Source organism: Excalfactoria chinensis, unplaced genomic scaffold (assembly GCF_039878825.1).
Source record: "Excalfactoria chinensis isolate bCotChi1 unplaced genomic scaffold, bCotChi1.hap2 Scaffold_82, whole genome shotgun sequence".
NCBI lineage: Eukaryota > Metazoa > Chordata > Aves > Galliformes > Phasianidae > Excalfactoria > Excalfactoria chinensis.
This window is the reverse complement of record NW_027315715.1, coordinates 48,012-117,914: the sequence shown is the minus strand read 5'-3', so window position 1 is coordinate 117,914 and position 69,903 is coordinate 48,012. Positions and strand designations below refer to the sequence as shown.

The following is a 69,903-nucleotide window of genomic DNA, read 5'->3' as shown; positions in this document are numbered from 1 at the left end:
CAGGGTGCAGCCTGGCTCAGTCCTTACTGCGCCTGGGGACTGATGGCTGTGTCTGGGATCGCAGTCAGCCTCCTCCACTACAGGCTGAGCCACTCAGCTCTCCAAGAATTCCCATAGCCTTTTCTCATCCCTCCGTTCCCACGCAGAACTGACTGAGGAGGGGCGGGGGTCCTGGAGGGGAGGGATGGGTCCAACGGTGGTGGCAGATCTGGGTCACTGCCCTTTCTGCTGCCCAGATTGCCCTGAAGGTGGGCCTGGGGGCCCGGGGAGGTGGGCTTTGTAACTGAATGAACGGCTGAAAAGAGGTATAGCAAAGTGAATGCAAGACGTTTAATAATTGAATGTACAGAACAGTAAATAAATGACAATAGCTTGTGTTGCCAGGAGCGCATGGACAGTAAGCAAAGTGTTGTGCAGGCAGGGAGAAATGAGTGCTGTGGGTCCTGGGGGCAGCAATGAGAGATGCTCCTCCTGCTAGTGCTGTTCCACTGGAACGTCCCTTTGTTTTTCTACTTCTGGGAATATTTGAACTGGTTGAAAGATGTCTACAGACAGAAGTGTAGCAAAGTGAATGCAAAACATTTAACAAGTCATTGAGATCTGACAGTGAAAGCAACTTTCTTTCCAAATATCTTATTTTCAGGAAGGAGGGTGGGACGGGAAATTGGTATTTCAGGGAGAATATTTCTTCTTTTTGGGAGCTGTGTTTTATGTGTTTTATGTCTTCTTTTGGTTTCCAAAGTGGCATTTTTTGTAGAAGATGGATTCTATTGGGATGAAAAGAGATATTTAAGGAGAAAATATCCTACTGGTAGCATCAAATGAATTTTGGTGAGGAAATGTTTTCTTTGGGAGATAAAAATCAGTATTTGTGGGAGAAAACATCCTATTTTGGGAATAAAAAGCAGCATTTTGTGTAGAAAATGTTTTATTTTGGGGATAGAAAGCAGTGTTTTGGTGAGATACTATCTTCTATTTGGTAAAAAAGTTGATGTTTTGGGGAGAAAATGTCTTATTTTGGGGATATAAGGTGGCATTCTGGGAAGAAAATGTGTTATTTTTTGAATACTACACTTGATGACACTGTCTCCCATGCTAACCTCCTGCAAAAGCTGGCAGCCCGTGGCTTGGATGGGTACACTATCATCTCGGTAAGGAGCTGGCTGAAGGTCCGGGCCCAGAGAGTGGTGGTAAATGGAGTTAAATCCAGTTGGAGACCAGTCACGAGTGGTGTACCCCAGGGGTCGGTGCTGGGGCCTGTCCTCTTCAACATCTTTATTGATGACCTGGATGAGGGCATCGAGTGCACCCTCAGTAAGTTCGCAGATGACACTAAACTGGCTGGGAGTGTGGATCTACCTGGGGGTAGCGAGGCCCTACAGAGGGATCTGGACAGGCTGGAGAGCCGGGCTGAAGCCAATGGGATGAGGTTCAACAAGAGCAAATGCCGGGTCCTGCACTTTGGCCACAACAGCCCCAGGCAGCTCTATAGACTTGGGGCGGAGTGGCTGGAGGACTGTGTGGAGGAAACGGACCTGGGGGAACTGATTGATGCTCGGCTGAACATGAGCCCACAGTGTGCCCGGGTGGCCAAGAAGGCCAACGGCATCCTGGCTTGCATCACAAACAGTGTTACTAGCAGGAATAGGGAGGTAATTGTCCCCCTGTACTCGGCACTGGTGAGGCCGCATCTCGAGTACTGTGTTCAGTTTTGGGCCCCTCACTGCAAGAGAGACATTGAGGCCCTGGAACGTGTTCAGAGGAGGGCAACAAAGCTGGTGAGGGGTCTGGAGCACAGACCGTGTGAGGAGCGGCTGAGGGAGCTGGGAATGTTCAGCCTGGAGAAGAGGAGGCTCAGGAGAGACCTTATAGCTCTCTATAACTTCCTGAAGGGAGGTTGTGGTGAGCTGGGGGTCGGCCTCTTCTCTCATGTAATCAGTGATAGAACTAGAGGGAATGGCTTCAAGCTGCGCCAGGGGAGGTTCAGGCTGGACATTCGGAAGTATTACTTCTTGGAAAGGGTAGTCAGGCACTGGAATGCACTGCCCACAGAGGTGATGGTGTCACCGACTATGGGGGTGTTCAGGAAACATTTGGATGTTGTGTTGAGGGATATGATTTAGCTGGGAAGTATTGGTAATGGTTGGACTGGATGATCTTCTAGGCATGGATGTAGTCCTGGGGCTGTTGAGAACTGGCTGTGTAGGGGACTTGGGGCGGCAGGGCGACTGGCTTCCATTTTTCTCCATTTGCAGGCATGGATGAAGATATCATCATCGACATCTTGACCAAACTAAATGTTTCCCAACGTCAGCAAGTTCTGATCACCTAAAAGGTCTACGGAGATGTGTGAAGGTGGTTGTGTCACTTGGGTGAAAAGTGACAAAGGACCCAATCTCCATAAGAGAAAGGTCGGTGGAGAATTTCCTTGACCTAGGTTGTTTTGTTTTTGTTCAGTTCAGAGCAGCTGATGATGCAAGGAGGGTTAGAGCCTAAAGAGAAGAGGTGAACGGCTCAGTTCTGTCTGTCCTGGAAGGCCGTACCTTCTGCCACCTCCTTCCTCCTCTCTTGGCTTTCTAGGATTTGATTGGTGACTTTATGTGGTTGCTGAGTGGGAATTTTGAGAGGGTGATGGTTGGGATGATGACTCCCACCACCACGTCTGATGTGCATGAACTGAGGAGGGCTGTGAAGGTTTGGAAATGTTTCTTTTGTATTGCTGAAGTTCAGGCCAAGGACTTACTGCTTTACTATGAATGTCTTCTTAATTTATTATTAACTCTTAAAGAGACCTGTTTGCATGTCAGGAGCGGTTGTTGGTATCTTAAATCTTGCCTTGGCGATTCCCTGGGGAGCAGGAACAGATGAAGGCTGCCTGATGGAAATTCTGGCTTCTCGCACCAGTGAAGAGATTCGTCTCATTCATGAGAACTCCGGGCTTTATGAGTAGTGCAAAAGGCCGGGCCTTGTCCTGCTGCCTGACAGTCAGTTTGTGTGTGTGCAGGCAGGTGTGAGGAGGAAGGAATCTGGGGAGCTTGTAGGTGTGGCATGTTGGCCAACCTCGCTGTGGCTGAATGTCCCGAGAAAAGCTAGACTAGAATTTCACCAGCAAATGAACTGATGTAAATAAATTGGGGAGGAGGGAATGTATGTGGATGATGCCCCTGCTCAGCAGGATGCTCGGGTGTGTAGGAACGTGCTTCCTTGCAAGAGCTATCTGTTCTTGTGCATGTGATATGTGGTGAAGAGAAGCCAACCCGTGAAATGGGAATAAATGGGTTCTGGTCTTATTTGCAAGTCTCTAATGAGAAGCCTGTAGGTAGACTGGTTACTTGGAAAGGGCAATGACATTTCAGCTGTGAGTTGCCGTGCCTGGTTGGTGCTTGTAGGAAAATATCCATGATCTGGACAAGTATGTTCCAGCAGTTCTCTAGCACCAATGAATTAAAGATCTTGTGTATACCCAGTCTTCTCCATGAGCCTTACTTTGTCTGTAAGTGCCTGTATGAAGCAGGGAGAAGAAATGGGGAATGAATGGGGAAAAGGAATGGGGTTGGTACTGTGTGATCTTTGAGCTCTCTTCCAACCCAAACCATTCTCTGCTCCCAGCTTCACACTTACTGCCTGCCCTTCTCTGTTCCCTGCTCATGCCCTCCAGGCTTTTCCTCCCCTTGCTGAGCAAGGCCATGCCCAGTAGCTACCCTTGATCCTCCTCCACCCTTTGCCTTCCTCCACACGGATGCTTGTTTCTGGCACTTCAGCCCGCTGCCCTGCCCATGTACCTGATCTCTTGGGGAGACAGCAAGGTGGCCTGGAGCGGCCCACAGCTCCTCCCGGGCTTCTCAGCTTTGATTCAAACCCAGAACCCAAAGGAGTTCCTCTTACATTCTGGCCCAGATTCTTCTCCCATGCAGCTCCTGTGGCAAGCAGGGGCCCAGCTCTTCCCACATTCCTCCATTCCTGCAAGTTTGCTTTTTTCCATTCTTTGCCTTGCTTTGCTTTGCATTCCTTTGTTGTGCTATGGTTAGCTTTCTTACTTGCCTTCTCTATATTTGTTGCCATCTGTTGCTTTTTATTCTCTTTTTGCCTCCGTGTTTCATTATTTTCCCCTCAGCCTTTGTTCCAGGAATGTCTTTACGGCCAAGCCAGGTGTTGTCACGGGTACAGGAAATGCTGCCGGCCATCCTGTAAGCTGGCAGCTGATCACCAGCAGGTGTTTAAGTCACCCAGCCCCAGGCATCTCACTGACATCTACCTGATGGCGCTGGAAGGGCTGCACTGCCCACACTGGCCTCCCTTTGCTATTTGCTGCATTGATTCCTTACTTCAGCACGTGGCAGACCTCAGTAATGCAAATGACTGATAAAGCAAGCGTCAGTGGTTTGCAATGCGCTGATGTTAGAAAGGCTTCAGGGAGCGGCAGCGCATTCCTGTGTGCAGCGGTGAGGAAAAAGGAGTAACAAGAAGGTATATATAAAGGTACTAAATTAATTTATTAATGACTTACTCCTAACACTAACATCTAACAGTATAATGGGCAAAAGCCCAACTGGATGAAGGGAAATGGAATCAGAAGGAAACCGGCAGTTGGCTGCTCTTTCTTCTCCTCCCCTCCCGTTCCAGGAAAGCAACCACGGCCTTCCAGACTTTGCTGTCTTATTCCACGATGAGAGGGGTTGTGTAGAGGGAATGCCGGATCCCAAAAGTGGAGGCAGGCGCCTGGGGCTTGATCAGCGTCACCTGGGAGGGCAGAAAGGAAAGGCAGATCAGCAAGGGCCCTTCTTTGCTGCCCTTGCTCCCTGCTGTCCTGCACCCCTCCCAATCCCAGACAGTCCCTGGTGCCTCACTGGGAAGGGCTGAGCGCCAGTGCAGAGCCGGTGCAGCTCCCTGCTAGAGCAGAGCTGGCTCAGGGAGGTGTGCTGGCCTTACATGTGCTCTTATGGGCCCCTCCTGTCTCAAAGAGGGCTGGCTGTGCACCTGGGACCTCACAGCTAACTCTCCTATTCTGGGGGTGTGCTGCTTGGAGCCCCTCTGAGCTGCATCCCCCCCGAAGAGCTTGTGAAAGACCAGCACGGCCCATTGAAGGGAATAGGAGCAAAGGGAGGAAAAGCTGCGTGCTGCACTGTTCCTCACTTCCTCTACTTGGAGGTGGCACGAGGGCAAGGAGCAGGCCTGCTGTCCTGCACTTGGTTCCTGCAGCCAGAAGCTGTTTGGCTGGATGAAGCCTCAGGGAAAGGGGGAGAGGCATGAAGGCTGTGCTTGTGAAGCAGAGGGGAAGAGCTGAGCTGAGGCCTTACCCGGCCTACACTGTAGTCTGCTGGCCCGGGCTTCACTGCTTTGCCCTCTCCCTGTTTTGGTCGGGCTGGCATCGTGTATGCGGGCGCCCTGGTCTTGTACACATCCACAGCCACTCTGGGGAGCGCCGCAGGACCTGGAGTCTGCAAGAGAGGCATGGCCACACGGGGCTGGGGTCACATTCAAGGCTCTCTCTTTCCCTGGAAGGCTGCATTAAGCAAAGTTGCAGCAGGGTTGGAAGCCCCTGTGGCACAGGGAGAGCAGCCCAGGTTCGGATGCTAACATGGAAAAGAGGAGCAGCAGAGCTCACCTTGGCAAGGTCCTCATCAAAGCGACCGCGCTGGCTCCTTCCCCTCATGGAGTAGCAGGGGCTGGCCGATGTGTAGGCTGTATTGGGCCCCATCAGCCTGGGCAGCGTGTAAGTGCCAGGACCTGCAGGAGGAGCAGCAGAGAGTGTGTGCGTGAGGGGATGGAGGAGATGGAAGCAGCAGCGAGGGGCAGCCTGCCCAGCCCGCTGGTGGGAAGTGGAGGGACATCTTGCCCCTCTGCCAGTTCCTGCCTCTCCTCTGACACAGGGCCAGTGCCAGCAGCTTCGAGCATGAGCAGCTGGAGACGCTGCTGGCCGAGAGGTGGTGGTCATGAAAGAAAGCTTGTGGCCCAGCGTCGCATCTTGCCGCACAGGCCATGCAGTAGGCCCTCTGCTGGTGCTGAGCAGCAGCCCGTCCCTGGAGGATGCTCAGGCTGAAGGGTCTGCCTTTGCCAGGGTCACGTACCTGGAGGGCGGTCTGTCCGGAGGGGCTCCCGCCGGAAGGCCATGGACTGCACCGGTGGGCACTTGAAGACGTGCCTGTTGGCAGCTTCGGTGCGGTAGTCACCTGGGACAGAGGAGAGGAGGAAGAAAGCTGTGAAGGGCTGGTCTCCGTCTGCAGCCAGAAAGGGTCCTCTGAAGAGCTGCAGAATTGCTGGGGGACACAGGCAGCACGTGGGGACACTTCTCTGTGCCCCGCCACTATGTCCTGCCTTGCTGTCCCTCCTGTCAGCCCCCTGCTCCTTGTTCTTTTCAGACATAGTGCCTTGTGCCCTGGGCCCATGGTGCTGGGCAGCTGTCCTTCTCCGAGGGCATTTATCGCTGCTCAGAGCAGCTGATGCTCTCTCAAAAAAGACCTACAGCTCCATCAGGGCGTGAGCTGACCCCGGGCAAACGTGCTGCGTGCTCGTGTTGTCTGGGAGAAGTGCTGCAGCAGTGCTACTCACTCGGTCCGGGGGTGACGGTGGTCTTTGTCGTGGGTCGTCCCCGGAGGTGGGTGCCTGGAACCACGTACTTGCCATTCCTAGTGATGGCCGGCTCCACAAAGTAGCAGGGACCTGGCCCACAGCTCTCTGCCGCAGGCCGTTTGGTCCCTCTAAAGGTGTACGCGGGGGCACGGTTTTTTGGTGGGGCTGTGGCCCACGTAACCTAGGAGGAAAAGCAGAAGAGAGCACACCCCTGTGCAGCTGCATGTTTTGAGCTCCTTTGGACCCAGACCAGAAGCAGGCCCCTTTGTCCTCGGGTCACAAGGAGCAGCGCCAGCAGCATTGGCCTTCCTCGGCCAGGCCTGGCTTGCAGCTGCGCCAGAGAGCCAGGAGGCTCTGACAGAACGGGGCAAGGCTGGGGAGCTGCTCTGCCCCTCTGACCAGCCCTGGGGATGGTCGCTGTACCTGTTGTCCCCGGGATGGAGTACTGGGGCCCGGGGCTGGGGAACTGGGCCGAGATGAGGCCACGTGGGCGATGGGGTCTCCAGGTCCCCACCCAGGCTCCGTCCATGCTGGCAGGCATGTGCCTCCAAACCTAAAGGCAAGAGCAGAGCAGTTCCTGACGGGGGTTCCTGAGCAGGAAGGGCCGGCAGCAATTTCTCCTGCTCACTGCCAGTCCTGTGCTACACGCCCCTCACACACACTGCAGCCAAACCCGCATCCTGCAGCTGGGCTCTGCAGCCTGAAGTGTGCAGGAGCTCTCCCTCACCTCTCTGAGCCTTGGAGGACGAGCGCGATGAGGCTGAGCTGCTCTGCTGCTGGGGCTGCTCTCAGGCACAGGGCACGGCGAGCGACTGCGGGCAGCACAGCTCACAAATGAGGTGCCTGGAGCCAGTGGCCGGCTGTCCTTGGGGAGGGCCCGGCGTCGTCATGGCAGCGCACTGTGACAGCACACAGGCTCCGGGTGATGCCATCCGTGCTGTGACATCTGGCTGGCCTGGAGCCATGCCCTCCACGCCTTCTCGGCCTTGCACCCCAACCAGTAAGAAGTCGTAGCTCACACTGCTGACACCTGCAGATGGACCGAGCTCTTAGTTAGATCACACAGCAGAGCTCAGCTTGGTCCTGCTGGCTGTTCAGATTGGTAGTTTTTCTCTCGTTTTGTTTTTAATTGTTGGATTAACACGTGTGAATGGGAACTGCTGTGCAGTCAGGATTGGTCAGTTATGGAAATGTCACATGCCCAGAAGTGTTATGAAAACGTTTGTCCAGGCAGTGAGAGGTCCTGGTGGGACAGAAGGTGCAGCAGAGATGAGAATTTCCTTTAGTGAGGCTGGAAAGGAGGAAAAGAGGAAAGAATGCAGCAAAAAGGGGGATAGATTTATCTCCAAAAAATTCAGTAATCTATGCATAACTGTCACGTGTGATGTCTGCATATTCCCCTAGAACATGCAACAATTTTCTGCTGCTTGTTGTTTGGAGCTCTCCTATGGCTTGATCAAGTTAGTCTTGATGCCAGCCACGGGTGCACCTTTAGCCATTCTCAGCAGAATGGTAACAGAGGTTGCTCAAAGGGAGAGAGGAAAGGAGGAGCTAAACTGAAGCCAACACTTAGTTGCAAAGAGCTCTGCCTGCATTCCATGTCAGCACCCAGACATGAGCCGTACAGCCCTTGCTCTCAGCACACACACCTCTTCTCTTACCAGCTGCTTGCATCCCTGTGCAGCGCTGCTCAAAGCCCTCCTCCAGCCCTCCCTTCACAAAGCAATACGCAGTCTCTCCCCAGCCATGAGCTCTGGGCTGTTTGATGCCTGTGCCATCAGCGGGACCTGCAGAACAAACCTTGGCTTCAGAGCTTGGAGGAGACAAGCGCTCTGTCTAGGAACATTCACCATCTGAAGCACTTGAAAGCAACTGCTTCTTGAAAGCCCTGGATCTGTGTAACACACCAGGAGATGCTCAACTCAAGCCGCAGCCCTCTCCACAATGGAAGGGCTCTTCACAACCGGCTGGAGGGGGAGCAAAGACGCACAGAGGTCTGACAGCTCTGAACCAAAGCAGGGCAGCTGGTGCTGCTGCAGGCAGTGCTTCCCGTGCCTGCCCAGCATGCAGCCAGCAGACAATGTTGGCGGCCGCCTGCTGCTCAGATAGAAGCACAAGTGCTGCTGGAGGAGCAGCGCAAAGCACAGCCTGAATCGCTGCTACCTTGCACTGAGGAAAGGCTGAGATGCACCACGGCCTCACCTGCTGCCTTCTTGGAAGGGGAGGTTCAGCTCCACTCATCAGCAAGTCCTCCAGAAACTTCCTTCTTTCTTCCTGAGCAGGAGACTGGATGCTGAAACCTTCTCCAACGTCATTATTAAACAGTACCTGGACCTGAAGCTCCAGGAGAAAACGTAGTTCAGATCCAAGACCACAAAACAGTCATATTCTAGTCCAATACAATTCCAATTCTGATTTAAATTTCGGGACTAGCATTTCACCCACCCTGCTATGGAAGGGGGAAGGGAGGGGGAAAGGGAAAGGGGAAGCGAGGGAGAGCCTTCTAGCCCCACATGCCCCTATAACCCACTCTGTAGCCTCATACACCCTATAGCCCCATACATCCCCTATAGCCCTGTATCCCACTAGAATCCTCCTACTGCCCACCCACAGCCCCCTAGAGACACATCCCCCATAATCCTCCTATAACCCACCCAGAGCACCCTACAGGCCCCCTTTTAGAACCTTATAGCTCCCCCACAGCCCTATATAATGTTGCAGCCCCCCAGCTCCCTATAGCCCCATGATCCCTTGTAGCCCCCCACAGCCCAGCAACAGCCCTGTATCCCCTCCACAGTCCCCTATATCCTCCCCAGAGCTCCCGCTGTCCCATATCCTCCTATACCACGTCAAAAGTTCCAGACAACTTTCTAGAACCCCATATCCCTCCTATGGCCACGAGGAAGCTCCCCATAGCCCCATATACACCTACATCTACCCCTGCAGTCCCCCTAGTTCCCTACAGCCCCATATCCTCCTATAAACCCCACACTGCTCTATATCCCTCTATAGCCCCCCAAAAGCTCCCTATAGCCCCAGATCTCTCCCGATAGCCCCTCCATACCTCCACACCCCCCTACATTCCTACAACAGCTACCTACATCCCCACACCCCCCGACAGCCCCCATATTACTCTCAGAGCAACCCAATTCCTCATATCCCTTGGTATCCCCCCACAGCCCACTACAACCACATATCCCCCACTATTCACCCCTATATCCCTCCTACTGCCCCCCACAGCCCCGTATTACCCTATTTCCCCCCCCCCCCCCCCCCCCCCCATACTTGCATATTACTCTATACCCTCCCTATAGCCCCATATTACCCTATGGTCCCCCCACAGCCCCCTCAGCTCCCCCATCCCCCCCACTCCTCCCCTGACCAATGAGAAGTACGATCGGGCCGGAGCTGCCCATGACCAATGAGAGGCCGGGGGCGGGGCGGAGCGGCGGCAGGGGCGGGGCTTGGGATGCATTTGGATTTGACCGGGGATGGGATGGGGGATTGGGATGGGAATCGGGATTGGGATTAGGAATGAGGGATTGGAATTGACAGGTGGGAGGTGGGTTGGAGATGAGGGACTGGGAATGAGATTGGGATTGAAATTGGCTGTGAGATTTGGGATTGGCACGTGGGCTGTGGGGATATGGATATGCGATGGATACGGGATGGGATATCGGAAATGGGATAGGTATGGGCTGGGCTCTGGATATGGGATGGACTTGGGATGCATTTGGGATCATGGAATCCTAGAATTGCTCCAGCTGGGGAAGAGCTCCAAGGTCCTGCAGTCCAACTGCAGCCCAACCATCGAATCAATGCGGTCTCTCCAGCTCCTTTCTCCCCTCCAGCAGATCAGCACTCCCTCCCAGCTCGGTGCTGTCTGTGAACTTACTGAGGGTGCACTCGATGCCCTGGCCGAGATCCCTGATCAAGGTGTTCAATAGGAGCGGCCCCGGTGCCGAGCCCTGGGGGACACCACTCGTGATCTGCCGCCAGCTGGAAAAGGCTGCTCTGGGTGTCCAGGCTTGGCTGAGTCTGAAGTTCTTTGTCTGAAGACAAACCTGCCAGGACCCAAACGAGGCAGAGGAGCCACGATGCCATGTGAGGGATCTTGATGCCTGTCTGTCCATCTGCACAGCAGGCCCAGCTGCCCCTGCTTCCCCCCTCCATGAGAGCTGCCCCTGCTGCCGCTCCCGGAGTCTGAGGGGCTGTGACATGGCACAAATGACAGCAGGCAGAGGGATACAGCAAAGGGAACACAAATCATTTAATAACCCATCATAGAAAACAATGAATAATGGAAACAACAGTATTCCTAAAATTGTTATCCTACAACAACTGAGAGCCCAGACAGCGTCCCATCCCACAGCAATGATGACTTTGGAGGATGGCTCTGTTCTGGAGGGGAGGGATGGAGCCACTGCTGGTGCCCCTGGAACCCTGCCGGCGAGGAGCGCAGGGTTACGGGTAGCCGTACTTGTGGGCTATGGCCATGTCTATCTCCCGCTGCACCAGGAACTGCACGGGGCCGATCTTCATCTGCTGGGCCGCCCGCTGCCGCTCCTCCTGGGCCAGCCTCTTCATGCGCTCCCTCTCGGGCCGCTGCTCGGCTGTGATGGGCAGCGACTCCTCCAGCGCTGTGGGTGCCGCACTGCCTCCCACCCGGGGCCCCACGCAGGGCACAAAGTCCACGGGGCGCTGTGGCCGAGGCTGCTGCTGGTGCAGCTGTGGCAGCGGGTCCCTCTGCAGAGCTGAGCTCCTCCGTGGTGATCGGCGCAGGCAGCTCGGCATCATCTTCTTGGCAGCGTCCTCCTCTCGCACCGTGCTGCCTGGAGGTGCTGGCGCTGCCTTGTCTGGGTCTCTGTCTTGGGGCTGGAGGGCAGCAGGGCCGGCACTGGCTGTGGGTTGGGGCTGCACAGAGGGTGGCTGGCGCACCGGCCCCACCGCAGTCACTCTCTGCCCCAGCGGATGCATGGCCTGGATGGACTCACACAGGTGCACGCGCAGCTCGCTGGCAGTGCCCTCTTGCCCGCTGCTGCTGGCTCCTGTGCTGGCCCCAGACAGCTCCACTTGATGTGGGTGTTTGCAGCCTTTTCTGTCTGTTCTTTCCTTGCATGGAGGCAATGTCAAATTCGTGACAATAGTGAAGGCTTGCACTGTGTAACAGGCTTGCATCATAGAGCAGGCTTGCATTCTGGAACAGGCTTGCATTCTAGAACAGGCTTGCATTCTAGAACTGGGTTGCATCATAAACCAGGCTTGCATTCTAGAACAATCTTGCAAAATAGAACAGGCTTGCAATCTGAAACAGTCTTGCATCATAGTGCAGTCTTGCATTTTAGAACAGGGTTACATTCTAGAAGAGGTTTGCATCATAGAACAGAATTGCATTCTGGAACATTCTTGCATCATAGTGTAGTCTTGCATTCTAGAATAGGGTTGCATTCTTGAACTGGGTTGCATCATAGTGCAGGCTTGCATGCTGGAACAGGCTTGAATTCTAGAACAGTCTTCCACCATAGTGCAGGCTTGCATTCTAGAACAGGGTTGCATCATAGAACAGGCTTGCATTCTGGAACAGTTGTGCATCATAATGCAGGCTTGCAAACTAGAAGAGGGTTGCATCATAGAACAGGGCTGCATTCTAGAACAGGGTTGCATCATAGAAAAGGGTTGCTTTCTAGAACAGTCTTGCGTCATAGAACAGGCTTGCATTCTAGAATAGGGTTGCATTCTTTAACAGGGTAGCATCATAGTGCAGGCTTGCATTCTGGAACAGTCTTGAATTCTGGAACAGTCTTGCATCATAGTTCAGGCTTTCATTCTAGAACAGGGTTTCTTCATAGAACAGGCTTGCATTCTGGAACATTCTTGCATCATAATGCAGGCTTGCATTCTAGAACCGGCTTGCATCATAGAGCAGGCTTGCATTCTGAAACAGTCTTGCATCATAATGCAGGCTTTCATTCTAGAAAAAGGTTGCATTCTAGAACAGGCTTACATTCTGAAACAGGCTTGCATTCTGGAACAGTCTTGCATCATAATGCAGGCTTTCATTCTAGAACAGGCTTGCATTTTAGAACAGGCTTGCATCATAGTGCAGTCTTGCGTTCTAGAACAGGCTTGCATTCTGGAAGAGGTTTGCATCATAGAGCATTCTTGCATTCTAGAACAGGCTTGCATTCTAGATCTGGGTTGCATCATAAAGCAGGCTTGCATTCTAGAACTGTCTTGCATCATAGTTGTCACAGATTATCTAGATTTACCTGTATCCATGACAGGGCAGCCTCCCCGTAGGGCCTCCCCTCCCTCCCCTCCCGGGGCCCCGGAAAGGAAGGGAAAATAAAACAGTAGCAGCAATCTAAGGAGGAAAACTTATTTTACTAAATATGATATCGGAATACAATGATTGAGGCTAATAAATTGAACAAAACAGAGGGAGAGAGTCCCCGAAAAACCAAGAGGCCTACTGTGAAGTCTAGGCGACACGGCAGGAATGCTTCTCACTCCCTGAGAGTCCGAGAGAGAGAGACAGTTCCAGCCTGAGAGCGAGATTATATATGTCCTCCTCCCGTGACTTATCTCTGGCCGCGGCATCCTCTGGGATATGTAGTTCTTCTCTGAGAGCTGAGCACCTGGGATGCTACCATTCTACGGAACTGGAGTATGGATGATCCATACTGCACATGATGTTATGATGTGGAATATTGACAGCAGCACCACAAAACTATGACAGTAGTGCAGGCTTGCATTCTAGAACAGGGTTGCATCACAGAACAGGCCTGCATCATAAAACAGAATTGCATTCTGTAACAGTCTTGCATCATAGTGCAGGCTTGCATTCTAGAATAGGTTTGCACTCTTGAACAGGGTTGCATCATAGAACAGGGTTGCATTCTACTACAGGGTTGCATCATGGAACAGGCTTGCATTCTGGAACAGGCTTGCATTCTAGAACAGGGTTGCATCATAGAGCAGGCTTGCATTCTGGAACGGGCTTGAATTCTGGAACAGGGTTGCATCATTGTGCAGGCTTGCATTCTGGAACTGTCTTGCATTATAGTGCAGTCTTGTATTCCAGAAGAGGATTGCATTCTTGAACAGGGTTGAATCATAGAGCAGGTTTGCAGTCTAGAACATTCTTGCGTCATAGTGCAGGCTTGCTCTCTGGAACAGTGTAGAATCATAGAATAGGGTTTCATTGTAGAACTGGGTTGCATCATAGAACAGGCTAGCATTCAGGAACAGTCTTGCATCATAGTGCAGTCTTGAACAAGGTTGCATAATAGGACAGGCTTGAATTCTGGTACAGGGTTGCATCATACAGCAGGCTTGCAATCTAGAACAGGTTTGCATCAAAGAATAGGCTTGCATTCTGAATCTGGCTTGCATTCTGTAGCAGGCTTGAACCACAGAAGAGGCTTGCATTGCAGGACAGTCGAGCTTTCTAGAACAGGCTTGCATTACAGAACAGTCTTGCATTCTAGAAAAGGCTTGCATCATAGAACTGGCATGCACTCTAGAACAGGCTTGCATCATTATACAGGCTAGCATTCGAGAGCAGGGCTGCATCATAGAACAGGCTTGCATTCTGGAACAGGCAAGCACTCTGGAATTGGGTTACGTCATAGAACAGGCTTGCATTCTGGAAAAGGCTTGCATTCTAGAACAGGCTTGCATTTTAGAACATGGTTGCAACATAGAACAGACTTGCATTCTGGAACAGGCTTACATCAGAGGACATGCTTGCATCCTGGAACTGGTTAACATCATAGAACAGGCGTGCACTGTAGAACAGTCTTGCATTCTAGAACAGGCTTGCATCATTGAGCAGTCTTGCATTCTAGAACGGGCTTGCATCATTGAACAGGCTTGCATCATTGAACAGGCTTGCATTCTAGAACAGGGTTGCATTCTGGAACACGCCTGTATTCTAGAACAGGGTTGCATCATAGAGCAGGCTTGCATTCTGGAGCAGGCTTACATTCTAGAACTGGCTTGAACTGTGGTTCAGGTTTGCATTCTGGAACAGGCATGTATTCTAGAACAGGGTTGCGTCATACAACAGGATTGCATTGTAGAACATTCTTGCATTCTGGAACAGACTTGCATTCTGGAACAGGCTTGCATCATAGTACCGGACTGCAAACTAGAGCAGGCTAGCATCATAGAACAGGCTTGCATTCTAGAACAGGGTTGCATCATAGAACAGGCTTGCATTCTGTGACAGGCATGTATTCTAGAACAGTCTTGCATCATAATGCAGGTTTGCGTTCTAGAACAGGCTTGAATTCTAGAACAGGGTCTCATCGTTGAACAGGCTTACATTCTGGAACAGGCTTGCATTCTAGAACTGTCTTGCGTCATAGTGCAGGCTTGCATTCTAGAACAGGGTTGCGTTCTGGAACAGGGTTGCATTCTGGAACAGGCATGTATTCTGGAACAGGATTGCATTATACATTAAGCTTGAATTCTGGAAAAAGCTTGCATCATAGAACAGGCTTGCATTCTGGAACTGAATTGAATCATAGAACAGGCTTGCATTCTGGAACAGGCTTGTATCATGGAACTGGCGTGCAATTTGCAACTGGTTTGCATTCTGGAACAGACTCGCATTCTGGAACAGGCTTGTATTCTGGAACAGGCTTGTACTATAGTGCAGGCTTGCATCATATAAACAGCTTGCATTCTGGAACATGTTTCCATTCTGGAACTGGGTTGCATCATAGGACAGGCTTGCATTCTAGAACTGGCTTGCATCATAGAACAGGCTTGCCTTTTAGAACCGGTTTTCATCATACAACTGGCTTGTATTCTGTAACTTGGTTGCATCATAGAGCAGGCTTGCATTCTATTACAGGGTTGCATTGCAGAACAGGCTTGCATTCTAGAACACTTTTGCATCATAGAACATTCTTGCATTCTGGAACTTGCTTGCATTCTGGAACAGTCTTGTATCATATTGCAGGTTTGCATTCTAGAACAGGCTTGCTGTCTAGAACAGGCTTGCATCATAGAACAGGCTTTCATTCTAGAACAGGGTTGCACTCTGGAACAGGCATGTTTTCTAGAACAGGGTTGCATCATAGAGCAGTCTGACATTCTAGAACAGGCTTGCATTCTGGATTATGCTTGCATTCTGGAACTGGCTTGCATTCTGGAACAGGATTGCATCATAGAACAGGCATGCAATTTGCGACTGGCTTGCATTCTGGAACAGGCTTGGATCATAGTTGTTTACGGGTTACCTAGATTTACCTGTATCTGTGACAGGGCAGCCGCCTTGTACTGCCTACCCCCCCACCGGGGCCCCTGAAAGGGGGCTGTGACAATGCTTTATCTCAGGGACATGCACAGCCAAAAACTGCTGGAGGGGTGAAAGGATGGGGACATGGGGCAGCACGGTGGTGCGGGTTAGATGGTCTAATTTCAACCCCCCTGCTATGTGCAGGGTCACCAACCACCAGACCAGGTTTCCCAGAGCCACATCTAGCCGGCCTTGAATGCCTCCAGGGGTGCGGCATCCACCACCCCTCGGCAACTTTTATAACAACATTCTTTTTTTTCTTTTTCTAATGGCTGTCTTTAACAAGGATTTTAGAAAGTCAGCCTTCAAAGTATCTTCACTCATGCTAAATTTTTCTTGTAACTATGTACATGCTATGCTGTTTAAAAAATTGATTTTGTTATTTTTTAATTTTGCCATAGCCCCTTCTTTACTCTTCTGGGCTGAATTCCATCGACTTATTAGTAAAGGCTGGGGATAATACGGGTAGATATAAGCGGTAGTGTCATCAGGGCACCATTCATTGTTCACTGGACACTTATCCATTGACTGATTTATGTTGTGGATGTTGCCATACTGTTTGATAGACAATAAAGAGCCACTGCTTCAGTTTTTTACTGCATCTTCATGGAATATTGGCATCCAAATTGACTTAATGCATTGACTTCTTTGCAGCAGCTTTTAAACAATTCCACTCTCTTCTCCTTCTGATGGGCATACTCTCCCAGAACTACTATGAATACAGCCAAGTGTGACAGATCCACTGTGATGTCTGAGTACCCGAGAGTTAGACCCAGAGAACTGCCCAGTCCTTCCAAGACCCTCAAGTCGTACAAGGAGATGAGGTTGATCAAGCACAGCCTGCCTTTCATGAACCCATGCTGGCTGGGCCTGATACCCTGGATGCCATTTACATGCCATGTGATCTCATCCAAGATGATTTGTTCCATAACTTTCCCCAGCACTGAGGTCTGGCTGACCTGCTTGTAGTTAAGTGCTGCAAGATCAGAAACCCAAGGTCACTGCTCCCCAGCATCCCCCACAGCTTTGTCATGCATCTGCATGTGAAGAGACGTTCACCACTGAGCACGTTTCCTGTGCACAATCAGGTTGACTAAGGCTGCAGGGTGCCCTCTCTTCTCAGAGTGCTTTTGAAGAAAGCAGTCCAGGCAGACCCCTGCCCACTTGCGGGATGTGGCTAGGAAGTCACAGGTCAGAGGGCCCAGCGGTCTCACCAAGGTGCCAAATTATTTGTGGGTGCATCCTTTCTGCAGGAGTGAGAGGCAGGGAAAAGGTCTCAGGTGGCTCCAAGTGCTCATCCACTTCTGCTCACGTTGGTCCCCAAGTGGTGACCAAGTAAAAGGGCAGGAAGAGGGACCTCCCCAGAGGCCCAGGAGAGTCAAGACCCAGAACCCAGCTGGGCAGGGCTACCTTCCAGAGATGCCGCTGCATCATGTGAGGGGACATGAGGCATATATGGGATGTCTACTCACCACCAGCTCAGTTTGCTCCTTGCATGCCCCCAGCAGCTGGGCACAGACTCTCAGGGCCCTCTCTGGCTCCAGTGTGTTGAACAAAGTTAGGCAGCAGTGCAGAAGCCAGCACAGGATGGGGATCAATCACAGGACAGGCGACTTTCTGTCCTTGACATCCCCCTCTCAGTCTCTCCTTTTCTGGCCCCTCCTCTAAAGGCTGCTTGTCATGGTCATTACCATCTGCACAGCCCACCGCTCTTGGCTGGCACCTCTGCCCTGAACTAAAAGCCACTTCTGTGCAGAAACCTCCACCCTGCAAATTTTCCCCAGGCTGCTCTCAGAGTCCTTGGGGCTGGCTGTTGTCTTTTCCTCCAGCAAGCCCCACTTCTTTGCCTGCCTTCAGTCAACAGGGGCCTGGCACTCTCAATCCCCAGCCAGAAGAATGGCCTCAATTGCAGCAGTCTCAAATCAACATCTCAAATCTTTCCTTGCTCAGAAAACACTTCGGTAAAAAAGAACAGGCACGCTAGCTTTTAGAATTACCTTCTCTATAGGACCTGATGCTTTAAAGCACAAGCTGTCCTAGCAATGACCTGCCTCAGTTCTCTAGATGGATCTATGTCCGTGACAGGGAAGGTTGTGCGCCCATGGGCCCCCTGACCACAAAAAGAGGAAGGGGAAGGGAAAAGGGGTAGGGAGATGGGAACTGGGCTCAAGGAAACACACAGAGAAGCAGCAACTATCTAAGGAGGAAAAACTTAATTTACTAACGATGATATTGGAATGCAAGATAACACAATATAATACAATCAAATTGAAACTGAGGCGAATAAATCAGGTAAAATAAGAGAGAGAGAGAGGATTCCAAAGACTGAGAAGACTACTTTGAAATGGAAGGTGCCACAGTTTGGAAGGACACCAACTCCCGCAGCCAGGCAGTGAGAGAGAGAGCGAGCATCCCTTCCGTGACGTATTTCCCTCTCCACAAACCATCCTGGAGGCAGTGACCACCTCTGTGTACAAAATGGAAGAAGCCCTGGAAGAAGCTTGGAAACTTCTGACATGATAACCCATATCCAAGAACTTGCCCTGTGCAGGGTCTCACGGGGAATGAGGAAGAGGGGACCTGACAACCAACGTGCAAACCAGCTGCTGCTGCTGGCCTCTCAGAGGCACTGGCAGATGTGAGTCAGAAAGCACAGACCCCAGCCAGGAGCCCAGGGATGGCCTGTCAGCTGCTGCAGGCTGAAGCCACTGCACAGTTTGATGAACAGCTGTGTGCTTCCTGCTGGACTGTGGGTTTCTGAGAACATCCGACCCCAGCAGCTCCAGAAATGTCTCACAAGAAGGATGACAGACAGAGTCACTGCATGTCCTTTATTCTCTCACAGTTCACAGGGAGCCTGGTTCATTCTTCTCACTAGTGACAAGTGACAGGACGAGGGTAAATGGCCTCAAGTTGCTCCAGGGCAAGTTTAAATTGGATATTAGGAAGAACTTCTTTACAGAAAGGGTGGTTAGGTACTGGAATGGGCTCCCCAGGGAGGTGGTTGAATCGCCATCCCTGGATGTGTTTAAGAGCTGTTTGGATGTGGATATGATTTAGCAGAGGGTTTTTAGAGATCGGCTACTGGTTAGGCTGCGTTTGGACGTGATGATCTTCAAGGTCTTTTCCAACCTGTGTAATTCTATGATTCTTTGATTATGTACAGTATGTCTGGGCTAAACTACAAAGGTATAAGCTCATTAGGAACAGATTTGAGTAATGATGTTTTAGTGAAAAACATTACAATATTAAAAAAAAAAAAAAAAAGAAGAATAAGAATAAATTACACATATAAAATGGCACAAAACAAACAATAAAAGAGAGCTTGATTCAGTAAAAAGCTGCATTATAAGCCATGAATTCAAAAAGCTGGGTAGTTCACTGCTTTTGAAACACATTTGGTCATCACTTTCCTCACTGCATCCTTGACCTCCCTGTTCCTCATGCTGTAGATGAGGGGGTTCACAGCTGGTGGCACCACCGAGTACAGAACTGACACCATCAGGTCCATGAATCGAGAGGAGATGGAGGGGGGCTTCAGGTAGGCAAAAAAGCCAGTGCTGAGAAACAGGGAGACAACGGCCAGGTGAGGGAGGCACGTGGAGAAGGCTTTGTGCCGTCCATGCTCAGATGGCATCCTCAGCACGGCAAGGAAGATCTGCACATAGGACGCAACTATGAAAACAAAGCACCCAAAACATAAACTGATAATCAAAATGAGAAACACAATTTCCCTGATGTAGGAGCCTGAGCAGGCAAGCCTGAGGATCTGGGGGATTTCACAGAAAATCTGGTTGACAACATTGCCTTGGCAGAGAGGCAGTGAAAACGTACTGGCAGTGTGCAGCAGGGAATTGAGAACCCCAGCACCCCAGGCAGCTGCTGCCATGGTGGCACAAGCTCTGCTGTCCATTAAGGTCCCGTAGTGCAGGGGCTTGCAGATGGCAACGTAGCGGTCATATGACATGATGGTGAGAAAGGAATACTCTGCTGAGAGGAAGAAGAGAAAGAAATAGAGCTGTGCAGCACATCCTGCGTAGGAGATGGCCCTGGTGTCCCAGAGGGCGTTGGCCATGGCTTTGGGGAGAGTGGTGGAGATGCAGCCCAGGTCGAAGAGAGCCAGGTTGAGGAGGAAGAAGTACATGGGGGTGTGCAGGCGCTGGTCGCAGGCTATGGCTGTGATGATGAGGCCGTTGCCCAGGAGGGCAGCCAGGTAGATGCCCAGCAAGAGCCAGAAGTGCAGGAGCTGCAGCTGCCGCGTGTCTGCCAACGGCAGCAGGAGGAACTCGCTGATGGAGCTGCTGTTGGGCATCTGCTGTTGCTGGGCTTGGAGTCCTGCTCAGAATGCAGAAGATAATGACAAATCCAGACCATTCTCAGACACACTCCTCCTGCTATACTATATAAGTTTTCCTTTTCCTTTGGAAAATGATCATTTAACTCCAGAACTTGAAGTTATTTTCATGAGTTTCACCATCTCCTAAAGTGTAGAATATTGGAGAGCTTTTACTTTCTTCTCATTTCCTCATCATATCCCAGTCTCCTGGATATTTACGTCTTTACTGAAGCTGCTCTTTGAAACCCCAGCCCCAGCATCTGTGCACTTCAGATCATCTCATAGAAATCAGCCTGCTTACAGGAGAAGTGAACTAATTATATCTGCAGAAAACACTGCCTTGGTTCTTCCCTTGCAAAGCACCATTACAAACATTCTGTTGTGCAGTGGAGCTGTGATCCCCCTGCCCCAGGCAGCAGCTGTGGCAGCACAAGCCCTGCCGGGGGCTCCTTCTTCCCACACATCTCCCTGCAGAGTCCTGGGCAGCTCCCCGGGTCCCAGTCACCCGCCTGCAGCTCTGTCTGCGCAGCCTGCAGCCGTGCTGGGACACGCAGCTCTCAGGGCTGTGCTCTGAAGCTGCAGCACCGAAGCCCTCAGCTGGAGCTGAAGGCTTTTCACACAGTAAAGTAACATGCAGAGCCTGCAGCCAGATCTGCTATGGGATGTCCCTGATTTGGTTAACCCTCTATGAAAAGCAGCTGACATAGACTGCAATGAGACTTACCGTGTCATGGTCTGTGAGCAATGCTCCTGCTGTGGGCTCACAGCCCACTCACACCGTACACATCCTGTAAGCTCTCTCCCCTATCTCTCCTCTCCTTCTGTCACCTGCAGGCTGTGCTGTGCACAAGAGCTGCTCCTGGGCACAGCTGTCTCTCTGCCCACACAGTTTCTTGGAGTATGAATGGGTCCACTGAGGGCCATTAACAAGCAAGTTTCCCAAGGGACTTGTTAGAGCAGATAACTGGAAGCCATGAATACAGGCAGGCAAAGGCACTGGCATGGTGGCTCTGATGTTGAGAAATCCCTCCTTTGTCTTATGAAGCAGACAGGCCATGACCTGATTCCCAGACCCTTGGCAGGGAGACCCTGTCCCTCATGTTGCCTGAGGGCCCTTCCTGGGCAGTGGAGGGAGGTTTGTATGATGTCAAAGGAAAGACACAGGGACAGAAGATCCCAGGATCTGCATGGGGTGCAAGGACACTGTGAAGTTCATGTGTGCCCTGTGTCTCACGGCAGGATGTGGGAGGTAAGAAGGGTCAAGTCTGAACATGTAGTCAATCCCAATGTAACTCTGAACTTCAGATCTCTCAGTTCCAATGCCCTCCTTTGCACACCCTCCCATAGTTTGATGTCCTTTATGTTCTGCAGTGCCCAGAATTACACCCAGTGCTCCAGATGTGGATGTAGCAATGCAGAGCAGAGAGGGACAATCCTTTCCCTTACCCAGCTGGCAATACCTTGCTTGATGCACTCCGGGGGACCATTGGCCTTCCTGGCTGCCTGGGCACACTGCTGACTCACATTCAATTTGATGTTGAACAGGACCCCCAGTCCTTCTCAGTCAGACCGCTCTCCAGTGTCCCATATCCAGTCAGTGTGTATGTCCAGGGTTGACTCTACCCAGGTGCACAATCAGGCACTTGTTATACTTGATGCCCAGTTCTCTGACCCAGTTCTCCATCTCTCTGCAAGTCCTCTCCACCCTCAGTGAAGGCAACAGCACCTCCTCATGTGGTATCATCAGCAAACTTGCTCAAAATGTCTTCTAGTCCTGCATGCAAGTCATCCACAAAAATTTGAAAGAGAATGGCCCTAAAATGGAGCCCTGGGGATGACTGATAGTGACCATCTACCAACCTGATGGAACCCATTGACTATAATCCTTTGGGCCTGACCTAATGGCCAACTGCTCACCCACCACGTTCTGTTTCTGTCTATCTGTATGCAGGACATTCTGCTCAGAAGGGTGCTGTGAGAAACAGTATCAGAAGCTCTACTTAAATCCTCAACGATAACATCAACTGGCTTCCCTTGGTCAACTAAATGGATAACCTTGTAATAAAAGGGCCTTAAGATAAACAGGACCTTTCCCTTGGGAACTTGTGTCGGCTGGGACCAATGACAGAGTGATCCTTCAGCTGCCTTTAACAGTGTGGGAAATCCCTGAGATAGACACCTCCTTCCTGAGCATCAGCTCGTGCGGGGTGGACAGGCTGCAACAGCAGCACCGTCTGAGAGCAGAGCCTGGGGTTGTTGTAACCCAAGTGCAGGACGTGGCACTTGGTCTTGTTGAACCTCATCCCATTGGCTTCAGCCCAGCTCTCCAGCCTGTCCAGAGCCCTCTGTAGGGCCTCTCTACCCCCAGGCAGATCCACACTCCCAGCCAATCTGCAGACTTACTGAGGGTGCACTCAATGCCTTCATCCAGGTCATCAATAAAGATATTGAAGAGGACAGGTCCCAGCACTGACCCCTGGGGAGCACCACTCGTGACCGGTCGCCAGCTGGATTTAACTCCATTTACCACCACTCTCTGAGCCCGGCCCTCCAGCCAGCTCCTTACCCAGCCGAGACTGTACCCATCCAAGCCACGGGCTGCCAGCTTCTGCAGGAGAATAATGTGGGAGACAGTGTCAAAGGCTTTGCTGAAGTCTAGGTAGACCACATCAACAGCCTTTCCCTCATCCAGCAGATGGGTCACTTGATCATAGAAGCAGATCAGGTTGGTCCAACAGGACCTGCCCTTCATGAACCCCTGCTGGATAGGCCTGATCCCCCAGTCGTCCCGCACATGCCACATGAAGTTCCTCAAAACAATCTGCTCCATAACCTTCCCTGGTACCGAGGTCAGACTAACGGGTCTGTCGTTCCCCAGATACTCCTTACAGCCTTTCTTGCAAATGGGGATCACAGTGACAAGCCTCCAGTCTTCTAGGACCTCACCAGTCAACAAAGAGCACTGATAGATGATGGAAAGTAGCTTGGCTGTCACCTCTGCCAGTTCCCTCAGCACTCTTGGGTGAATCTCATCTGGACAGTTGTGACAGTCCAGTTGGACTAGTAAGTCTCTGACTATTTCTTCCAGAATCATGGGGTGTTTAGTCTGCTCCCCTGGTTGGTCTTCCCCTGTGTTGGGCAGTGATCCAGCTGAGGCAGTGCAGGCGTCTCATCCGTAGAGGGAAACCCTGGGGCTGAAATGGGATTCAGCTCCCCACAGACCCACAAGAGCCGGGATTCCTCTGCTTCATTTCAGATGTGCACAAGTGTTGCCTGCATGTGAGCTCCTGCTCTGAGTCCTTCAGCATGGAGTCAGTTGCTCACACACAGACTCTGGCTGCTGCCTGGAAGGACCACATCCATACAGCATGGCAGGCATCGGCTGGTTAGTGTGTGAAGCCAGGAAACCTTGCTGGCTGTGGCCCTGAGACAGGCAAAGGAAGTCCCAGTGCAGGTGACATCACACGGGCTGCTGGAACCTGTGTGTTGTCACGCTGCATTTCCATGACAACAGCAGGCCTGACCGAGGGGGACCTTTGCTGTCATTTTAGGTACCGGATAGAGCATGTTGCAGAGGGGCAGACAGTCTTGCCAAAGAGGCCTGTGGTACACCACCATGGACAGCACAAGTCTTTTTGTGCCTCCTTGAACCCTGGCCAGGCTTTGTGGAGAAAGCCAAGAGGAGAAAGAGGGCACTGAGTATTTCCCCAGACAGCTACATAGATTGTTTTATTCAGCAGTATAAAGGCTGGACCTGCTTACAGTGGCTGTGGATGCCTCATCCGTGGGATGGATGCATTGCTGTGCAAGTTCCCCATGGCTGGGAGAGGTTCTCCATATCATCATTGCAAAAGGAGCTCCCCAGTGAGTGTGGATCTGAGTGATGGGAAAGTGTTGGGTCAGCTGGTGATGTATCTTAATCACTGAGCTCACGTAGCAGTGATTAGGCCCACTGCCTCACTTATTTCCTTTACTGCTTTTCACTACAGACACTGCTTTATTTTTTGTATGCTATTGTAATGGGCAGTAAAAGAAGCCTATCCCTTATGTTGGTGTCTGTGTCCTTCCTGTTGACCCCCTGGACTGGCACAGCAGTATTAGCACGTGATGGGCACATAACTTGGACATCAGAAGCATGACTTGTAAGGCCAGCATCAAGAGCGTATGCTTTGGAGAGAGACTGAGAGACTTTGGCTAGTTGAGCCTGGAGAACAGAAGGCTCTGGGGAGACCATGTGGCTGCGTTCAGTAGACAGGGCCTCAATGGTCACCTATTTCCAACCCCCTGCTGCGGCCAACAGTGAGGTCAGGCTCTAGGTCAGGTTGCCCAGGGTGCCACCCAGCCTGAACTTCAACACTGGTAAGGACAGGGTATGCACAGTGTTTCTGGGCAGCCTGTGCCAGCACCTCACCAGCATCTCAGTGAAAAGATTCGTAGCACTGCTTTTGCAGTCTCTGGCTTAAAGAAATCCTTTTTATTTTTCTTCCCTACTAACTAACTTTTAACTATTGTTAAAATCTTATGCTTATGCATGCATTCTCTAACCAAACCTGTCACAGAGTTATCTAGATCAATCTATGTCTGTGACAGGGTGGGCAGTAGGTCCGTGGGCCCCCCATCCACCGACAAATGGGATGTGTAGTTCTTCTTCTGTGTGCTCCACATGATTTTGTGATGTGGAATGCCAACAGCAAAAATTACAAAACCATGACACCTGTTTCAATTCCTGTGGGTCATTGAGAAGCAGACCCAGTAATTGCCCAGCAGCCAATTTGTCTTTTCTCCCCTGGAATGGCACAGGGTGCAGCCATCCAAAGAGAGGCACTCCAGCCCCACCTGCCCTTTAAGCAGACTTCATTGCCATAGAAAACTGGAGTAGCCATATTTAGGTTCTGCTTTGGTTTTTGGCATTCAAGTGCTTTCAGTATCTCTTAGCAGTGCACAGACCCAAGGGTCCTGTGCTTTGATTGTACGATGGTTATTTAAACAATATATGCACTTATGATATATATAATATAATAATAATAAAATATAATATTTTTTTAAGTCACTACTGTAATTAAAAAAAAATAAAATTGAAATTCAAATGTTTTGCTATTTACCTGTTAACAATATTGTATATTTTATGAGATTAATCAAACACAGAATGACTGTATTGGAAGGGACTCCAAGGATCTCCAATTATAGGGAGGTCCACCAACCTCTAGTGATAAGAGCTGCTTCAAAAGTAATGCCTCCTCATTTATTACGTGGGCTGTAAGATCAGAGGCGGATATTGGAGATGTGGCTGTAGAGGCTGAACCTTCCCACCAACATCCCATTAAATGTTGTTCCGTGTTTCAGAATGGCACCTAACATGGAAGTGCATCCGAAGCAAAGGGGAGCCATTGAATTCCTCCAAGAGGAAAAAATTGCAGGCGCTGACATTCACCAACGTTTGCTGAATGTTTCTGGAGACCAAAGAGTGGATGTGAGCAGAGGGAGGTGAGGTTCCAGCAGTGGTAACTGTGGGTCACCTTTGCTGGTGCAGAAGGTTATGAGCATGGTATGTAGGCTCCTCTTCCCTCCCCTCAGGCTCCCATTAGTGTTCTCCAGACTTCTCCTGACCTCCTTGTGTCAGTCATCTCATGAGAGGCAGCTTTCTACCTACCAGCCCAGGCTGCAGAATGGCTCTTGTAAGTTCTGGGTAACTTTTATCAGACCTTTGTTCTCAGTTCCTCTTCTACAGTCCCTCCTAGAGGCAGTGACCACCTCTGTGTACAAAGAGGAAGAAGCCCTGGAGGAAGCTTGGAAACGCCTGACATGATAACGCAGGGTCTCACAGGGAATGAGGAAGAGGGGACCTGACAACCAATGTGCAAACCAGCTGCTGCTGCTGGCCTCTCAGAGACACTGACAGATGTGAGCCTGAAAGCACAGACCCCAGCCAGGAACCCAGGGATGGCCTGTCAGCTGTTACAGGCTGAAGCCACTGCACAGTTTGATGAACAGCTGTGTGCTTCCTGCTGGACTGTGGGTTTCCGAGAACATCCGACCCCAGCAGCTCCAGAAATGTCTCAAAAGAAGCAGGACAGACGGAGTCACTGCAAGACCTTTATTCTGTTAAGGTTCACAGAGAGCCTGGCTCATTATACAGTGTGTCTGGAGTACAGAACAAAGGTACAAGCTGAATAGGAATTGATTTCAGTAATGACTATGTAGTGAAAAGATTTCAGTATTTTTTATAAAAGAATAAAAATAAATTACACATATAAAAAAGCTCAAAACAAACAAACAATAAAAGAGAGCTTGCTTCAGTAAAAAGTAGCATTATAAACCATGAATTCAAAAAGATGGGCAGATCACTGCTAATGAAACACATTTGGTTATCAATTTCCTCACTGCATCCTTGACTTCCTGGTTCCTCATGCTGTAGATGAGAGGGTTCAATGTTGGAGGAACCACTGAGTACAGAAGTGCCAAAATCAGGTCCATGAATGGGGAGGAAATAGAGAAGGGCTTCAGGAGGGCAAAAAAGGCAGTGCTGATAAAGAGGGATACCACAGCCAGGTGAGGGAGACATGTGGAGAAGGCTTTGTGCCATCCCTGCTCAGAGGGCATCCTCAGCACGGCCATGAAGATCTGCACATAGGACACAACTATGAAAACAAAGCACCCAAAGACTAAACTGACACTAAAAATGAGCAACACAATTTCCCTGAGGTAGGCGCCTGAGCAGGAGAGCTTGAGGATCTGGGGGATTTCACAGAAAAACTGGTTCACAACATTCCCATGGCAGAGAGGCAGTGAAAACGTACTGGCAGTGTGCAACAAGGAACAGAGAACCCCAGAGCCCCAGGCAGCTGCTGCCATGGTGGCACAAGCTCTGCTGTCCATCAAGGTCCCGTAGTGCAGGGGCTTGCAGATGGCAACATAGCGGTCATAGGACATGATGGTGAGAAGGGAATACTCTGCTGAGATAAAGAAGGCAAAGAAAAAGAGCTGTGCAGCACATCCTGCATAGGAGATGGCCCTGGTGTCCCAGAGGGTGTTGGCCATGGCTTTGGGGAGAGTGGTGGAGATGCAGCCCAGGTCGAGGAGGGCCAGGTTGAGCAGGAAGAAGTACATGGGGGTGTGCAGGCGCTGGTCGCAGGCTACGGCTGTGCTGATGAGGCCGTTGCCCAGGAGGGCAGCCAGGTAGATGCCCAGCAAGAGCCAGAAGTGCAGGAGCTGCAGCTGCCGCGTGTCTGCCAACGGCAGCAGGAGGAACTCATTGATGGAGCTGCTGTTGGGCATCTGCTGTTGCTGGGCTTGGAGTCCTGCTCAGAGCGCAGAAGATAATGACAAGTCCAGACCATTCTCAGACACACTCCTCCTGCGATACTATGTAAATTTTCCTTTCCCTTAGAAAAATATTTAACTCCATAACTTGTATATGCTATCATGAGCTTCACCATCCCTTAAGGAGTAGAAGATTGGGGAGCTCTTATTTGCTTCTCCTTTCCTAATCATATCCCAGCCTCCTGGGTATTTTCCTTTTTACTACATCTGCTCTTCGAGGCCCCAGCCCCAGCCTCTGTGCATTTCAGTTTGTCTTAGAGAAATCAGCCTGTTTGCTGAACAAGTGAACTATTAATGTCTGCAGAAAAGAACTATAACTTAAGTTGATTGTATCCTTTTAGGTAGGTGAGGCTGAAAGCACAACCTGTGTGACTGTTCACAAAACTGCCAACTGATTGGAGAAATACTGGGGAGTCTCTGAGCTGTGTTCAAAGTTGACAGCCCCTTTAGATTTCTGCCTCCAATTCTTTCTGTTTTCACTCAGAACAGGAAAAGGAAAATCCCTGCCTTGGCTCTCCTCTTGCAATGGGCCCTCACAAACATTCAGTTGTGCAGTAGAGCTGTGATCCCCTGCCCCAGGCAGCAGCTGTGGCAGCACAAGCCCTGCCGGGGGGCTCCTTCCCCCCACACGTCTCCCCGCAGCACCCTGGGCAGCTCCCCGGGCAGGCTGAGTGCTGAGCCTGGCAGGCGGCAGAGTCCCATAGCCGGCACACAGCCCCTGGGGCACAGCAGGGACCCTGCTCTGCAGGAAAGACCCAGTCATCTGCCTGCAGCCCCGGCTGCACAGCCAGCAGCCGTGCTGGAACACGCAGTCCTCAGGGCTGTGCTTTCATAGTGCAGCATGGAAACCCTCAGCTGAAGCAGAAGTATTTTTCCACAGTAAAGAAGCATGCAGTGCCTGCAGACAGGTCTGCTATGGAACATCTCAGTTTTAGTTAACTCTCTATGAATAGCAGCTGCATGGTTTGCAGTGAGACTTACCGTGTCATGGTCTGTGAGCAATGTTCCTGAAGCAAACTCACAGCCTGCTCATACCATACACATCCTTCAAGCTCTCTTCCCTTTCTCTCCTCTCCTTCTGTCAGCTGCAGGCTGTGCTGTGCACAAGAGCTGTTCCTGGGCACAGCTGTCTCTTTGCAGCAGTGCCCACTTGTATCAGCTCCCTGTTTCCCAGGAGCCCGGCCCAGCTCATCACACTTGAGGATTTGAGTTTCTCTTCCTCCCTGCTTCCCCTGGAGATTTCCCTGGGGCTCCAGGGCTGAAAGCTCCTGATAGACAGCAGGCTCATCTCTGCAAAACTCACTTGGATGTTTGATGAATTTTTCACAAGTGGACAGACAGATACCAGTAGCATGGCTTTGGATTGCGGAATCAAACTCTCTAAGACAGAGTTAGGTTATAAAGCAGGTATTCTATTTTTGGGTATCGGGTGCAAGGGGGATCACACCTACCTTGCACACCAGAAAGCAGAAGTGTTACAGATTGAAAGCCAAGCTCAGACTTAATCAACCAATTTCCTGGAACTCATCTACATATTCATTATTTTCCAAGAACTCATTTACATTCTGCTCCTCCCTCCGGCACATGTGCTGTTTGTAGCTGGGGTCTTCCTCTAGTAATGGTGGGGATGAAGTCAGATGTCTTCCTTTTCAAAGGCTCAAAGACTTCCTCACTCTGTCCTTTTTACCCCATCATGTTTGATTGAAGTAGTCTGGTTCTGGCCGGCTTCGTTCCTTTTAGTATGCAGGATGTTCTTCCCTTATCATAACCGTACATCCTACTTGGTTATGGGCCCACATACCTGACCTTTAACTTTGAGATTTACTCTTTTACGATATCAGTTTGTTGACAGATCATGTTTGCCTAGCAGAAGTGCAAATGCCTCATCTGGAAAGCTCTTTGTGTGGATCGCTGCAGAGCACCGGGAGGCAGCACGGGTCCAGCCCTGGCAGGTTGCAGCATTTCAGGCAGCGCCTGCGTGCATCAGGAGACAGACACATGGGTGTGAAATATGGGCCACGGGTACTTGGGGTGGTCGTGTCACGGTATATAAGGCTTTGTTGCGCAGCATTAAACTGGCATTCGGCGTTAGACACTGTCTGTTCTGTATGCCCCTGGGCTTGGATGTCCAGAACATAGGGGGTTAGCCTAGCAGGTCTGCAGTTCAATCAACACAGTCCCTTAGTGTTGCAGCAACACTCTCCTCCTGGGAGATAAAAAAGACATGCAGACAAGGACAGGGACCCTCTGAAGTCCTTTCCTTTCAGTACCTGAAGGGAACCTATAACCAGGAGGGGAGTAAACTCTTTGATAGGGCCGATAATTTAAGTTGAAAGTTTAAATTTAAGTTGAAAGATGGAAGATTTAGGTTGGATGTTAGGGGGAAGTTCTTTACTAGGAGAGTGGAGTGGTCCTGGAACAGGCTGCCCAGGGAGGCTGTGGATGCCCCATCCCTGGAGGTGTTCAAGGCCAAGTTGGATGGGGCCCTGGGCAACATGTTCTAGTAAACGTAAAAGTTTGGTGGCCCTGCCAGGCAGGGGTGTTGGAGCTTCATGATCATTGAGTCCCCTTCCAATGCGGGTCATTCTGTGATTCTGTATGACTTCCCCTTTGAAGAGCTGTCATTCAGCAGAGGCAATCCGTGCAGGTGTCTCATCTCCAGATGTAAAACACTGGGATTGAAAGGAGATTCACTTCCCTACAGAGCCATGGGAAATGGGACTCCTCTTGCTTTGGAGCAGATGATAACAAGGGGTTGCCTGTCTGTGTGAGTCCCTGGTGTGAGTCCTTGGTCTTTCTTCAGCTGGAAGGTACTTGCTCACACACGGACACTCGATGGGCAGAATGTGCCTGTGGTGCTCATAGATGTGTGCAGCAGTGCCAGTAAGCTGTGGTAGACAATATCTGAGAGAGACACCTCCTTCCTGAGCATCAGCTGGGGGCCAGACGGGGCATGGGAGTATTCTTGGCCATCCTAAATGACATATCTTTAAGTAATGGGCACCTGAGAGTACAGCATTATTCAGCTGACTAAATGGATGAGCTCACCAGAAGAAGAGACAGATCTTTCTCTGTTCCCCATCTATTGCAAATTCCAGAGCTTAAGGCACTTGGAAGCTGTGACACACCTTCATTCTCTCACTGGTGGCACCTTTCTTTGTTCTGGGCTCACATTTAAATGGCATTTCCGTGGGGTCTCCAACACAGCCCCAGCCAGCCAGCAAATGCAGCTGAGGACCTTCAGGGAAGCCATGCCTTGGTAATGTCAGTGCTCGCAGGGCAACTGTGAGCCCCACAATGGGTCTCGTACCTGTGTGCCTCCTTCTGAACACCAGTACTATGGTGTAGATGTGAGGCCCAGCCAGACTAAGTCAAATCATGCATCTGGAATGGGATGCTTTCTGAAGAGTCCTACACTAATGAGAAGAACACAAACATTCACTCAGTGAGCTCAAAATCTCTGTGCATGTGCAGGCCTCGGGTCTGGTTTGGCTCACAAAGATGTTGTGGGATGGTTCCCACCTCTGGACTGTATCAAATGTGGTACGGACTCTTTAGAATCATAGAATCATAGAATCATAGAATTACTCAGGTTGGAAAAGACCTTGAAGATCATCAAGTCCAACCGCAGCCTAACCAGTAGCCTATCTCTTAAAAAACAACCACAAAACAATACTACAACAACAAACCTCTGCTAAATCATATCCCTGAGTACCACATCCAAACGGCTCTTAAACACATCCAAAGATGGCGATTCAACCACCTTTTTGGGGAGCCCATTCCAGTACCTTTATGATGGATGGCCAAGGAAGATGAGGAAAGGTTGCTGCCCTCTGTGAGAGTGCACTGAGTTCTGCCTGGGGATGGCGGAGGAGCCAGCTGAGAACTGATAGAAAGGGCTCATAGAGACCAGTATATTCTGTTCCTTTCTTCCTGATCAGGAAGATCAATAGGAGGGGGACAGGCAGGTATCTGAGTTACAGCTGGGATGAAATTGTTTTCTTCAGACTGCCTGCTATGGTGCAGTGTTTTCGATCTAGGAGAAAAACAGCGTTGATAACACTCAGATGTTTACAGCTGGTGCTAAGCAGTGTTGTACAGAGCCGGTGCCATGGTCAGAAGGAGTGCACAAGGAACTGGGAGGGAACAGACTGAGGACATGTGTCTTAAAGTGGCCAAAGGGATGTTCCGTACCATCTGACAGCAAGCAGAAGGAGCACTGAAAGGGGTGGGAGATCATTTCACTCTCTTCTGCTGCTCAGGGGCCAGCTGGGCATCACTCTGGTGGTGCCGAGCATGTGCTTGTGCATCAGTTGGAACGTACTATACCATGTATCTGGATATATCACAGAATCACAGAATCGCAGAATATGTATATCATATATATACATATATATATATATTCTCATAATGATTACACCTCTCCTTTCATCTCTCTTAGTAAATAGCTTCATTTCAACTCACAAGCTGTATATACCCCCACCTCTCCCCCCCAGTTCTCTTCCCCATCCCACTGGGAAGGGGGCAGTGCACAAAGCACTGTGTGCTACTGAGCCACACGTTGGGTTCAACAACCACCATCATTTTGGTGCCCGATGTGGGGCTCCAAGGGTTGAGATAACAGCACATCTGTCGAGAGCGAGTTAACACAGGGCTTTGTAGGAGTTGGAGAATTTGCTGGCCATGGTGCTGATTGTTTCCCTATTTGTGGAGCTTGTTGAGTCTTCTCATGAAGCTGCACTGCACAGCTCCTTGCTTGCTGCTTGTTTTCCCTGCTGCACTGTTTGTAAACTCTGGGGGCTGGATTCAGGTGTTTATTTTGCTATGCTGTTTGACCTTGGTTTATATCATGGTAAAATAGGCAGCTGACAAAGTGAAGTTCTGAGGACATTCACCTCTGCGATCATATTTGAGGTTTGGAAGCAATACTGTCAATATGATTAGAAATGACACCCTTTTTGTTATCCCCTCAGGGAGCCCAGCAATAGAGGTAAGAAGGGCAGACACCTTCCAGCAGTAACTCAGCCTCACTCTCACTTCTTGCCCTGGAGCTCCAGAGCTAGTTCCAATAGCTCCTGAGGATTCTGACTATCCGTGGGAGGCCCAAACCAGCACGCTCCCATTGCTATGTGCCGTTAATGCGTTCCAGGTTATGTTTCAGATTAAATAATTATTCAAGAACATCACTGAGAGATCTGCCCCAAGGTGAGAAGGCTCTGCATGGCACGGCGTGTGGGGTGGTCTGGGCAGCTGCCTGGAGTGGTGGGCACCCCCAGGGCTTTGGAACTTCATCTCCCAGCAACTGCAGGATCCTGAGAAACTGGTAGAATACTGGGGGAAGTTCTGCTGTGGGCCTGGTAATCCCCAAAAGGCACGTATGACTGCAGTGTGCCAGGGCCTGGCCCACACCTACTGAGCTGTGTTCAACACACTTCAGCATCCTCAAGGGGAAGAGAGCTGGATCTGCTGACAGTGCTGCAGCCTCTGTAACTCCTGGCACAGACTGCAGCAGCTCCAAGGCTTTGCTACACGTCCTGCGGTTGCTCCAAGCTCTGGACAGATCCCACTGTCACTCCACCCCTCATAATGAGCTCTGCAGTCACTCCTGCCACAGGTCCTGCAGCTGTTCCAGGTACTGCAATATGAAAATGAAACAAATTCCACACAAGGGAGGTGCACTGTGCCAGCAGGTATAGCCCTGTGGTCACTCCATCCCCTCCAATGAGCCCAGTGGCTGCTCCAATTTCAGTGACTGGTCCTGTGGTGATTCCTGCTCTGTCAATGAGCTCTGCAGTCTCTCTACTGCAACTGCCCAACAGCCGCTTCAGCTCCTACAGTGAACCCTGTGGCTGTTAAAACTTCTGCAAAAGGTCCTGCACTTGCAAACAGATATGCATATGTATTAGTATCTATGCATATGTTTGCAACTGCATATGTTGTATATATGTGAAAATATACTATATATATGATGAATGTATATATGCATATATCATAATCCTTTTCTTTTTCTCTTAGTAAATAACTTTAACCCAACAAATTCTAAACCATAGCACTGTCCTGAGTCTCTTACAGATCTCCTTGGGACACTTGAAATTGTCCCTGTCACTCAGTGAAGAGCACCAGAAGATCTTGAGGTCTTCTCAGGGAGCAGCTCCTGAGGTACATTCCTTACACCAGCTTTGGAAGAGGCCTCCAGTTCTCTGGTCCTGCTCTGAAGGAGCCCTCTTGTCATGGCAGTGCCAGCAAGGAGACCAGCTCTGACACAGCCGTTCATATTGCTGGCCACTGACTGCAGCCCCGGAGTGCTGCTGTAGAGACAACAGGACTGTTGTGAGACACACAAGACCTTCAGGCCAACAGAAATGAGAGGACTTGAGAGCACTGTGGCAGTGTAAAGAGAGCAGGAATGAAAAGAGCACATTGTGCTGCTGTCTGTGGCTGTACCTCCCCCAGACCCAGACAAGGCAGGAAGAGAGGAGAGCTAAGGAAAAGTCTATTTTGAAAGCCTTTTAGGAATCTTTTAACCTATTCAGGGAATCTGGTTTGATGTTTACATGAGCTCTTGGAGTGAGAAAATGGAAATTAGGTAGAAAAGAAGTTAAATTATTTTTTATTTATATGTTCGTTAACTTTTTTTTTTTTTTTTTTTTTTTTTTTGCGGGCTGCTATATCACACACAAACAATCAAAGATGCTTAAAAATAAAGAATCATCACTGGGAATCGTATGAGGAAGATATGCACTTTATGGAAGCTGGAATAGTGCATGTTGCAACACCTTGCTGAGAGCATGCTTGATCTCCGTGTTCCTCATGCTATAGATGAGAGGGTTCAGTGTTGGAGGAAACACTGCGTACAGAAGTGCCACTGTCAGATCCAGGAGTGGAGAGAAGATGGAGGGAGGCTTCAGGTGGGCAAAAAAGCCAGTGCTGAGAAATAGGGAGACCACGGCCAGGTGAGGGAGGCACGTGGAGAAGGCTTTGTGCCGTCCATGCTCAGAGGGCATCCTCAGCACGGCCATGAAGATCTGCACGTAGGACACCACTATGAAAACAAAGCACCCAAAGGCTAAAATGGCACTCAAAATGAGAAGCACAAGTTCCCTGCAGTAGGAGCCTGAGCAGGAGAGCTTGAGGATCTGGGGGATTTCACAGAAAAACTGGTTGACAACATTGCCTTGGCAGAGAGGCAGTGAAAACGTACTGGCAGTGTGCAGCACGGAATTGAGAACCCCAGCGCCCCAGGCAGCTGCTGCCATGGTGGCACAAGCTCTGCTGTCCATCATGGTCCCGTAGTGCAGGGGCTTGCAGATGGCAACGTAGCAGTCATAGGACATGATGGTGAGAAGGGAAAACTCTGCTGAGAGGAAGAAGAGAAAGAAAAAGATCTGTGCAGCACATCCTGCGTAGGAGATGGCCCTGGTGTCCCAGAGGGCGTTGGCCATGGCTTTGGGGAGAGTGGTGGAGATGCAGCCCAGGTCGAGGAGGGCCAGGTTTAGCAGGAAGAAGTACATGGGGGTGTGCAGGCGCTGGTCGCAGGCTACGGCTGTGCTGATGAGGCCGTTGCCCAGGAGGGCAGCCAGGTAGATGCCCAGCAAGAGCCAGAAGTGCAGGAGCTGCAGCTGCCGCGTGTCTGCCAACGGCAGCAGGAGGAACTCGCTGATGGAGCTGCTGTTGGGCATCTGCTGTTGCTGGGCTTGGAGTCCTGCTCAGAGTGCAGAAGATAATGACAAATCCAGACCATTCTCAGACACTCCTCCTGCTATACTATAAAAGTTTTCCTTTCCCTTTGGATACTGTTCATTTAACTCCAGAAGTTGTTTTCATGAGTTTCACCATCCCTTAACGAGTAGAAGATTAAGGAGCTCTTACTTTCTTCTCATTTCCTAATCACATTCCAGTCTCCTGGATATTTTCCTCTTTTCTCCAGCTGCTCTTACAGACCCCAGCCCCAGCCTCTGTACACTTCAATTAGTCTTAGAGAAATCAGCCTGTTTGCAGGGCAAGTGGACTATGAATGTCTGCAGAATACAACGATAAGTGAAACTGATTGTATCCTCTTAGGAAGGAGAGGCTGAAAGCACATTCAGTGTGACTGTTCCCAAAACAAACAAACAAGCAAACAAAAAACGATGGATTGAAGAAATATATGTCTCAGAGCTGTGTTTATGTTTGGCAGCCCCTTTAGATTTCTGCCTCCAAGTCCCTTCTCTTCCCTACGAACAGGAAATGAAACCTCCTGCCTTGGCTCTCCTCTTTCAAAGGGCCCTCACAAACATTCTGTTGTGCAGTGGAGCTGTGATCCCCTGCCCCAGGCAGCAGCTGTGGCAGCACAAGCCCTGCCGGGGGGCTCCTTCCCCCCACACGTCTCCCCGCAGCACCCTGGGCAGCTCCCCGGGCAGGCTGAGTGCTGAGCCTGGCAGGCGGCAGAGTCCCATAGCCGGCACACAGCCCCTGGGGCACAGCAGGGACCCTGCTCTGCAGGACACACATGGGCACCCGTCTGCAGCCCCGGCTGCACAGCCTGCAGCCGTGCTGGGACACGCAGCCCTCAGGGCTGTGCTCTGATGCTGCAGCACAGAAGCCCTCAGCTGGAACAGAAGGCTTTTTCCACATTAAAAAACGTGCAGTGCCTGCAGCCAGATCTGCTATGGGATGTCCCAGATTTAGTTATCCCTCTATGAAAAGCAGCTGCATGGTCTGCAGTGAGACTTACCGTGTCATGGTCTGTGAGTAAGGCTTCTGCAGTGAGATCACAGCCTGCTCACACCGTACACATCCTGTAAGCTCTCTCCCCTTTCTCTCCTCTCCTTCTGTCAGCTGCAGGCTGTGCTGTGCACAAGAGCTGCTTCTGGGTGCAGCTGTCTCTTCGCAGCAGTGCCCACTTGTATCAGCTCCTTGTGTCCCAGGAGCCCGGCCCAGCTCAGCACACTTGAGGATTTGAGTTTCTCTTCCTCATTTCTTCCCCTGGAGATTTCCCTGGGGCTCCAGGGCTGAAATCTCCTGATAGACAGCAGGCTCATCTCTGCAAAACACATTTGGATGTCAGATCAGTTACTCACCAGTGTACAGACTGATTCCAGAAGCATGATTTTGAGCTGTGGATTGAAACTCTATAACCCAGAGTTGGGTTATAAAGTAGGAATACATTTATTAGGCATCAGGTGCAAAGGGAATCACTCCTATCTTGCATACCTGTAAGCAGAAGTGTTACATATTTGAAAGCCAAGCTGATACATATCCAACAAATTTCGTGGAACTCATCTACATATTCATTGTTTCCAGTAACTCATTTTCATACTGCCCCTCACTCTGGTGCACTTTATAGTGGGGGTCTCCCTCCAGTGGTCTAGGGGATGAAGACAGATATCTTCTTCGTGAAGGCTTGAAGTCTTCCTTGCTCTGTCCTTTTTACATTGTCGTGTTTGATAGAAGTAGTCCGATTCTGGCCTAGTTCTTGAGACATGTTCCCTTTAGTGTGCAGGATGTTCTTCCCTTGTCTTAACCGCACATCCCACTTGGTTATAGGCCCAAAGACCTGACTTTATACTTTGAGATTAACTCTTTTACTATTCCATTTTGTCCTAACAGATCATGTTTGCCTAGCAGAAGTGCAAATGCCTCATCTGGAGAGCTCTGCTCCTGGCCCTTAATAAAAAAGACACACAGACAAGGACAGGGACCCTCTAACTTCTCCTTTGCAGGGTCGTCATTCAGCTGAGGCAGTCAGTGCGGGTATCTCATCTTCAGATGTAAAAGCCTGGGGTTGAAGTGAGATTCAGTTCCCCACAGACGCATGGGAGATGGGACTCCTCCTGGCTTAGAGCAGATGTGCACAAGGAGTTGCCCCTGTTTGAAGTCTGAAAACCACCTGGGATTGAATCTGGCTGAAGTGATAAAGGCTTTTTAAAGTATGCTAACAGGAAAAGGAAGACTAGGGAGAATGTAGGTCCCGAACTATGTGAGGGGGGTGTTCTGGTAACCAGGGATGCTGAGAAGGTAGAGATACTGAGGGACTTCTTTGCATCTGTCTTCAGTGAGAAAAGCTCACCCTCAGGAATCCCAGACCCTGGAGCTTAGTGAGAGGGTCTGGGGAATGGAAGACTTCCCTTTAGTCAGGGAAGAGCTGGTCCGTGAGTGCCTAGGCCACACTGATGTTCACAAAGCCATGTGACCCAAAGGGGTGCATCGACAGGGGTGGAGGGAACTGGCAGAGGTGATTGCTTAACCACTCTCTATCATCTTTGAGAGGTCTTGGAGAATGGGGAAGGTGCCTGAAGACTGGAGGATAGCCAATGTCACTCCAGTCTTCAAAAATGGGCAAGAAAAAAGATGCAGGTAATTACAGATCAGTCAGCCTCACCTCTGTCCCTGGAAAGGTGACGGAAAAGCTTGTGCTGGATGCCATCTCCAGGAAACTGGAAGAAAAGGAGGTTATCAGGAGTAGTCAGCATGGGTTCACCAAGGGGAGGTCATACTCAACCAACTTGGTAGCCTTCTATGACATTGTCACTGGATGGTTGGATGGGGGGAGAGCTGTGGATGTAGTCTACCTTGATTTCAGCATGGCATTTGATACTGTCTCCCATGAGATCCTTATAACAAAGCTGAGGCAGTGAGGGATAGATAAGTGGACATTGAGGTGGGTTGAGAACTGGCTGACTGGCAGAGCACAGAGGGTCGTCATTGGTGGTACAGAGTCCGGTCTGAGACCTGTAAGAAGCTGTGTTCCCCAGGGATCCGCTCTGGGTCCGGTCTTGTTCAACATCTTCATCAGTGACTTTGATGAGGGCACAGTGACCACCCTCAGCAAGTTTGCTGATGATACAAAGTTGGGAGGATTGGCTGACACTCCTGAAAACTGTGCTTCCATTCAGCGAAACCTGGACAGGTTGGAGAGATGGACAGTAAAAACTTGATGAGGTTTAACCAAAGCAAGTGCAGAGTCTTGCATCTAGGGAGGAAAAATTGCATGCACCAGGACAGGCTGGGGGAAGACCTGCTGGAGAGGAGCTCTGCTGAGAGGGACCTGGGCATCCTGGTGGACGACAGGTTGGCCATGAGCCAGCAGTGTGCCCTTGTAGCCAAAAAGGCCAATGGCATTCTGGGGTGCATGAAAAAGAGCGTCTGCAGCAGGTCGAGGGAGGTGATCCTCTCCATGTACTCCTGGTGAGGCCTCATCTGGAATACTGTGTCCAGTTTTGGGCTCCCCAATACAAAAAAGACAGGGAACTCTTGGAAAGAGTCCAGCAGAGAGCCACAAAGATGTTGAAGGGGCCTGGAGCATCTCCCCTATGAGGAGAGACTTAGGGAACTGGGTCAGTTTAGCCTTGAGAAAAGAAGGCTGAGAGGGGACTTGATCCAGGTTTATAAATACCTGAAGAGTGGGAGCCATAGTGGTGAGGCTGGTCTGTTTTCAGTAGTGCGTGGGGACAGGACTAGGGGAAATGGGCTGAAACTTCAGCATAGGAAGTTCCGTGTGAATGTGCGCAAGAACTTCTTTACAGTGAGGGTGACGGAGCACTGGAACAGGCTGCCCAGGGAGGTGGTGGAGTCTCCTTCTCTGGAGATATTCAAGACCCGCCTGGACGCCTACCTGTGCGACGTGGTGTAGGGAGCCTGCTTTGGCAGGGGGGTTGGACTTGATGATCTCTAGAGGTCCCTTCCAACCCCTACAATTCTGTGATTCTGTGATTCCACCCAACAAGTGACTGTCAACCCAGTTCTGTAAGACTATGTTCTGCTTGCATGGAAGTGTGTGAGGGAGGTGGGTCAATCAGTGCTGGTTCTGTGGTGAGATGTTTATAACCAGTGATGGGATCTTCTACCATTTGGCAATCCACCGTCTGTTCCTCCACCATTTGGCAGTTTGTCGTCTGCTCCTCTGTATTTGCCATCTGCTTCTTTGTCAGACATAAAGCCATGGCTTCTTACTGCTCACTTCAAGCCACGTGAGGTTTGATGGGGCTTGCCAATGGTCTTCATAGCACCTGTTTGCACCAACTAGGTGTCTGGTGATTATGTTGAGAGGGTCTCTCTGGCATGGATAGTTACAAGCTTTCAGTTTTCTCCCTCCATGTCTGCTGACATTAATGGAGAGTTTGGGGGTGGGGGCCTGGAGAGTATACAGAAATGGAGGACATGGAGGTGCAGGCTTTGGTTCCAAATAGTAAAAATTTAAAATGAGATTGAAAACCAAGACACCAAAAATTGCTAGAGGTTTTAGGAGGGCAGGTGGGAGAAGGAGGGTCGATTAGGGCTCAAAACATAATAGTTCCCATGTCCCTAGTATGGGCCATCATCATGGCTGAGCACAGGAAAACTCACGGGAACCGAGGCTCTGCAGAAATAGCTGAGTCAACAGATTGTGGCTCACAAGTTTTACACCACCACGGAATAGGTAGCACAGCAATGTGCAGTTTGTTTACAGAATAATCCTAGAACGAGCCCCAGGATTCTGTGGAACAAATAGGGAAGGAAATTTACCCTGGGCAACAATGGCAAATGGTTTTCTCTGAACTCCCAAGAAAAAGCATGGTTTTGTTATATGCTAGTTCTAACCAATACCTTTTCAGGGGAGCCGCAGGGGATTCCCTCGCTGATCATACTCAGAACGTCCAGGATAGGGAAAAGAGTGTGGAAAATCTTCCTAAGAACCCTGCAGTTGTAATAGTTGTAGAAAAAAATGATCTCAGACAAACGTTTGAAAATGAGACAAGGTATGGGGATATGAATGACTGGGTAGAATGGATTAAATATACCTTCCAGAGTCTCAACCATAGCGATTGCTATGCTTGTGCATCAGGATGGCCTGTAGCTCAGGTAGTACCCCTTCCACTGGGATGGACACAGGACCTCCAAGGGATCATAGAATCATAGAATCATAGAATGACCCGGGTTGGAAGGGACCTCAAGGATCATGTAGTTCCAACCCCCCTGCCTAGCAGGACCACCAAACATACGCCTTTACTAGATCAGGTTGCCCAGGGCCCCATCCAACCTGACCTTGAACACCTCCAAGGACGGGGCATCCACAACCTCCCTGGGCAGCCTGTTTCAGGGCCTAACCACTCTCCTAGTAAAGAACTTCGCCCTGACATCCAACCTTAATCTTCCCTCCTTCAACTTGGATCCATTTCCCCTAGTCCTGCTATTGTCAGCCCTTTCCAAGAGTTTACTCCCCTCCTGGGTGTAGGTTCCCTTCAGATATTGAAAGGCTGCAATGAGGTCACCCCGCAGCCTTCTCTTCTCCAGGCTGAACAAGCCTAACTCCTTCAGCCTGTCCTCATAGGGGAGGTGCTCCAGGCCACTGATAATCTTCGTGGCCCTCCTCTGGACCCCTTCCAACAGCTCTATGTCCTTCTTGTACTGAGGGCTCCGCACCTGCACACAGTACTCCAGATGGGGCCTCACAAGAGCCGAGTAGAGAGGGACAATCACTCCCCTGTCCCTGCTGGACTCCCCTCTCCTGATGGAGCCCAGGATCCCATTTGCCTTCCGAGTGGCCAGAGCACACTGCTGGCTCATGTTGAGTCTCTCGTTCACCATGATCCCCAGGTCCTTCTCTGCCGAGCTGCTCTCAAGGACAACTCCTCCCAGCCTGTACAGGTGCCTGGGGTTCTTCCGGCCCAAGTGCAAAACTTTGCACTTAGCCGTGTTGAACCTCATTAGGTTCACCTGAGCCCAGCTTTCCAGCCTGTCGAGGTCCCTCTGGATGGCATCCCTTCCTTCCAGTGTATCAACGTCACCACTCAGCTTGGTGTCGTCAGCAAACTTGCTGAGGGTGCACTCCATTCCGTCATTGATGTCATTAATAAAGATGTTAAAGAGCACCGGTCCCAAGACAGACCCTTGGGGGACACCGCTCGTTACAGGCCTCCACCTGGACATAGAGCCATTGACCACCACCCTCTGTCTGCGGCCTTTCAACCAATTGCTTATCCATCGAGTTGTCCACCCATCAAATCCACTTCCCTCCAATTTGGAGATGGGGATGCGATGGGGGACCATGTCAAAGGCCTTGCTCAGGTCCAGGTAAATGACATTGGTCACCTTCCCTTCGTCCACCATCGCCGTCACTCCATCATAGTATGCCACAAGATTAGTTAAGCACAACCTTTCCCTGGTGAAGCCATGCTGGCTGTCTCGGATCACATTCTCATTCTTTATGTGATTGAGCATGTTGTCCAGGAGGATCTGTTCCATGATCTTCCCAGGCACAGAGGTGAGACTCACTGGCCTATAGTTCCCTGGGTCCTCCCAGCTTCCCTTCTTGTATATGGGAGTAATGTGACCCTTCCTCCAGTCATCTGGGACCTCACCTGACAGCCACAACTTCTCAAATATGATGGAGAGCAGCTCAGCAAACACCTCAGCCAGCTGTGGTCCTGGCTGTCCTGGACTTGCAAACAGATATCCGTATGTACTAGTATGTAACCATATGTGTTTGAAACTGCATATGTTGTATGTATGTAAAAATATACTATATAAATATATATTATGTGTATATATATATTTGGCATAATTGTTATCCTTTTCTTTTCACTGTCTTAGTCAGTAGAGTAACCGCAACACACAAATTCTAAACCACAGCACTGCCCTGAGTCCCTTACAGATCTCCTTGGGACTCTTGAACCTGACCCGGTCACTCAGTGAAGAGCAGCAGAAGATCTCGAGATCTTCTCAGGGAGCATCTCCTGAGGTACATTCCTTACACCAGCTTTGGAAGAGGCCTCCAGTTCTCTGGTCCTGCTCTGAAGGAGCCCTCTTGTCATGGCAGTGCCAGCAAGGAGACCAGCTCTGACACAGCAGTTCATGTTGCTGGCTACTGACTGCAGTCCCAGAGTGCTGCTGTAGAGACAACAGGATTGTTGTGAGACACACAAGACTTTCAGCTCTGCACAAATGAGAGGACTTGAGAGCACTGTGGCAGTGAAAATAGAGCAGGATTGAAAAGAGCACGTTGTGCTGCTGTCTGTGGCTGTACCTCCCCCAGATTCAGACACGGTAGGAAGAGAGAAGAGCTAAGGAAAAGTCAGCTTTGAAAGCTTTTTATTTATCTCTTATTGTATTGAGGGAATCTGGTTCCATGTTTACATGAGCTCTTGGAGTGAGAAAATAGAAATTAGGTAGGAAATAATTGAAATAATTGTAACATTTTTCTGTAGATTGCTGTATCATACACAATCAAAAATACAAACACAAATAAAACATACAGAACGATCACAGGAAATCGTGTGCAGAAGATGTGCACATTATGGAAACTGGAATAGTGAATATTGCAACACCTTCCTGACAGAGAGCTTGATCTCCTTGTTCCTCATGCTGTAGATAACAGGATTCAGTGTTGGAGGAATCACTGAGTACAGAAGTGACATGACCAGATCCAGGAGTGGGGAGGAAATGGAGGGGGGCTTCAGGTAGGCAAAAAAGATAGTGCTGAGAAACAGGGAGACCACGGCCAGGTGAGGGAGGCACGTGGAGAAGGCTTTGTGCCGTCCCTGCTCTGAGGGCATCCTCAGCACGGCCATGAAGATCTGCACATAGGACACCACTATGAAAACAAAGCACGCAAGGACTAAACTTGCACTGAAAAAAAGAAAAACAACTTCCCTGAGGTAGGAGCCAGAGCAGGAGAGCTTGAGTATCTGGGGGATTTCACAGAAAAACTGGTTCACAACATTCCCTTGGCAGAGAGGCAGTGAAAACGTACTGGCAGTGTGCAGCAGGGAATAGAGAACCCCAGTGCCCCAGGCAGCTGCTGCCATGGTGGCACAAGCTCTGCTGTTCATCAAGGTCCCGTAGTGCAGGGGCTTGCAGATGGCAACGTAGCGGTCATAGGACATGATGGTGAGAAGGGAAAACTCTGCTGACATGAAGAAGATAAGGAGAAAGACCTGTGCAGCACATCCTGCGTAGGAGATGGCCCTGGTGTCCCAGAGGATGTTGGCCATGGCTTTGGGGAGAGTGGTGGAGATGCAGCCCAGGTCGAGGAGGGCCAGGTTGAGCAGGAAGAAGTACATGGGGGTGTGCAGGTGCTGGTCGCAGGCTACGGCTGTGATGATGAGGCCGTTGCCCAGGAGGGCAGCCAGGTAGATGCCCAGCAAGAGCCAGAAGTGCAGGAGCTGCAGCTGCCGCGTGTCTGCCAACGGCAGCAGGAGGAACTCGCTGATGGAGCTGCTGTTGGGCATCTGCTGTTCCTGGGCTTGGAGTCCTGCTCAGAGTGCAGAAGATAATGACATGTCCAGACCATTCTTAGAGACACTCCTCCTGCTCTAGTGTAAAAGTTCTCCTTTCCCTTTGGAAAATATTCGCATAACTCCAGCTTTCATCATCTCCTTCATCTGTTAAGGAGTAGTACATTAGGCAGCTCTTACTTTCTTCTCATTTCCTAATCATATCCCAGCCTCCTGGAAATTTTCCTCTCTGTTCCAGCAGTTCCTCGTGACCCCAGCCCTAGCCTCTGTGCCATTCAATTTCAGTTAGAAAGAGCTGACTGTTCGCAGGTTAAGTGCATTATTTTTGTCTGCTTAAAATGATGATAATTTCAATTGGTTCTATCCTTTGAGAAAGAGGAGACTGACAGCACACCATGTGCGACTGTTCACAAAACAAGCAATTGATTGAAGAAAAATTGTGCACTTCAATTTGTCTTAGAGAAATCCGCTTGTTTGTGGGATAAGTGAACTATTAATGACTGCAGAAAACAACGAGAACTTTTATCCGTTTAGGAAGGAGAAGCTGAAAGCACATTTTGTGTGAATGTTCACAAAACAGCTGATGGACTGAAGAAATATCGAGTAGTCTCAGAGCTGTGCTCAAAGTTGACAGCCCTTTTTAGATTTCTGCCTCCAATCCTTTTTGCCTTCCCAAGAACAGGAAATGGAAAATCCCTGCCTTGGCTCTCCTCTCCCAAAGTACCCTCACAAACATTCTGTTGTGCAGTGGAGCTGTGATCCCCCTGCCCCAGGCAGCAGCTGTGGCAGCACAAGCCCTGCCGGGGGGCTCCTTCCCCCCACACGTCTCCCCGCAGCACCCTGGGCAGCTCCCCGGGCAGGCTGAGTGCTGAGCCTGGCAGGCGGCAGAGTCCCATAGCCGGCACACAGCCCCTGGGGCACAGCAGGGACCCTGCTCTGCAGGACAGCCCTGGGCACCCGCCTGCAGCCCCGGCTGCACAGCCTGCAGCCGTGCTGGGACACGCAGCCCTCAGGGCTGTGCTCTGATGCTGCAGCACAGAAGCCCTCAGCTGGAGCAGAAGGCTTTTTCCATAGTAAAGAAACATGCAGCGCCTGAAGTCAGATCTGCTATGGGATGTCCCCAGTTTAGTGATCCCTCCAGGAAAAGCAGCTTCATTGCCCACTGCCAGACACTTACCATGTGGTCAGTGAGCAATGCTCCTGCAGTCAGCTCACAGCACACTCACACTGTCCATACTTTGTAAGCTCTCTCTCTTTTCTCTTCTATCCTCATGTCATCAGCAAATCACTCCTCAGCCCTGCTGTTCTGTGCATAAGAGCTGCTCCTGGGCATAGCTGTCTCTCTACAGAGCTGCCCACTTTTATAAGCTCTCTGCGTCCCAGGAGCCCGGCCCAGCTCAGCAGCAGAGGATGTCATTTTTCCCTTCCCACTCTTCTCCCCTGAGATGTCCCTTAGATGGCCAACAGCTCCTGAAAGACAACAGCATCGTGACTGTACACTGAAATCTGTTGAATCGAACACCAGATTTCAAGTGGTCAGTGACTAATTATAGATGTGTGGTGAGTCCTCCCAGAGAGAGTTTGCTGAAACAAAAAGGGCACACACACAAGGACAGGATATCATAGAATCACAGAATCACCAAGGTTGGAAAAGACCTAAAAGATCATCCAGTCCAACTGTTCACCTATCACCAATAGCTCCCACTAATCCATGTCCGTCAACACAACATCCAGTCATTCCTTTAACACCTCCACGGTCAGTGACTTCACCACCACCATGGGCAGTCCATTCCAGGTCTCAAAGTGCAGGACCCGGCATTTGGTCTTGTTGAACCTCATCCCATTGGCTTCAGCCCAGCTCCCCAGCCTGTCCAGATCCCTCAGCAGGGCCTCGCTAACCCCCAGGTAGATCCACACTCCCATCCAAATTGGTGTCATCTGCAAGCTTACTTAGGGTGCACTCAGTGCCCTCATGCAGGTCAGCAATAAAGATACTGAAGAGGAAAGGCACCAGCACTGACCCGTGGGGAACACCAAGCAGGCATCCAGGAAGGTCTTGAATATCTCCAGAGAAGGAGACTCCACAAGCCCCTTGGACAGCCTGTTCCAGTGCTCCGTCACCTTCACTGTAAAGAAGTTCCCAGCACAGTCAAGCAGAGCTTCCTATGCTCCAGTTTCTGGCCATTTCCCCTTGTCCTGTCTCCACACACTGATGAAAAGAGTCTGGCCATGCCACTTTGTTTCCCATACCTCAGGTATTTATAGACCTGGATCAGGTCCCCTCTCAGCTTCTTTTCACAAAGCTAAATAGACCCAGCTCACTAAGCCTTTCATCACAAGGGAGATGCTCCACACCCTTCACCATCTTTGTGGCCCTCCGTTGAGCTCTTTCCATGAGATCCATGTCTTTTTTGTACTGGGGAGACCTGGACTGGACACAGTACTCCAGATGAGGCCTTACCAGGGCAGAGAAGAGGGGGAAGATCACCTCCCTCGTCCTGCTGGCCACGCTCTTTCTCATGCACCACAGAATGCCATTGGCTTTTTTGGCCATGAGGGCACACTGCTGCCTCATGGCCAACCTGTCGTCCATCAGGACACCCAGCTTCCTCTCTGCAGAGCTCCTCTCCAGCAGCTCATCCCCCAACCTGTCCTGGTGCATGCAGTTATTCCTCCCTAGGTGCAAAACTCTGCACTTGCTTTTTCTAAACCTCATCTGGTTTCTTACTGCTCAGCTCTCTAGACTGTCCAGGTCTCGCTGAATGGCAGCACAACCTTCCCATCTTCATATCATCAGCAGACTTACTGAGGGTGGCCGCTATCTTCTTGTCAAGGTCACTGATGAAGATGCTGAACAAGACCGGACCCAACACTGACCCCTGGGGAACAATGCTACTTACAGGTCTCCAACCGGACTCCTCACCACCAGTGACAACCCTCTGTGCTCTGCCAGTCAGCCAGTTCTCAACCCACCTCACTGTCCACTCAATCTATCCCACACTTCCTCAGTTTTGTTATAAGGATTTTGTGGGAGACGGAATTAAATGCCTTGCATAAATCAGGGTAGACAGCATCCACTGCTCTTGCCTCACCCACCCAGCCAGTGAAAATGCCGTAGAAGGCTACCAGGTTGGTCGAGCATGACCTCCCCTTGGTGGACCCATGCTGACTACTCCTGATGACCTCCCTTTCTTCCAGTTGTCTGAAGATGGCATCCAGCACAAGCGGTTCCATCGCCTTTCCAGGGACAGAGGTGAGGCTGACTGGCCTGTAATTACCTTGGCTATCCTCCAGTCTTCAGGCATCTCCCCCATTCTCCAAGACCTCTCAAAGATGATAGAGAGTGGTTCATCAATCATCTCTGCCAACACCCTCAGCAGCCATGGATGCACCCCATCATGTTCCATGGCTTTATCAACATTGTTGTGGCCTAGGCGCTCATGGACCAGCTCTTCCCAGATTAAAGGGAAGTCTTCCATTCCCCAGACCCTCTCACTAAGCTCCAGGGTCTCGGTTCCCTGAGGGTGAGCATTCTCACTGAAGACAGAAGCAAAGAAGGCCTTCAGTATCTTCACTGTCTCAGCAACCCCAGTTACCAGAACACCCACCTCACTTTGCAGGGGATCCACAGTTTCCCCAGACTTCCTTTTACTCTTGACATACTTTAAAAAGCCTTTTTACTTTCCTTTTTAATGAGTGTCAACCTATTTATGTAATACTATGTTCTGCTTGCAAGGAAGTATGTGAGAGAGGTGGGCCAATCAGTGCTGGTTCTGTGGCGAGGAGTTTATAACTGAACAATACAGATTGTTAATGGAAAGATGTATGGTATTGAGGGTGTTTATGGGAAGTGAAGAGCTGTATTGTTTGACAAACCTTTTTGATGGAATAAGAAATTGCAGTTGTTAATGGCATATGGAAGTGTACTTGAGTGTATGTGGAAGTGTAAATGAGGGTACAAATAGTGGAATAGTTTGAAGAGGAAAAAGGGTTAAAGAGAAAGTGAGTTTATCTGCACTGACATGACAGCAACCCCCCACACCTTTCCCATGTGAGCAAAGCAGAGCAGAGACACAGTCCCCATGTATCATGTAGTGTTATTCCACTTACCAAACGGATGAGCTCACAACAGAAGAGGCAGATCTTCCTCTCTGCTCCATCCATGGCATACTCTGGAGTTCAAGGCATTGCAAAGCTATGGCACATGTACGTTCTTTCACTGATGACACCTTAGTGTGCTCTGGGCTCTCGTTTCAATTGCATCTAAAAAAGCCTAGGGTCATGCCAGTTGAGAGGAAGCTGGCAAATGTTGTCTCATTGTAAGGAAGAGCAAGAAAGATGACACGGGCAATAATGGACCTGTCAGTCTCACTCCAGTGCCTGGTGAAATTATGGAGAAAATGATGGTGGTAGTTATGGAAAAACAGCTGAAGAACAGTTCTGTCATTGGTCGCAGCCAACACAAGTTCCTGAGGGGAAGGACCTGCTTAACTTCAGGTCCTTTTATGACACAGCTATCCATTCAGTTGACCAAGGGAAGCCAGTTGATGTTATTCTTGAGGATTTCAGTAGAGCTTTTGATACTGTTTCTCACAGCACCCTTCTGGACAGAATGTCCTGCATATGGCTAGACAGAAACAGAACATGGTGGCTGAGCAGTTGGCCAGTAGGTCAGGCCCAAAGGATTATAGTCAGTGGGTTCCATCAGGCTGGTAGTAGGACACTGTCAGGGTTCCCCAGGGCTCCATTTTAGGACCACTTCTCTTTCATGTTTTTGTGGATGACTTGCATGCAGCACTAGAAGATGATCTGAGCAAGTTTGCTGATGATACCAGATGAGGAGGTGCTGTTGTCTCCACTGAGGGTGGAGAGGACTTGCAGAGAGATGTGGACAAGTCAGAGAAGTGGGTACCAGTTGGTACTAAGCACCAAGTGCATAAAGCATAACAAGAACAAGTGCCTGATTGTGCACCTGGGTAGGGGCAACCCTGGACATACACACCGGCAAGTGTTTATTGTTTATTTATTTATATTTGAGTTTAAACAAAACATTAAAGCAGCACTGTGCAACTGGTATCAATCCGGAATGTTCCCAATGAGTTCTGTTGTGTTACTGTGTGGACAAACGTCCTCCTCAACCTCCCCGCCCCATTTCTACTCACATTGGCCCTATGGAACTTGCATCACTTTTCCTCACATCACTCTTCTCTGCATTCAGCAGCTCAGTGTTAAACCACCTTTGCACCAACTCCCACTGGCTTTCCTCAGAGAAACAGCTGCACGTGGGCAAGGAAGGAATTCTCCTTTTTTTTTTTGGCCAACAAACAGAAGGAAAGGTGATGCAACTGAATGAACAGTAAAACACAGTGATCAACTGCATGCCATGTCCAAGCTGCATCTATTGAGGTTTGTCTTTCACTGGGAATTTCTTTACAAGAAATGAGTTAACAGATGCCAGGCTTTAGTCACAGGGCATTGGGACTGGCACCGCTGTCTGTGTCCCTGTGCCTGAAGGCATCAAAAAAAGACACAAAATCCCCTCAAAGACTCATATTTACAACTTAAAATGCAACAGGACACACGAGAATTTCACATGTTGAGAAGGGTTAACACGTTTTCATTCATTTCTATCTTTGTCTTCAATTCCTTGTTTCTGTTTTTTTGGCATTAATGAACATCTTTTAAGCTCACGGTCTCAAAATAAATAAATAAATAAAAAGAAATCAGTTTGCATCTTGCACAAGGTCTGATGCCCCTTTGACCTTCACATTCCCCACCAGACCTTCCTTGCCGGAGAGGATGAGATCCAGCAGAGAACCTCTCCTCCTTGGCTCCTCCACGGCTTTATCAAGAAGCTGCCATCTGTGCTCTCCAGAGATCTTCTGGATGGCACATGCCCTGCTGTGCTGTCCCTGCAGAAGATACTGGTGTGAAAAAAGGCCCCCAAACGGGATAAGGGTCTGACAACATCAGGCTCCCATCAGTCAGCAGAGGGCACCTTCCACTTGCTCTCCCTGATCAGGAAGACAGGAACAGGCACTGATGGTCTCCTCTGTTTGTCATTTCCGTTAGCTCTGGCCTGGCTGCTCGTGCATCTCCAGGCAGAGCTCAGTGCACTCTCACAGAGGGCAGTCATCCTTCCTTGTATCCTCACCCATCCCTCGTAAAGTCTCTGTATCTCCCTTGTGCTACAGTGCAGTTGTGGAAGCCATTAAACTGTGTCCCTGTGGTCCAAACAGGAGCTCAAGCCTGCAGCTTCTAGCTTATTGTATGTTGGTGTTTGCGTTAGTGCATAACCACAGAAGTAAACATCCTAATTGGAAAGCATCACTGGACAGAGCCTGACTGGATAGCTCATCTATGGTATTAGTTTGAAGAAGGTGGCACACAGGTATTAGACCCATTGTGGGTCTTGGAGTTGAAGTAGCAATACGGACACACCATGGGCATGGCTTTCCTGAAGGCCCTGTGCTGCATTTGCATCTGTATGTGAGTGTGAGGGACAGCCCAGGGAACTGGCATGACACTAGTCCGATTCTGATGCCATTCAGCTGAGAGCCCCTAGAAAACAGGTTTTGTCAGTAGAAAAATAAAGATGTGTGTTAGCTTTGTATTACCTTGAGCTCCAAAATATGCAGCAGATGGAGAACAGAGAAAGATCTGTCTCTTTTTTTGTGAGCTCATCCATTTAGTCAGCTGAGTAACTCTGCATGCTCCATGGAGATGGGTGACAAAGGCACTCTGAGGTTGTTTAGGACAACCAAGAATATCTCTTTCCCCTCTCTGGCCCTCAGCTGATGCTCAGGAAAGAGGCGTCATTCTCAGGGATTTCCCACACTCTTTACAAGCACCAGCACACATCCAGGAGTACCCCAGACACCTTGGGCATCAGCCAGTGTCTGTGTGTGAGTAACTGGCTCCTCGTTAAAGGACCAAGGACTCAGAGCAGGAGTTCACATGTGGGCAGCTCCTTGTGGAATCCCAGCTCCTATGTGTCCATGGGGAGCTGAATCCCATTTCAGCCCCAGGGTTTCCCTCTAGGGATGAGACGCCTGCAGTGCCTCAGCTGGATCACTGCCCTGCACAGGGGAAGTCCACCCCTCTCTGTCCTTGTCTGTGTGCCCTTTTTGTTTCAGCAAACGATCTCTGGGAGGACTCACCACATGTCAGGAACTGTCAGGTGTTTAATTCAGCAGATTTTAAAGTACAGTCATGGTGCTGTTTTCTTTCAGGAGCTGTTGGCCATGAAGACCCAGGGACATCTCAGGGGAGATGAGTGGGAAGGATAAAAATGGCATCCTCTGCTGCTGAGCTGGGCCGGGCTCCTGGGACACAGGGAGCTCATACAAGTGGGCAGTGCAGCAGAGAGACAGCTGTGCCCAGGAGCAGCTCTTGTGCACGGTACAGCCTGCAGCTGACAGAGGAGAGGAGAGAAAGAGGAGAGGAGAGAAAGAGGAGAGAGCTTCCAGGATGTGTCTGGTGTGAGAGGGCTGTGAGCTCACTGCAGGAACATTGCTCACAAACCACGGCACGGTAAGTGTCACTTCAGGCAATGCAGCTGCTTTTAATAGAGGGTTAACTAAATGCGGGACATCTTATAGCAGATCCAATGTTAGGCACTGAGTGTTTCTTTGCTTTGGAAAAAGACTTCTGCTCCAACTGAGGGCTTCCATGCTGCAGTGTCAGAGCACAGCCCTGAGGGCTGTGTGTCCCAGCACGGCTGCAGGCTGTGCAGCCGGGGCTGCAGGCGGGTGCCCATGTGTGTCCTGCAGAGCAGGGTCCCTGCTGTGCCCCAGGGGCTGTGTGCCGGCTATGGGACTCTGCCGCCTGCCAGGCTCAGCACTCAGCCTGCCCGGGGAGCTGCCCAGGGTGCTGCGGGGAGACGTGTGGGGGGAAGGAGCCCCCCGGCAGGGCTTGTGCTGCCACAGCTGCTGCCTGGGGCAGGGGATCACAGCTCCACTGCACAACAGAATGTTTGTGAGGGTACTTTGAAGAGGAGAGCCAAGGCAGGGGGTTTCAGTTTCCTTTTCTGAGGCAAAAAGAATCGGAGGCAGAAATCTTAAAGTGGCTGTCAGAGATCTGAGAATTTTTCATCAATCAATTGCTTGTTTTGAGAAGAGTCACACGTGAAATGCTTTCAGTTTTCCCTTTCTCAAAGGATGGAATCAATTGTAATTATCATCATGTTCTGTAGGCATGAATAATTCACTTATCCTGCAAACAGGCAACTTTTTCTAACTGAAACTGAATGGCACAGAGTCTGGGGTTGGGAGCTCTAAGAGCAGTTGGGGTAAAGATATGAGACATGACACAGATGAAAATATCCAGGGAGATGGGATATGATTAGAAAATAAGAGAAAGGATAGAGCTCTTCTGCTTATGGAATGCTGAACTCCATGAAATTAAATGCTAGTAACATTGCTAAATGAACATTGTTGTAACAGAATAAAAAAATTTTGTATTACTGCAGGAGTGTCTCTAAGAATGGTCTGGACATGTCATTATCTTCTGCACTCTGAGCAGGACTCCAAGACCAGGAACAGCAGATGCCCAACAGCAGCTCCATCAATGAGTTCCTCCTGCTGCCGTTGGCAGACACGCGGCAGCTGCAGCTCCTGCTCTTCTGGCTCTTGCTGGGCATCTACCTGGCTGCCCTCCTGGGCAACGGCCTCATCAGCACAGCCGTAGCCTGCGACCAGCGCCTGCACACCCCCATGTACTTCTTCCTCCTAAACCTGGCCCTCCTCGACCTGGGCTGCATCTCCACCACTCTCCCCAAAGCCATGGCCAACACCCTCTGGGACACCAGGGCCATCTCCTACACAGGATGTGCGGCACAGCTCTTTTTCTTTGTCTTCTTCACCTCAGCAGAGTTTTCCCTTCTCACCATCATGTCCTATGACCGCTACGTTGCCATCTGCAAGCCCCTGCACTATGAGACCTTGATGGACAGCAGAGCTTGTGCCACCATGGCAGCAGCTGCCTGGGGCGCTGGGGTTCTCAATTCCGTGCTGCACACTGCCAGTACGTTTTCACTGCCTCTCTGCCAAGGCAATGTTGTCAACCAGTTTTTCTGTGAAATCCCCCAGATCCTCAAGCTCGCCTGCTCAGTTTTCTACCTCAGGGAAGTTGCGTTTCTCATTTTTAGTGCCTGTTTATGGTTTGGGTGCTTTGTTTTCATAGTTGTGTCCTACGTGCAGATCTTCATGGCCGTGCTGAGGATGCCATCTGAGCAGGGACGGCACAAAGCCTTCTCCACGTGTCTTCCTCACCTGGCCGTGGTCTCCCTGTTTCTCAGCACTGTCCTTTATGCCTACCTGAAGCCCCCTTCCATCTCCTCCCCATCCATGGACCTGATGGTGGCAGTTCTGTACTCAGTGGTGCCTCCAGCTTTGAACCCCCTCATCTACAGCATGAGGAACAAGGAGGTGAAGGATGCATTGAGGAAAGTGGTGACAAAATGTGTTTCAGAAGCAGTGAACTGCACATCTTTTTGAATCCATGACTTGTATTGAACTTTTTTACTGAATCAAACTCTCCTTTTTATATGTTTTGTACAGACACACTGTACATTACAAACTAGGCTCTCTGTGAACCTTAACAAAATAAAAAACATACAGTGAGTCTGTCTGTCCTGCATCTTCTGTGACATTTCTGGAGCTGTTGGGGTCGGATGTTCTCAGAAACTTACAGTCCAGCTGGAAGCACACGGCTGTTCATCAGTCTGTGCAGTGACTTCAGCCTGCAGCAGCTGTCAGACCATCCCTGGGCTCCTGTCTGGGGTCTGTGCTTTCAGGCTCACATCTGTCAGTGCCTCTGTGCTGTGGTTTTGTGATTTCCGTTGTCTGTATTCCACATCAGATCATCATACAGACAGAGTCAGTTAAAGAGTTCATGTTCTGGTTCTGTCTTACCACCATTTTTGGCATTTTGGGTTCCTGGAGTAGGAGGGGGGGGCGTCATCCCTGGAGGACTTGGCCTTAAGAGGAAGTGGGGTGGGACTCCGGACTAGGGCCCAGCCGCTCTCTGCCTGTGGCCTTCTCAGCTCCCCACAGAGAAAAGCACGTGCTGCCCTTTCACTATTTTGGTTTGACTCCTACTTTGGGTACTCTTCTCTCTCTCTTTTTGTTTGATTTTTCTGCTCTCCTGCAGGCTGGGATGATCACGGCTGGAAGGCAGAAGTTGAACTGGAGCCTGCAGGGACAAGAGAAATGGCAGGCAAGCTGTGAAGGAATGCAGCAGTCACTGTCCCAGCCCACCCCTCCCCAGCCCTTCTGCAAGGGGTGGCACAGCAGGCCCTGCACAGGAAAACAATGAGGAACAACACTAGTAACGCTCTGGGTAATGCAGATTACAAATGAAGATGTTGCCCACGGGGTCCCCAAGGGGAAACTGGGAGCTATGGGGTTGGGGGATGGCGAGTGGAAATTCCCCCTTGGAGACTTCACATTAAGACACTCAAAAGAAGGCATCGGGGAGTTTAAAGCTTCCATCAGTCCATGTATGTAGAGCTGTGGAGCAAGGTCATCTCATGTCTCCCGTGGCCCAGAGCAAGTAAAGCAGTCCCAGCTGCTCTCTGAAACAGAGAGCCAATCGGGCAGCAGAGAATGCTGACCTCTACTCCTTTCCTCACTGTCCCAGCTGCAACTTCTTCCTGTGCCCCTCGGAGCCCATCCCGGGCTGCAACATGCCTGGGAACCGCTGCTCCCCTGGTTGCAGCCCGTCTGGCCCAGCAAACCTGCTGCGCTGGTCAGGATCTGGAGCCGGGACCAGGGTCACACCTGGGGTACAGCAGTGCCAGTTCCACTCCTCCCGGTGCCACTCCCCGCTCCCCTCCTGGTGCTGCTGGCAGGGAGCAGGAAACTTGTGCTCCTCTGCACAAGCCACAAAGGGCACCTACCTTGGGTGCTCCCAGCTCTGGTGTAGGCAACCAGGCTCCTTGGAGCAGAGGATGCCTAGCGCCCTCAGCCCAGAGCTGGCCGCAGGACGGCCTTGATGCACTTCCTGTCACCGCGGTGCTGCCCGGATGGCTTCCAGCCGGGCTCTCACCTCTTCGGCACAGGCTCAGGTGCCACGCAGGAATTCCCACAGTGAGTACACCCCGAGCCGGCTGCCAGGCCTTTGGCAGTTTCACGGCACATTCTCATGGCATATCTTCACCCAAGGGAGGGAGGGATGGGGGCTGTGATTTGTTACGCTAATGAAGCAACGCTTTCTGCCTGCTCTCTTTGCTTCCTTCCATGGAGCCATTCACACATCCTTGTGGTCAGGCATCCCTCCGTTGCTGTCCTGGTGTTCGTTTCACTCCTCTCACCCACGAGTGTGTCTTATCAAGAGGCAATCTTCGGTACAACACCAGGCGCCATTCTGTGTTGAACAGAACTCTTCCAATGGAATGGAGCTGTGGGTAGGAGCTCAGCCCAGAATTTGCTGTAAGAATTTGAACTTTACCAAGATCCTTGACTAAGAGTTCTAATTAGTCTTCTGTGCAGTGATACCATGGGGTTCTGTGTGGGTTTGTGGTCCATATGGCTGGCCGTACCTAGCCTTGAATTGCACCGGGCAATGTACTTGGGGGTGACCCTACGTACCCACTGCAATACATTCCAAATAGCCACAGACACCAACTAACTGCCGTACTTTCTCACCAGACATCGATATAAATGGACTGCTTGGAGGCTCTGTGCCCTGGCTGTCTTCTTGCCACAAGCTGCACATCTCTCCACTGAATGGTGTCTCGCTCCAATTTAGGAGAGAGGCAAGGTCCTTTTGATAAATTATGCCCGGCATGAGATTAAGAAGAAAAACATTCAAATGTTGATCCGACCGGTTTATTAGAATAATAGACAGCCGAGGGGATGGGGAAAGGAGAGCGAAATTAGGGTGATGGGGACGGGAAAGTGGGCGATAGGAAAGGTGGAATAAGGCAAGAATTACAGAAAGGTGGGGAAAATCACCTCCTGGATGCAACAGCATCCCGCTGCACCTTGTTTCGTTGGTCCGAAGGAAAAATAAGCGTAGGGGAGAGCAGCAGCAGAGTGGAAGGCCGCAAGCAGAAGATTGGTGCAGCGCAGAGCAGGAGGTAGAAAGAGCAGCAGGGTCTCGGGGAACAGCGAAGTCTCATGGAGCAGAGTCTCGAGTCACGAGGTCTCACGGAGCAGAGAGGTCTTACGGGCAGAGTCTCGAGCAGCAAGCCCAGGTGAATCCGTTGGCAGCAGTAGGACAACGATGGAGGAATCAGAGGCCAGAAACCTAAAAGTTCTTCATGCAAGCATCTTCTTCAGCATGCAGGCGTTTACATATTGAGGCATCTGATGTCATCATCATCATAGTATCATAGTATCATGCGAGTTGGAAGGGACCTTGGAGATCATCGAGTCCAACCCCTGGGATTCGAGCCCTCTGTGTAGCAGCGCGGCAGTTCTACCACTTGCGCCACAGGGGGGATTCGAACCCGGGCCCCGGAGTTGCAAGCGGCAGTTCTTCCACCATGCGCCACCAGGGGCACACAAAAATGTCAGAAAACCTAAATCCATGGTTTGTCCATGCTCTTTTTATCCTACTTCTTCCCAGCCTTCGCTACATTTCTGGAAGGCTTGGGTCAGAATCATGTGAATACCTCGGAGATGGCCCTCTTCCTTGAGATAGGCCCACACAAAAAGACCACTTTAGGGCCATTCATCTGTATCTTATCTCCCTTTCGTAGCTCCCAGACTTGTCCATCTGTCACATCACCCTTAAACAAAGGGGTTCTGGAAACTTGACCAGGCTTGCCTGAACTTGTCCGTTTCAGCAGACTTTGAGACAGTAATGTTAAAAGCATGGCCTCTTACAAATGGTAGCACCACTCATAAGAAAAGTCCAGGAGAATCACGTATCCAAACGGACCGCTGTCCAGGAGGGTTCTGTTATAGATTCTCATGACAAAACCAGACAAAGTCCAGTGTGATTCATAAAGGGATAGCTTTATTTAATTAAGCAAGGCAGTAAAGTGAGCAAAACAGCACTGGGCACCCAAGGGGAGTCTACACTCCACCAAGGTCAGGATTTGAACAAAGGATTGCCTCTGTATTTATACAGTTCCTATTTCCTGCATACCTTCCAGTCATTCTTGCGGCTGCACAGGTTGTTGCTGGGGTCCTAGGTTGTTGCTGGGGATTCGTTTTCCTGCCTCTTGATGGTCAGTAGTCTTTTCCATTATTCTTTGCTTGTTTTCTAGCAGCTTATGTGCCCCAACAATGTGTAGTTTGCAATGCTTGCAGCTTCTTAGTTTCCCTTGTTTACAACACAATTTACATTTTACAGCACTGTTGACTTTCCAGGACACCTGAGAAAGTACCACCGAGCTTTGATCTGACTAACAATCTTAACCCTTACCTATCACAATCCCCCCTCTTCTATTTTATCCTGATTTTGTTCCTCAAATCGTTTTACTGCTTCTTTAGCCCTTTGGAGGATAGATTCATCCTCTTCCTTGCTATCGATTTGTTCATATCGTTTTCTTACTAACATTAAATGGGCTGTTTCTAACCGTTCCGTAACAACAGCAATAAGTTTATTGAACAGAAATGGTCCAAACGTTAGTCCCAGGATTAATAAAATAAGAGGTCCCACTAAAGTAGACAGCAAGGTAGTCAGCCAGGGAGAATATCAAGGGTATCACAGAATATGGGACTACTCACCTAATTGCTTAGTTCTCTTCAAAGTCAGTTTTAGTCCTTGGGGGTCCCACCACTTTCCAGTTCACTGATTCTTGAAGTGCCTTCACTCTAGACACGTATCCATCCGCACTCAGTAGTCCGGATAGCAGTCTCTGTGGTGAGCAAGACAAGAAAGGGTTCCTCCCAGCAAAGAGTAGTAGATGACTCCTTCCAATTCTTTATTAATACTTTATCTGCTGGTTTTATGGAATGCATGTCAATTTCTAAAGGGGGTTGCTGTACCACCATTGCCTTTTTACGTACTTCTTCTCTTCTGGACATTAGTTGCATAACATAAGGTTGCAAGTTCCTATCATCTAACATGGGTTGCTCTAGGGGTAGGTCAATGTTATGAGGCATACCGTGCAACATCTCAAAAGGTGAAAGCCTGGTGTCAGTGCAGGGTTGTGTTCTAATATTTAGAAGGGCTAAAGGCAGATACTTCACCTGTGATAATTTTGTTTCTAACATTAACTTTGAACGTTGTTTCTTAATCTCTCCATTCATCCTTTCTACCTTTCCTGAGCTTTGGGGGTGATTCAGTGTATGGTATTCCCATTTAGTATTTACTAACACCACTGCCTCTAATACTGTCTTTGAGGTGAAACAAGGTCCCCGGTCGTAATCAATGACCATGATGACCCCATATCAGGGAATTATTTCTTCAAACAAAATTTTACCACTGTGTATGTGGTAAATATATAAATATATATAATATAAATATATATAATAAAATAATAAATATATATATAAATATAAATATGTGAGGTGGTCCACCGTAACAAGAAGATAACTAAATCTTCCAACCTTAGGGAGCTCGGTAAAGTCTACTGACGTATTCGCCAATTAACCCGACTTATCCCGGGACCTCGGCTGTCCGGGGGAGAGTCACAAACATGGATGCCATGATGTCTTCTCTCAATTTATTGCTGCGTCACATTCCTTATATACCATCCTAAATCCCGCGCAGACGCGTACACCCGTTGCACAAAACCCGATGCACGCGAGAGAACCTGTACACACACCTACCTAAACCCCCCGCCCACTAACTCTTAACCTACAGGCCTAACTTAGCTATTCTAGAACACTCCATCTACTCAGAACTACTGTATGCACTCATAAATCCTTGCTAAGACAACTCAGTACCCCAACAGTCTACCTGTAACCGTGCAAACAGGCGATGGGTCATTTCCCTTCCTCCATGTATTTTCTCCCTTAATTGATATTTGTTAATCTTTTAGCAAGGTAAGCACTCCCCTACAACACTTCTAGCTACATTATAGGCCCCTATGCACATAAAATTTATTGCAAAATGATCGTTTAGTGCTTGCACTCCCCAGTGTGTTCTATATTTCTCGTGGTATCTCCTCATTACTCTGAGTGCCATTGCTTTTGGGAGCACTTCCCTTCCATCGGGTAATCTCCACTCCCCATGTTTTTTCCATATTCCCATTTGCTGTAACTTTTCCTGATTCGTGAACCTCAATTCAGGCTCTTGAAAGCTAGTATCTGTTCTTGCCAGTTCTGTTCTTAAGGGCATTAAGACAGCTCTTCTCGCCTCTTCATCAGCTAAATTATTTCCTCTTGAATTGAAATCCTTTTGGGTTCCTTTATATGTACAACTGCTACTCTTTCAGGCCCCCTAAGAGCCTCCAGGGTCTGAGTTACTAATGTTTCATGGATTAATCCCTTTCCTTGGGAATTTATGAACCCTCTCTCTTCCCAAATTTTTCCAAATATATGTACTAGAGTTGGAACTAGAGTTGGAAGCCGCCTGCACACCCCCATGTACTTCTTCCTCCTCAACCTGGGCTGCATCTCCACCACTCTCCCCAAAGCCATGGCCAACGCCCTCTGGGACACCAGGGCCATCTCCTACGCAGGATGTGCTGCACAGATCTTTTTCTTTGTCCTCTTCCTCTCAGCAGAGTATTCCCTTCTCACCATCATGTCCTATGATCGTTATGTTGCCATCTGCAAGCCCTGCACTATGGGACCTTGATGGACAGCAGAGCTTGTGCCACCATGGCAGCAGCTGCCTGGGGCGCTGGGGTTCTCAACCCCATTGCTCTCATTGCTCTCCATAACTTCCTGAAGGGAGGCTGTATTGAGCTGGGAGTTGACCTCTTCTCCCGTGTCCTAAGTGATAGGACCAGAGGGAATGGTTTCAAGCTATGGCAGGGGAGATTCAAGGTGGACATTAGGAAGTATTATTTCTCAGAAAGGGTGGTCAGGCACTGGAATGGACTGCCCAGGGATGTGATGGAGTCACCGACCCTGGGGGTGTTCAAGGAATGAGTGAATGTTGTGTTGAGGGACATGATTCAGTGGGAGCTATTGGTAATAGGTGAACAGTTGGACTGGATGATCTTCTAGGTCTTTTCCAACTTTTGTGATTCTATGATTCTATAATTCTACTACCCCATAAGCATATCTGGAGTCTGTGTAAAGGGTTCCCACCTTCCCTTTTAGTGACTGAAGGGCTCTAAGGCCTGCATAGAGTTCACAGGCTTGGGTGGACCAGCTAGGGCTCAGAGGCCCTGATTCTAGCATTTTCATGTCTAACCCATTAATAACCTGACTTCGGATTCCCATTTAGGATTCTTGAGGATCCATCTACAAATAGCCTTTCCCCTTCTTCCAGCTCCTCTTCCCCTAGGCCAGGTCTGATTTTTACCTGTTCCTCTACAGTTCTTACACAGTCATGGGTAAGTTCTTGTCATGGTTTTGCAATTTTGTAATTTTGCTATCAGTATTCCACATCATATCATCATGTAAAGTATGGATAATTTTAATGAGTGTGCAGCTCACAGAAGAAGACTGCATGTCCCAGAGAACATCACGGTCAGTCACGAGGTAAAGGCTATATAATCTCACTTCGGTGCTGGACTCTCTCTCTTGAATCCTGCCAGCCAGGGAGGGAGCGTGTGGGAGCATTCCAGCCATTTCTCCTAGAGTTACAGAAGGCCTCTTGGTTTTGGGACTCACTCTCTCTCCTATTTTACTTGATTCGTTAGCCTTAATTTCAATTATATTGTATTATATTGTGTTATCCTGTATTTCGATATAGTATTTAGTAAATAAGTGTGCTTCCTTAGATCATTGCCACTGTTTTCTTTTCTTTTTCCCTTTTTCCCCTACCGGGGAAAGGGGGCCGGCTGTTCCCCTGTCACGGGCACAGGTAAATTTTCGGTTAACCCGTGACAGTTCTTCTACCGGTTCACCATATAGAAATTGTGCTGGGTCCTGAAGACTAGTTGTTTCCACTTCCAATTTTGGGGAATCCATTAGGATCCCTTCATATTTTAAGAGCCTTGAATCTGTAATCAATTTTTCTAGCTTTTATGGTAAAACTGCCCTAGTGTTATGGGGGGGGGGTATATACTTTCAATTGTCCCCCAAAGGTGATTCTGTTAGCTTCTTCCACCAGCAGGGCTAAAGCCATTATGGCTTGCAGACATGTGGTCCATCCTCAACTAACGAGGTCTAGTAGCTTAGAGGTATATCCTACAGGCTTCTTTTTCCCCACCCATTCTTGAGTTAAAACTCCAAAGGCAGTACCCTCTTCTGCATTAACAAATAAGTAAAATGTCCTTCTTACATCTGGCAAACTTATAACTGGGGCATTTACTAGTTCAGTTTTCAAGTTTTATAACTGTTCCTTATCTTCCCAAGTCCACTTCAACAATCCCTTCTTAGTTAACTTTTGGTAGAAGAATTTTACCTTTCCACTAGAATTTTCAATCCATTGCCAGCAATAGCCTAATCATCCCAATCACTGTCTGACCTGCCTCTTGCTCTGGGGAGGTTGCAGAGATAATAGTAGAGATAATAGTCCATTTACTCTTTCAGGGTCTAGCTTCTTACTTCCCTTACTAATCCAATGTCCTGAGTATTTTACCTCCTCTTCAGTAAATTTGATTTAGAAACCTTCAAGCCTTGTAAACCTAAAAAGCTCAGTAATTTTACACTTTCTTCTCTCACAGACTCCTGGGTGTCCCCTGCAAGTAGTAAATTGTCTGTGTATTGGATGAGGGTGATTCCTTTTCCCAGACTGTAACCTTGGAGAATTTGCCCCAAGGCCTGACCAAATGAATTAGGGGATTCTGTGAATCCCTGGGGAAGGACTGTCCATCTAGTTTGCTGTTTCCTATGGGTCCCCGGGTCCTCCCATTCAAATGAAAAATACTCCCTGCATTCTTCCTTTAAGAAACAGGCCCAGAAGGCATCTTTCAAGTCTATAACACTGTACCACTGATTTTCTGGGCTTAATTGGCTTAATTGGCATACTATGGGGGTTACCTACCGCAGGAAACCTGGTTACTGTTCTTTTGTTTATTTCCCAGAGGTCGTGGACCAGTCTATAACTTCCATCTAGTTTTCTTACGGGTAATATGGGAGTTTTGAATGGGGACATGCAGGGCTCAAGAAGGCCCCTTTTTAGCAGCCCTTTAATTTCAGGCTTTAACCCCGGCCTCCCTTCCTGAGATAATAGTATTGTTTGATCCTAACAGGGATCTCAGGGTTTTTGATGATTCATTCAGAGGGGGTAATATCCAACGTCCCTACAGTATCTGGGGTATATCAGACCTCTGGATTAATTCTCTCCTCATCCTGGGTTGTGAGGGCACATATTCTTACTTTTAGTTCCTTTCTCTCTACCTCTAGATTCCTAACTCAACGATTAGGTGTCTGCCTAATAAATTGTAATCCTCTCTGGAACTAACAAGGATCCAATGATGCACCTACCTTCTAATTCTATTTCTACATGTTTGATGACTGGAGCTTTAAATGGTTCCCCTTTTTCTCCTACTACATTTATGCTTTCAGATGTGATTTTACACCCAGGAGGTAAGGTCTGGACAGTCAATTGTTGGGGTGCTAAGTTGTCTTTGTAAAAATTTATGAATGCGGGTTTTCCAGTTTTGCTCCCTGAAAAATCATTTTCAGTGTCGTTTCCCCCCCCCCCCCAGATTCTGTTGCACACCACGTTCAGTTGTGCCCAGAGCAGAAAACCCTGTTTTTTCCCTCCCTCCTCTCCTGCTGTCCCACTTTCCCTCTGCTCTGGGGAAAGTGCTCATGTTGCAGATATGAGAAGTCTGCACAGAGAAGAACGACATGTCCCAGAGGATGTCATGGTCAGAGAGGGAAATACGTCACAGACGTGACGCTCTCTCTTTCTCACTGCCTGGCAGCAGGTGTGGGAGTGCTTCCAAACTGTGTTGACTGCAGTTTCAAAGTAGGCTTCTTGGTCTTTGGAAACCTCTCTCTCTTTTGTTTTACTTGATTGATTAGCCTCAGTTTCAGTTAGATTGTATTATATTGTGTCATCTTGCATTCCGATATCATAGTTAGTAAAATAAGTTTTCCTCCTTAGATCATTGCCACTGCTCTGTTTTATTTCCTGGAGCCCAGCTCCCATCTCCCGACCCCTTATCCCTTTTCCCTTCACACTTTTGGGGACCGGGGGCCTGCAGGCCTGCTACACCCCTGTGACAGACATAGGTTGATCTAGATAACTCCGTGACAAACCAAAACACGCTGGGACCACTCCCATGATTGGAATACTGTGATGTATGGTTACAAGCTATTGTAGGGACAGACGAGGAAGGAAGGGTGGTGGTGTGGCCCTTTCTACCATTTGATGTTGAATGAGCTTGGGGTTGGGAATGATGAAGTCGAGTGTGTGTGGGTAAGGATCAGGGGGAAGGCGTGTAGGGGTGACATCTTGCTGGGGGTCTGCGAGCAGCTTGTGGAAGCTGCACGAGCCAGCACTTGTTCTCTTGTGAGAATTCAATTTCCATGATATATGTTAGAAATATAATACAGCCCGGAGGAAGCAGTCCAAGAAGTTTCTAGATTGTATGGAAGACAGCTTCCTTAAGCAGCTGGAACAAGAGCCCTACCCGGGTGGTGCTCTGCTAGACCTGCTCTTCACTAACAGTGAAGGACTGGTAGGAGATGTGAAGGTTGGAAATTGTCTTGGGCAGAGCGACCATGAAATGGTAGAATTCTCTATTCTTGGAGATGTCAGAAGGGTGACTAGCAAAACTACTATCCTGAACTTCTAGAGGGCAGACATTAACCTGTTCAAGACACTTGTAGCACAGGTCCCGTGGGAGTCACTCCTTAAGGTCCAGGAAGCCTGGACACTCCTCAAGATGGAAATCTTCAAGGCACAAGAACAGGATGTCCCTGAATGCCGTAAGGCAAGCCATAGGGGAAAAAGATGGGGGTGGATGAACGGGGAACTATTGTTGAGACTCTGGAAGAAAAAAGAGTCTATGTCCTCTGGAAGCAGGGACAGGCTACTTGGGGAGATTACAAGGAAGTTGCTAAGGTATGCAGGGAGGAAGTTAGGAAGGCAAAAGCCCAACTCGAACCCCAGCTGGACACTGCAGTAAAGGAGAATAAGAAATCCTTTTACAAAGATATCAATAGTAAGAGGAGAACCAGGGAAAATGTCCATCCTTTCATTGATGCAGTGGGGAATGTGACCACTGAGGATAAGGAGAAGGCTGAGGTCCTCAACACCTTCTTCACAACTGCCTTTAATAGGCAGATCAGTTATCCTCAAGGCACTTCATGCCCTGATCTGGAAGTCTGGGATGGAATGCAAAATAAACCCACAGTGATTCAGGTGGACACTTAGAAAGCCCCTCCTCCATCTAGAGTGTCACAAGTCCATGGAATCGTGTGAGCTCCATTCTTGGGTACTGGGGGAGCTGGCAGGGGTTGTTGCCGAGCTAATCTCTGCCATCTACCAGCATTCCTGGTTATCTGGATAGGTCTCAGATGATTGGAGGCTTGCTGATGTGACTCCCATCTACAAGAAGGTCCATAAGGAGGATGTGGGGAACTACAGGCCTGTCAGCCAAACCTCATACTGGGGAAAGTTACGGAACAAATCACCTTGGGTGAGATCATACAGCTTGTGAGTGACATCCAGAGGATCAAGTAAAGCCAGCATGGGTTTATGAAAGGCTGGTCGTGCTTGACCAACCTCATTTTCTTCTATGACTGGGTGACCAGACTGGTCGATGAGGGAAAGGCTGTTGATGAAATCTACCTAGACTTCAGCAAAGCCTTTGGCACTGTCTCTCACAATACTGTCCCAGGGAAACTGGCTGCCAGTGACCTGGACAGGTATACCCTTCTTTGGATAAGGAACTAGCTAGAGGGCCATGCCCAGCAGGCAGCGGTTAATGGAGTTAGGTTCAGCTAGTGACCCATTACAAGTGGTGTCCCCCGGGGGTAGGTACTGGAGCCCATCTTGTTTAATATCTTTATTGATTTTGGGATATATACTGCCACACTTCAAAAAGTTTACTGTGAATGTTGTTTTTGTTGTTTTTTTTTTTTTTTTTTTTTTTAATTAACATAAATCACAGATGGTGTCAGTGATGGACATTTGAGCTCAAAACAGAATTCTTCAATTGCCACTTTTTTTTTTTCTCTGGGTGTTTAGGCATGTCCCATGTTAAGTTGTTTCTGCTGGTAGGCAGAAGGGAGGGGCTGCAAAATGGGGCTGATGGCTGTTGGTGAATGACTAAAACTTCTGTTGGATGATAATGTGCCCATGAGAACAAGTGCTGAATTCCTCTTGCTTCTTTAATCTGTAATTGCCCACCTTTCATTTTCTTCTGCTGCTGCTCTTTTTTTTTCTTTTTTTTTTTTCCTATTTTCTAAGCCTCACATTTCCTCTTGGGGAATTATCTGCTATGTTCATTTTGCCGCATGGAAACATGACACAAATCAGAGCAGAAACCAGAGATAATTACTCTGAAGTCAAACACAGATTCCATTCAGCTTTTGGCCACCTGTATTCCAAGGCAAACTATTTAATAACGTTGGTTTGCTCTCTTGGGAGGTTACTAGAGATGATTTTAATGAGGTCTCAGTAGATGTGGTTAAAAAGTCGATGCCTGACAAATGGCGGTGATTCAACTCAGCGCCTGAGTTTCAGTGTGTTTAAATTGGCTCCACTGTGCATTATTAGAGTCTCAAGGTTTCTCTCCTTGAAGTTAGCAGCTCTCCAATTAGAGAGCTGATAAATGGCTTACAACTGCAAACAACTCAAGGATTCTACAAGGAAACATGATATGCCAATTTGAAGTGCTTCATCTGGCAGAACAACCAGCTGGTCACAGCTTTCACGGGGCATTTCCCATAAACAGGAGAGCTGCTGTGGGTCATCTCTGAGAAGAACACGTGAATGTTTACTTTGGAAACTGCCCAGAGAGCAGCCAGCTGGAAGAGCTTCCTTTGGGCTGCTTCTGCTCTGCGCAGTATTTGTCAGAGCTGATCAGTGCTGCCTCATTCACTGCACTTAAATGTAATGTGAAATTGCCCCTACTCTGGGGTTCTTTTGGAAAGAACCAACCAATTGCTCGTATCGCCATCACTGAGGAATCTTGACTGAGGTGCGGTACAGACTGTCTTTGAGATCAATGCAAAGCAGGTGGATGACACTTGATAGCAATTTCACGTGAAAAGTTCTTATTAGGAAAACCCCTTGGTTGGATTGATGACATCTAAAAAGAAATACTCAGGTTTTTGTAACAGTCAGACACTGAACGAGTGAAATGTGACGTGGTCTGAGTTCTCAGGCTGCTCAGCCAACAGCCTCCCCTGCAGCGATCTCCCCATCACGGCATCATTTAGGTTAGAAATGACCTCTCAGGTAATCCAACTGTTAACTCAGATAAGAACTGCATCAAAAGTAATGCCTCCTCTTTTGTTACCTGGGCCGTAAGTTTAAAGGAGGATGTTGGAGATGTGTCTGTAGAGGCTGAACCCTCCCAACAACATCTCATTACGTGTTGCTGCCAGGTGACAGATGGCAGCAGAGGGGCAGCCTGACAGAATGGCATCTCTCAGAGCTTTGTGCACAATTTCTGTTCCACAGACCATCCTGGAGGCAGTGACCACCTCTGAGTACGAAGTGGAAGAAGCCCTGAAGGAAGCTTAGAAACGTCTGACATTATAACCCACATCCAAGAACTTGTCCTGTGCAGGGTCTCACAGGGAATGAGCAAGAGGGGACCTGAATACCAACGTGCAAACCAGCTGCTGCTGCTGGCCTCTCAGAGGCACTGGCAGATGTGAGCCTGAAAGCACAGACCCCAGCCAGGAGCCCAGGGATGGCCTGTCAGCTGTTGCAGGCTGAAGCCACTGCACATTCTGATGAACAGCTGTGTGCTTCCTGCTGGATTGTGGGTTTCTGAGAACATCCGACCCCATCAGCTTGAAATGTCTCACAAGAAGGATGACAGACAGAGTCACTGCATGTCCTTTATTCTGTTAAGGTTCACAGAGAGCCTGGATCACTATGTACAGTGTGCCTGGGCTACACTACAAAGGTAAAGGTTGAATTGGAATTAACTTGATTAATGATAATATGATAGTATTTTTAAAAACGAATAAGAATAAATTGCACAGATAAAATGGCACAAAATAAACTATAAAAAGAGCTTGATTCAGTAAAAAGCTGCATTACAAACCGTGAATTCGAAAAGATGGGCAGCTCACTGCTAATGAAACACACTTGGTTATCACTTTCCTCACTCCATCCTTGACCTCCCTGTTCCTCATGCTGTAGATGAGGGGATTCGATGCTGGTGGCACCACCGAGTATAGAACTGCCACCATCAGGTCCACGGATGGGGAGGAGGCTGAGGGGGGCTTCAGGTTGGCATAAATGGCAGTGCTGAGAAACAGGGAGACTACGGCCAGGTGAGGGAGGCACGTGGAGAAGGCTTTGTGCCGTCCCTGCTCAGAGGGCATCCTCAGCACGGCCATGAAGATCTGCACATAGGACACAACTATGAAAACAAAGCATGCAAGGACTAAACTTGCACTGAAAAAAAGAAAAATAACTTCCCTGAGGTAGGAGACTGAGCAGGAGAGCTTGAGGATCTGGGGGATTTCACAGAAAAACTGGTTGACAACATTGCCTTGGCAGAGAGGCAGTGAAAACGTACTGGCAGTGTGCAGCAGGGAATAGAGAAACCCAGTGCCCCAGGCAGCTGCTGCCATGGTGGCACAAGCTCTGCTGTCCATCAAGGTCCCGTAGTGCAGGGGCTTGCAGATGGCAACGTAGCGGTCATAGGACATGATGGTGAGAAGGGAAAACTCTGCTGAGATAAAGAAGACAAAGAAAAAGAGCTGTGCAGCACATCCTGTGTAGGAGATGGCCCTGGTGTCCCAGAGGGTGTTGGCCATGGCTTTGGGGAGAGTGGTGGAGATGCAGCCCAGGTCGAGGAGGGCCAGGTTGAGCAGGAAGAAGTACATGGGGGTGTGCAGGCGGCGGTCGCAGGCTACGGCTGTGCTGATGAGGCCGTTGCCCAGGAGGGCAGCCAGGTAGATGCCCAGCAAGAGCCAGAAGTGCAGGAGCTGCAGCTGCCGCGTGTCTGCCAACGGCAGCAGGAGGAACTCATTGATGGAGCTGCTGTTGGGCATCTGCTGTTCCTGGGCTTGGAGTCCTGCTCAGAGTGCAGAAGATAATGACAAGTCCAGACCATTCTCAGACATACTCCTAACGTTGTACTATAATAGTTTTCCTTTTCCTTTGGAAAATGATCATTGAACTCCAGAACTTGAAGTTATTTAAATGAATTTCATCATCCCCTAAAGAGTAGAATATTAGGGAGCACTTACATTTTCTCATTTCATAATCGTATCCCAGCCTCCTGGATATTTTCCACTTTATCCCAGCAGCTCTTTGAGACCCCAGCCCCAGCATCTGTGCACTTCAAATGGTCTCATAGAAATCAGCCTGTTTGCTGGAGAAGTGAACTAATTATGTCTGCAGAAAACAACTATCACTGAAACTGACTGTATCCTTTTAGGTTGGTGAGGCTGAAAGCACAACCTGTGAGACTATCCACAAAATAACCAATGCATGGGGAGCTCCAAAAACTGGAGAGTCTCAGAGCTGTGCTCAAAGTTGACAGCCCCTATTATATTTTTGCCCCTAATCCTCATCCCTTCCCTCAGACATTAAATGGAAAATCCCTGCCTTGGCTCTCCTCTTGCAAAGCACCATTACAAACATTTTGTTGTGCAGTGGAGCTGTGATCCCTCTGCCCCAGGCAGCAGCTGTAGCAGCAGAAGCCCTGCCGGGTGCCTCCTTTTTCCCACACATCTCCCTGCAGAGTCCTGGGCAGCTCCCCGGGTCCCAGTCACCCGCCTGCAGCTCTGTCTGCACAGCCTGCAGCCGTGCTGGGACACGCAGCTCTCAGGGCTGTGCTCTGAAGCTGCAGCACGGAAACCCTCAGCTGGAGCTGAAGGCTTTTCACACAGTAAAGTAACATGCAGAGCCTGCAGCCAGATCTGCTATGGGATGTCCCTGATTTGGTTAACCCTCTATGAAAAGCAGCTGCATAGACTGCAGTGAGACTTACCCTGTCATGGTCTGTGGGCAATGCTCCTGCTGTGGGCTCACAGCCCACTCACACCGTACACATCCTGTAAGCTCTCTCCCCTTTCTCTCCTCTCCTTCTGTCACCTGCAGGCTGTGCTGTGCACAAGAGCTGCTCTTGGGCTTAGCTGTCTCTCTGCAGTGCTGCCCAGTTTTATGAGCTCCATGTGTCCCAAGAGCCCGGCCCAGCTCAGCAGCAGAGGATGTCATTGTTATCCTTCCCACTCGTCTCCCCTGAGATGTCCCTGGGTCTTCTTGGCCAAGAACTCCTGAAAGAGAACAGCATCATGACTGTACTTTGAAATCTGCATAATTAAACACCAGATGTCCAGTGGTCAGTGAGTGATTCCAGACTTAGGGGAGTCCTCCCAGAGATCGTTTGATGAAACAAAAAGGGCACACAGAGAAGGACAGAGAGGGGTGGACTTCCCCTGTGCAGGGCAGTGATCCAGCTGAGGCAGTGAAGGCATCTCATCCCTAAACAGAAACTCTGGGGCTGAAATGGGATTCAGCTCCCCATGGACACACAGGAGCTGGGATTCCTCTTGCTCTGTTCTGATGTTCACAGGGGGTTGCTCATGCTCCTGATCTGTGTCCTCGGTCCTTCAGCATGGAGGCAGTTGCTCACACACAGACACTGGGTGATGCCCAAGGTGCCTGGGGCACTCCTGGATGTGTGCCAGTGCTTGTAAACTGTGTGGGAAATCCCTGAGATCGACACCTCCTTCCTGAGCATCAGCTGAGGGACAGATAGGGGATAGCACCGGCTGTCTGGTGAATTCACATGCAACAGCAAGTGCAGCACAGGGCCTTCAGGAAAGCCATGCCTGAGGTGTGTCCTTGCTGTTACATCAACTCCAAGACCCACAATGGGTCTAATACCTGTGCGACACCTTCTGCACACTAATACCATAGATGAGCTATCCAGTCAGGCTATGTCCAGTGGTGCTTTCCAATTAGGATGTTTACTTCAGTGGTTTTTCACTGCTGCAAACACCAACACACAATAAGCTAGAAATCTTGGTAGAGCTGCAGGCCTGAGCTCCTGTTTG

At 49.5% G+C, this 69,903-nt stretch overlaps 7 protein-coding genes across 7 annotated transcripts; 1 reads left to right on the top strand and 6 right to left on the bottom strand.

Annotated features, from left to right (window-relative positions):
* Window positions 1-4,552: 4,552 nt before the first annotated feature.
* Window positions 4,553-7,224, bottom strand: LOC140265284 (ciliary microtubule associated protein 1A-like). Its single transcript, XM_072361195.1, is given in 7 exon segments — window positions 4,553-4,740; window positions 5,298-5,438; window positions 5,606-5,727; window positions 6,069-6,170; window positions 6,550-6,721; window positions 6,723-6,751; window positions 6,994-7,224. Coding segments are annotated over 7 exon segments (768 nt in total). The 5' UTR covers window positions 7,112-7,224; the 3' UTR covers window positions 4,553-4,656.
* A 12,017-nt stretch (window positions 7,225-19,241) lies between these two features.
* LOC140265273 (olfactory receptor 14J1-like) lies at window positions 19,242-20,192 on the bottom strand. Its single transcript, XM_072361183.1, has one exon. It carries the CDS (start codon window positions 20,190-20,192, stop codon window positions 19,242-19,244), a length of 951 nt encoding a protein of 316 aa, XP_072217284.1.
* A 6,348-nt stretch (window positions 20,193-26,540) lies between these two features.
* On the bottom strand, window positions 26,541-27,491 carry LOC140265272 (olfactory receptor 14J1-like). The gene has a single exon (XM_072361182.1). The coding sequence runs from the start codon at window positions 27,489-27,491 to the stop codon at window positions 26,541-26,543; it is 951 nt and encodes a 316-aa protein (XP_072217283.1).
* Window positions 27,492-34,279: 6,788 nt separating this feature from the next.
* Window positions 34,280-35,215, bottom strand: LOC140265286 (olfactory receptor 14A16-like). The gene has a single exon (XM_072361197.1). It carries the CDS (start codon window positions 35,213-35,215, stop codon window positions 34,280-34,282), a length of 936 nt encoding a protein of 311 aa, XP_072217298.1.
* Window positions 35,216-42,787: 7,572 nt separating this feature from the next.
* Window positions 42,788-43,723, bottom strand: LOC140265271 (olfactory receptor 14C36-like). The gene has a single exon (XM_072361181.1). It carries the CDS (start codon window positions 43,721-43,723, stop codon window positions 42,788-42,790), a length of 936 nt encoding a protein of 311 aa, XP_072217282.1.
* An 8,552-nt stretch (window positions 43,724-52,275) lies between these two features.
* On the top strand, window positions 52,276-53,226 carry LOC140265270 (olfactory receptor 14J1-like). Its single transcript, XM_072361180.1, has one exon. The coding sequence runs from the start codon at window positions 52,276-52,278 to the stop codon at window positions 53,224-53,226; it is 951 nt and encodes a 316-aa protein (XP_072217281.1).
* A 13,698-nt stretch (window positions 53,227-66,924) lies between these two features.
* LOC140265283 (olfactory receptor 14J1-like) lies at window positions 66,925-67,890 on the bottom strand. The gene has a single exon (XM_072361194.1). The coding sequence runs from the start codon at window positions 67,888-67,890 to the stop codon at window positions 66,925-66,927; it is 966 nt and encodes a 321-aa protein (XP_072217295.1).
* Between the last annotated feature and the right edge of the window lie 2,013 nt (window positions 67,891-69,903).

Bases quoted from the DNA above. Each gene is read 5' to 3' on its own strand.
- LOC140265271 (XM_072361181.1), bottom strand. From the start codon at position 43,723: ATGCCCAACAGCAGCTCCATCAGCGAGTTCCTCCTGCTGCCGTTGGCA.
- LOC140265283 (XM_072361194.1), bottom strand. From the start codon at position 67,890: ATGCCCAACAGCAGCTCCATCAATGAGTTCCTCCTGCTGCCGTTGGCA.
- LOC140265272 (XM_072361182.1), bottom strand. From the start codon at position 27,491: ATGCCCAACAGCAGCTCCATCAATGAGTTCCTCCTGCTGCCGTTGGCA.
- LOC140265273 (XM_072361183.1), bottom strand. From the start codon at position 20,192: ATGCCCAACAGCAGCTCCATCAGCGAGTTCCTCCTGCTGCCGTTGGCA.
- LOC140265270 (XM_072361180.1), top strand. From the start codon at position 52,276: ATGCCCAACAGCAGCTCCATCAATGAGTTCCTCCTGCTGCCGTTGGCA.
- LOC140265286 (XM_072361197.1), bottom strand. From the start codon at position 35,215: ATGCCCAACAGCAGCTCCATCAGCGAGTTCCTCCTGCTGCCGTTGGCA.